We start from the raw sequence: 72,089 nt of genomic DNA, 5'->3' as shown, positions 1-72,089 counted from the left end.
TCTAATGATAAATGACTTGGGCAAAGCTGCCAGTCTGTGGCCAGAAAGAATCAATTTAACCCTTAACTCAGTAGTTCTGCTAGCTTTCTGTTCCTTGCACATAATGACTCTCATAAGAGTCCCAGGATTTTGATTTAGTTTACTATATAATTTTAAATATTTAAATATAATTTTAAATATTCTATGCTTCCTTATTCAGGAAACACTCTCAAATATTATGTAAAACTTATATCTTAACTTCAATAACTTTTTCCTTTCTTAGATTCCCAATGTTGGCTCTAATTTGTTTTCTAATAATTTCTTGAAAGTTTCTTTGCAAATCAAGCATTAATCTGGAACTACTATTGTGCAGTTATTACATTGTTTCAAAGATAAGAACACATATCATGTTCCTGGGCCATTAGATCTGTGTTGTGCTGTGCCCCTATGCCTCAATTTACAATAGTTTAAGAATACTAACATCAAGGAACATCTAGTTTTACAGAATTCACCAGAGCAGTGGGAGAGAGAAGTAGGAAAATCAGATATAATAGAATAATTATTTATGCCAAGGCCAAGTGAAAGGCAGTCACACACAAATGAAATCTATGCAGCTGTTGTCCAGGGCTAAGGTTAGGAGAAATGGGAACAACCAGTTTTTACAAAGAGTTGCTGTGGGCTACTGAGATGCCTCCATCCCTGCCTATTGTAAGCAGCCTCTTATTTGAGATGGCTGATCCCCTGGAGGGATGTGTCTCTTGCTTCTCAGGGTCCTGGGTGCCACCCTAATTTACAAGGAGCTGCCACAGGCTTCTGAGATATCACCATCCCACTCTACTGTTGGCAGTCCCTGTCATTGTATGTTGTACCCAGCTGGTCATATTTACACACTTTCTAAATATCATGTGTCCTCTCACATGTCTACTACAGCAAAACAACCTCTTATCTGTGTCTCCTTCAGTAAAAGATTATTTCTCCTCTCTGACCCAGCAAATATCATGCATCATATCCAAGTTTCCAAAGAAGCTAGAAGTTCCCACTTCAGGCCTATAAGTTGCACAATGAAGAGGGTGGTCCCTCTAGTGATTAACTAAAATACTCAAATACTGTTCTTTGTATTATACTTCATCTGATATGTATCTCTCTGATATGTATGAGAATATGTAAACTGTGTCCAAGCCTTTCTGGGATAAGGTAATTTCCATAACTCAAACAAAGTATCTCTTAAGTGTTTAGTGCCTTTGCACTGAAGAAGAAAAACAAAACAAAACAAAACAGAACAAAGCAAAACAGAACAAAACATTACAGAAGATTAGCTCAAGACCTATAATGATATCTTTCTTAGTAAACTCTTAAAAGCATTTAGGTTGTTGACCTCTGCTCTCTCACTATGAAGATGTGCTGTATCTGAGATCATCCAATGCCCAAGAGAAATATATGCCAGGAACCATGTAGGAGGGATGACAAATGGATGTAGAACTCATGAAATGTGGACCACAACTTAGCACAGCTGTGATATATGAGTTTCAGTGTAGGATGACCTTGAGGACGATTTGTCCTGAGGACTTCATGCTGTAATGAATTTCTGCTTTGCTTGCTGCCCTCATACCCCACCTAATCTTTGAATTACATGAAAAATCTAAAGGGGCTTCCAACCTTCTCTGGAACTCAATAGTAGTGCATGATCTTTTTCAGACATTGCTGTTGTAGATTAATGATTCAATCACCACCCTAGAAAAGAATTTAAAGTTGTAGATTGTCAGCAATGAAGAAAAATTTTAGAAGGCATTTAGAAAAATGAAATGATTAGTAAAGGTACCTTCAGATGTTTTTACTACTGGCTGTGATGCAGAAATCATAGGGAACAATTAAAAGTTCAAAAAGGCACAGTCATATTAGTTAAGCCAGGGAAATTTTAAGGGCACAGAACAAGAAAAATTGTAGCACTGGATGACATAGCTGTCACTGAGACTGACTGGTGGTCATTGATTTCTTTTTTTTTTTTTTTTTTTTTTATGTATTGATGCATGATAACTACAGTTTGGCTTGGTTCTTTTTTTTATTTTTATTTTTTTATTAACTTGAGTATTTCTTATATACATTTCAAGTGTTATTCCCTTTCCCGGTATCCGGGCAAACATCCCCCTCCCCCCTCCCCTTCCCTATGGGTGTTCCCCTCCCTACCCTCCCCCCATTGCCGCCCTCCCCCACCAGTCTAGTTCACTGGGGGTTCAGTCTTAGCAGGACCCAGGGCTTCCCCTTCCACTGGTGCTCTTACTAGGATATGCATTGCTACCTATGAGGTCAGAGTCCAGGGTCAGTCCATGTATAGTCTTTGGGTAGGGGCTTAGTCCCTGGAAGCTCTGGTTGCTTGGCATTGTTGTAGATATGGAGTCTCGAGCCCCTTCAAGCTCTTCCAGTTCTTTCTCTGATTCCTTCAACGGGGGTCCTATTCTCAGTTCAATGGTTTGCTGCTGGCATTCGCCTCTGTATGTGCTGTATTCTGGCTGTGTCTCTTAGGAGCGATCTACATCCGGCTCCTGTCGGTCTGCACTTCTTTGCTTCATCCATCTTGTCTAATTGGGTGGCTATATATGTATGGGCCACATGTGGGGCAGACTCGGAATGGGTGTTCCTTCAGTCTCTGTTTTAATCTTTGCCTCTCTCTTCCCTGCCAAGGGTATTCTTGTTCCCCTTTTAAAGAAGGAGTGAAGCATTCACATTTTGATCATCCGTCTTGAGTTTCATTTGCTCTAGGCATCTAGGGTAATTCAAGCATTTGGGCTAATAGCCACTTATCAATGAGTGCATACCATGTATGTCTTTCTGTGATTGGGTTAGCTCACTCAGGATGATGTTTTCCAGTTCGAACCATTTGCCTACGAATTTCATAAAGTCGTTGTTTTTGATAGCTGAGTAATATTCCATTGTGTAGATGTACCACATTTTCTGTATCCATTCCTCTGTTGAAGGGCATCTGGGTTCTTTCCAGCTTCTGGCTATTATAAATAAGGCTGCAATGAACATAGTGGAGCACGTGTCTTTTTTATATGTTGGGGCATCTTTTGGGTATATGCCCAAGAGAGGTATAGCTGGATCCTCAGGCAGTTCAATGTCCAATTTTCTGAGGATTCTCCAGACTGATTTCCAGAATGGTTGTACCAGTTTGCAATCCCACCAACAATGGAGGAGTGTTCCTCTTCCTCCACATCCTCGCCAGCATCTGTTGTCCCCTGAGTTTTTGATCTTAGCCATTCTCACTGGTGTGAGGTGAAATCTCAGGGTTGTTTTGATTTGCATTTCCCTTATGACTAAAGATGTTGAACATTTCTTTAGGTGTTTCTCAGCCATTCGGCATTCCTCAGCTGTGAATTCTTTGTTTAGCTCTGAACCCCATTTTTTAATAGGGTTATTTGTTTCTCTGCGGTCTAACTTCTTGAGTTCTTTGTATATTTTGGATATAAGGCCTCTATCTGTTGTAGGATTGGTAAAGATCTTTTCCCAATCTGTTGGTTGCCGTTTTGTCCTAACCACCGTGTCCTTTGCCTTACAGAAGCTTTGTAGTTTTATGAGATCCCATTTGTCGATTCTTGATCTTAGAGCATAAGCCATTGGTGTTTTGTTCAGGAAATATTTTCCAGTGCCCATGTGTTCCAGATGCTTCCCTAGTTTTTCTTCTATTAGTTTGAGTGTATCTGGTTTGATGTGGAAGTCCTTGATCCACTTGGACTTAAGCTTTGTACAGGGTGATAAGCATGGATCGATCTGCATTCTTCTACATGTTGACCTCCAGTTGAACCAACACCATTTGCTGAAATTGCTATCTTTTTTCCATTTGATGGTTTTGGCTCCTTTGTCAAAAATCAAGTGACCATAGGTGTGTGGGTTCATTTCTGGGTCTTCAATTCTATTCCATTGGTCTATCTGTCTGTCTCTGTACCAATACCATGCAGTTTTTATCACTATTGCTCTGTAATACTGCTTGAGTTCAGGGATAGTGATTCCCCCTGAAGTGCTTTTATTGTTGAGGATAGCTTTAGCTATCCTGGGTTTTTTGTTATTCTAGATGAATTTGCAAATTGTTCTGTCTAACTCTTTGAAGAATTGGATTGGTATTTTGATGGGGATTGCATTGAATCTGTAGATTGCTTTTGTTAAAATGGCCATTTTTACTATATTAATCCTGCCAATCCATGAGCATGGGAGATCTTTCCATCTTCTGAGGTCTTCTTCAATTTCCTTCTTCAGTGTCTTGTAGTTATTATTGTACAGATCTTTTACTTGCTTGGTTAAAGTCACACCGAGGTACTTTATATTCTTTGGGTCTATTATGAAGGGTGTCGTTTCCCTAATTCCTTTCTCGGCTTGTTTCTCTTTTGTGTAGAGGAAGGCTACTGATTTATTTGAGTTAATTTTATACCCAGCCACTTTGCTGAAGTTGTTTATCAGCTTTAGTAGTTCTCTGGTGGAACTTTTGGGATCACTTAGATACACTATCATATCATCTGCAAACAGTGATATTTTGACTTCTTCTTTTCCGATCTGTATCCCCTTGACCTCCTTTTGTTGTCTGATTGCTCTGGCTAGAACTTCAAGAACTATATTGAATAAGTAGGGAGAGAGTGGGCAGCCTTGTCTAGTCCCTGATTTTAGTGGGATTGCTTCGAGTTTCTCTCCATTTAGTTTAATGTTAGCAACTGGTTTGCTGTATATGGCTTTTACTATGTTCAGGTATGGGCCTTGAATTCCTATTCTCTCCAGGACTTTTATCATGAAGGGGTGTTGAATTTTGTCAAATGCTTTCTCAGCGTCTAATGAAATAATCATGTGGTTTTGTTCTTTCAGTTTGTTTATATAATGGATCACGTTGATGGTTTTCCGTATATTAAACCATCCCTGCATGCCTGGGATGAAGCATACTTGGTCATGGTGGATGATTGTTTTGATGTGCTCTTGGATTCGGTTTGCCAGAGTTTTGTTGAGTATTTTTGCATCGATATTCATAAGGGAAATTGGTCTGAAGTTCTCTTTCTTTGTTGTGTCTTTGTGTGGTTTAGGTATAAGAGTAATTGTGGCTTCGTAGAAGGTATTCGGTAGTGATCCATCTGTTTCAATTTTGTGGAATAGTTTGGATAATATTGGTATGAGGTCTTCTATGAAGGTTTGGTAGAATTCTGCACTAAACCCGTCTGGACCTGGGCTCTTTTTGGTTGGGAGACCTTTAATGACTGCTTCTATTTCCTTAGGAGTTATGGGGTTGTTTAACTTGTTTATCTGTTCCTGATTTAACATCGGTACCTGGTATCTGTCTAGGAAATTATCCATTTCCTGAAGATTTTCAAGTTTTGCTGAATATAGGTTTTTATAGTAAGATCTGATGATTTTTTGAATTTCCTCTGAATCTGTTTTTATGTCTCCCTTTTCATTTCTGATTTTGTTAATTTGGATGCACTCTCTGTGTCCTCTCGTTAGTCTGGCTAAGGGTTTATCTATCTTGTTGATTTTCTCAAAGAACCAACTTTTGGTTCTGTTGATTCTTTCTATGGTCCTTTTTGTTTCTCCTTGGTTGATTTCAGCTCTGAGTTTGATTATTTCCTGCCTTCTACTCCTCCTGGGTGTATGTGCTTCTTTTTGTTCTAGAGCTTTTATGTGTGCTGTCAAGCTGCTGACATATGCTCTTTCCTGTTTCTTTCTGCAGGCACTCAGAGCTCTGAGTTTTCCTCTTAGCACAGCTGTCATTGTGTCCCATAAGTTTGGGTATGTTGTACCTTCATTTTCATTAAATTCTAAAAAGTTTTTAATTTCTTTCTTTATTTCTTCCTTGACCAGGTTATCATTGAGTAGAGCATTGTTCAATTTCCACTTATATGTGGGCATTCTTCCCTTATTGTTATTGAAGACCAGTTTTAGGCCGTGGTGTTCTGATAGCACGCATGGGATTATTTCTATCTTTCTGTACCTGTTGAGGCCCGTTTTTTGACCAATTATATGGTCAATTTTGGAGAAAGTAACATGAGGAGCTCAGTAGAAGGTATATCCTTTTGCTTTAGGATAGAATCTTCTATAAATATCCGTTAAGTCCATTTGGCTCATGACTTCTCTTAGTCTGTCTACATCTCTGTTCAATTTCTGTTTCCATGATCTGTCCATTGATGAGAGTGGGGTGTTGAAATCTCCCACTATTATTGTGTGAGGTGCAATGTGTGTTTTGAGCTTTAGTAAGGTTTCTTTTATGTATGTAGGTGCCCTTGTATTTGTGGCATAGATATTTAGGATTGAGAGTTCATCTTGGTTGATTTTTCCTTTGATGAATATGAAGTGTCCTTCCTTATCTTTTTTGATGACTTGTAATTGAAAATTGATTTTATTTGATATTAGAATGGCTACTCCAGCTTGCTTCTTCTGACCATTTGCTTGGAAAATTGTTTTCCAGCCTTTCACTCTGAGGTAATGTCTGTCTTTGTCTCTGAGGTGTCTTTACTGTAGGCAGCAGAATGCAGGGTCCTCGTTGTGTATCCAGTTTGTTAATCTATGTCTTTTTATTGGGGAATTGAGGCCATTGATGTTGAAAGATATTAAGGAATAGTGATTATTACTTTCCGTTATATTCATATTTGGATGTGAGGTTATGTTTGTGTGCTTTCATTCTCTTTGTTTTGTTGCCAAGACGATTAGTTTCTTGCTTCTTCTAGGTTATAGCTTGCCTCCTTATGTTGGGCTTTACCATTTATTATCCTTTGTAGTGCTGGATTTGTAGAAAGATATTGTGTAAATTTGGTTTTGTCATGGAATATCTTGGTTTCTCCATCTATGTTAATTGAGATTTTTGCAGGACACAGTAACCTGGGCTGGCATTTGTGTTCTCTTAGGGTCTGTATGACATCAGTCCAGGATCTTCTGGCCTTCATAGTTTCTGGCGAAAAGTCTGGTGTGATTCTGATAGGTCTGCCTTTATATGTTACCTGACCTTTTTCCCTTACTGCTTTTAATATTCTTTCTTTATTTTGTGCGTTTGGTGTTTTGACTATTATGTGAAGGGAGGTGTTTCTTTTCTGGTCCAATCTATTTGGAGTTCTGTAGGCTTCTTGTATGCCTATGGTTATCTCTCTTTTTAGATTAGGGAAGTTTTCTTCTATGATTTTGTTGAAGATATTTACTGGTCCTTTGAGCTGGGAGTCTTCACTCTCTTCTATACCTATTATCCTTAGGTTTGATCTTCTCATTGAGTCCTGGATTTCCTGTATGTTTTGGACCAGTAGCTTTTTCCGCTTTACATTATCTTTGACAGGTGAGTCAATGATTTCTATGGAATCTTCTGCTCCTAATATTCTCTCTTCCATCTCTTGTATTCTGTTGGTGAAGCTTGTATCTACAGCTCCTTGTCTCTTCTTTTGGTTTTCTATATCCAGGGTTGTTTCCATGTGTTCTTTCTTGATTGCTTCTATTTCCATTTTTAATTCCTTCAACTGTTTGATTGTGTTTTCCTGGAATTCTTTCAGGAATTTTTGCGATTCCTCTCTGTAGGCTTCTACTTGTTTATTAATGTTTTCCTGTGTTTCCCTAAGGGAGTTCTTCACATCTTTCTTGAAGTCCTCCAGCATCATGATCAAATATGATTTTGAAACTAGATCTTGCTTTTCTGGTGTGTTTGGATATTCCATGTTTGTTTTGGTGGGAGAATTGGGCTCCGATGATGCCAAGTAGTCTTGGTTTCTGTTGCTTGGGTTCCTGCGCTTGCCTCTCGCCATCAGATTATCTCTAGTGTTACTTTGTTCTGCTATTTCTGAAAGTGGCTAGACTGTCCTATAAGCCTGTGTGTCAGGAGTGCTGTAAACCTGTCTTCCTGTTTTCTTTCAGCCAGTTATGGGAACAGAGTGTTCTGCTTTCGGGCGTGTAGTTTTTCCTCTCTACAGGTCTTCAGCTGTTCCTGTGGGCCTGTGTCTTGAGTTCACCAGGCAGCTTTCTTGCAGCAGAAAAGTTGGTCTTACCTGTGGTCCCGAGGCTCAAGTTCGCTCGTGGGGTGCTGCCCACGGGCTCTCTGCAGCGGCAGCAACCAGGAATACCTGTGCCGCCTCTTCCGGGAGCTTCAGTGCAACAGGGTTCCAGATGGCCTTTGGTGTTTTTCTCTGGCGTCCGAGATGTATGTACAGAGAACAGTCTCTTCTGGTTTCCCAGGCTTGTCTGCCTCTCTGAAGTTTTAGCTCTCCCTCCCACGGGATTTGGGTGCAGAGAACTGTTTATCTGGTCTGTTTCCTTCAGGGTCCGGCAGTGTCTCTGGCAGGGGTCCTGCCGCTCCTGGGCCCTCCCCCACGGGAGCCCAGAGGCCTTATACAGTTTCCTCTTGGGTCAGGGATGTGGGCAGGGGTGAGCAGTGTTGGTGGTCTCTTCTGCTCTGCAGCCTCAGGAGTGCCCACCTGACCAGGCGGTTGGGTCTCTCTCTCACAGTGTCTGGGAGCAGAGAGCTGCTGCGGGCCGGGATCCATTGATTTCTTATATCCAATTTTTACCTCAGGTCTATATGACTTAATAAAATTTTCCGATGAGTGGACATGCATTCTGAGTATATAAAATTCATTTGACTGTTTTTTATATGAAAATTTATATTTTGATGCTTATAAGGTTATATTTAAAGAAAATATTACAATGATTAATCTTTTTTTTTTTTTTTTGAATCATGGACTGCTTCCTGCCAGTAAGAAACTAGCTGAGAAAGCACATTACTTTTTTGCTCAAACTTTTTAAAGAAATTGTTAAAAAGTTCCTTAAATACAAATGTACATGGGTTCTTAGGAATAATTTGTTTTCATTTGCTTTCACTATGTAATGCAATTTCTAGTAATGTTATTGGGAACATATTGTTTTATCATAGTCATTCACTAGTAGAAAACTAAGATGAAATCACATTGCAATTTTGTACTGCTTGACATATTTTCCTGGAATATGTTATCCATGGAAAAAATAATAATTTGCTGTAGCATTCCAAGCATTATACATAAATGTATATATGTATATGTATATATGTATGTGTAAAGTTTGTGTGAAAAGGTGTTGGAAATTTGTTCCATCCATAAATTTTTTGTACACACACAAACACACACCCACTCCCCCCCCCCACACAGTAAAGTTTACTGGATATATACTGAAAGCTGCTCCATCTACTAACTGTGTATATACTTGTATATATGCATATATGTACATGTATGAAATGCTTGGAGACTGCTTGCCAGAGCTTTGTATTCATTGTATTAATATATGTATGTCCATCAGTCTGCCTATGTGCCCGTTTACATGAATACCTGTATGTCTGTATACATGTACATGTGGATATATTTTTACATGTAAAGTTGTTGGTGCTTGTCCTTGCTTCAAATATTCTATGGGTATATGTATGTATTTGATTTCCTCCATTTCTCTTTTCTATTCAGGCTGCCCATTGGTAGCATCCGCAGTTGGTATATAGATGAACCCCTGTCAGCTGCTCCCAGCACTGACCCTTACTGTCTGCCTGCCTCCATTAACACTGTGGTGACAAAGCTGGTGTTGGACACACACACTTCTGGCCATAGCAATGCCTAGCAACTATAGAAATACAACATCTGATCAAGGTTTTTTGTTTGTTTGTTTGTTTTCCCAACTACTGCTCAATGAATCCATCTGCTTTAAAACCTGAAGAAAATTCCATTGCAAAAATGTTTGTTGTTGTTGCAGTTTCTGCTTCTGCTTCACCTTGTTCCTTGTATTCTTCCTTTACTTCTTCCTTCTCCTCCTCTTCTTAATTTTATTTCATTTGTCCCAATTATCTGGAAATCTGATTTTTTCCTGTTGTATGTTGGCTTTTTCAATGTTTCTGTTAAAAGACTGGCATTCTTCCTTTCACTTCAGTTATAACTACACCTGCTCTGCTACATGAGTCCTTTAGTTATTTTTGGAAGGACCTTGACACCTCACAGCTTCTATTTTTGTCCTGCTACAGGGACAACAGAAGGGACTTGAAGAGTTAATATCTTTTGAAATTTAAAAATATAATGGAAAATTCATATGGATATTGTTGGTAAAATCTACAGTACTGTGCCTTCCTTTTATCTAGGAGATTTGATGAAATATATTCTTATGTTGACATTAGGAAGCCTATGCCATTCTGTATATCACATTATTGATGATTGTCAGAAAATAACTGCATTATAGTTTACACAAATTTACATATTATCTAAATGGACAGTTTGCTACAAAAACAGAAGTAATAGAATAAATATATAACTGGTTTATTAGAATGGCTTTTAGTCTGTATTTCAGATATTCTAATAATGGCTGTCATTAATCGAAGGTCCAAGAATCCAGTTCATGGTCAGTCCACGAGGCTACATATTTCAACTAGTCTTCAGTATATACTAAAGTCTTTAAGAGGTAGTCTCAATGTCAGTGTATTAAGTAGACTTGCTAGAGAGGGGAAACAGTCAAAGAAAGCAAGTTTCTTTCTTCTGTTCCTTTAGATTGGCTCCCAGTAGATATGGACCAGATTATGGGCAGATTTTCAATAACAAAAGTCAGATTAGAAGTGGATTTCCTACTAAAACGATTCAATTAAGAAAAAAATGACTCAAAGGCCAGTCATTAGGTTTTCCTAAGTAATTCCAGATAATATCAATTTAGTCAACAAGAGTATTCATCACAACTAATAAATTAAAGAGAATTAATAGCCTATTATATATTTTCTGTACATATCTTCTGTATAAGCCACGAGTTTCACATTTTTGGAAATAATTATAAAAGGTTTAATAATAGAGCAGTTTTTCCAACATTTCAGGGTTTTAATTTTTTAATAATTTTATTTTTCTTGGACATTTTATGTATTTACATTCCAATAATGCCCCCTTTTCGCTATCTCCCATAACCTTCTCCTCTCTCCCTGTTTCTATGAGGATGCTCCCATTATTACCCATCCACTTCAACCTCAATGTCTCGGCATTACTCTACATGGAGAAACAACCCTTCACAGGATCACATTGATGCTGGACAAAGCCAACCCCTGCCACATATGTGACTGAAGTCATGGGTTCCTCCGTGTATATTCATTTGGTTGGTTGTTTATACCCTAGGAGCTCTAGTGAGGATTGGTTGGTTGATGCTGTTGTTCTTTATATGGTATTACAAACCCCTTCATCTCCTTCAGTCTTTTCTTTAACTTCTCCATTGTTCAGTCCAATAGTTAGCTGCAAACATTCTCATCTGTGACAGTAGGGATACTGGCAGTTTCTCTCAGGTGACACCAATATCTGGCCCCTGTCAGCTAGCACTTCTTGGCCTCAGCATGAGTGACTGGGTTTGGAGGGTGAATATGGGATGGATTCCCAGATGGGGCAGTCTCCGAATTTTTTTTTTTCATTCCATTTTTTTTCTTTGTCCCTGTATTTCCTTGAGAGAGTAATTTGTTCTCCATTAAGAAGAACAAATGAAGGAATGAAGCATCCACATTTTGGTCTTCCCTCTTCTTGGCTTCATATGATCTATAATTTTTTTCTTAGGTATTTAAAGTCTTTGGGCTAATATCCACTTATCAGTGATTGCATACCCTGTGTGTTTTTTTCTGACTGGATATCCTCACTCAGGAACATATTTTCTAGTTCGATACATTTGCATATGAATTTCATGTACTAATAGTTTTTAATAGTTGAGTAGTACTCCATTGTGTAAATGTATCACATTTTCCGTATCCTTTCCTCTGTTGAGGGATATCTGGGTTCTTTCCAGCTTCTGGCTTTTATATATAAGGCTGCAAAGAATTTAGTGGAGCTTGTGTCCTTCTTATATATTGAAGCCTCATTAGGATATATGCTCACAAGGGGTATAGCTGGGTCCTCAGGTATTATTACATCCAATTATATGAGGAACCAGGAGACTGATATCCAGAGTGGTTGTACCAGCTTGCAATGCCACAAACAATGGACGAGTGTTCCTGTTTCTCCACATCCTAGCCAGCATCTACTGTCCCTTGAGTTTTTGATATTAGCTATTCTAATTGGTATGAGGTGGTATTTCAGTTTTGTTTTGATTTGCATTTTTCTGATGACAATGGTTGTTGAGCATTGCTTTAGGTGCTTCCCAGTGATTCTGTATTCCTCAATTGAATATTCTTTCTTTAGATCTGTATCCCATTTTAAAAATAAGTTTATTTGACTCTTTGGAGTCTAACTTCTTAAGTTCTTGGTATATATTAGATATTAGCCCTCTATCAGATGGAGGATTGGTAAAGACCTTTTCCCAGTCTGTTGGATGACTTTTAGTACTATTGACACTGTCCTTTGCCTTACAGAACCTTTGCAATTTTATGTGGTACCTTTTGTAGATTCTTGATCTAAGAGTATAAACCATTTGTGTTCTGTTCAGGAAATTTTCCCCTGTGCCTATGTGTTCAAGACTCTTCCTGACATTCTCTCCTATTAGTTTTAATGTATCTGGTTTTATGTGGAGGTCTTTGATCCATTTAGATTTGAGAATTATACACGCAGAGAAGAGTTAATCAATTTGCAGTCTTCTACATGATGACCTCCAGTTAAACCAGCATCATTTGTTGAAAAGCTATGTTTTCTATTGGATAGTTTTAGCTCCTTTGTCAAAGATCAAGTGACCATAGAAGTGTTGGTTAATTTGTGGGTCTTCATTTCTATTCCACTGATATAACTGCCTTTCCCTGTACCAATATCAAACAGTTTTTATCACAATTGTTCTGTAATACCACTTGAGGTGAGGAATGTTGATTTGCCCAGACACACTTTTACTGTTGAAAATAGTTTTCTCTATTCTGGGTTTTTTGGTTTTCTAAATGAATCTGGAAATTGCTCTTTCTAATTCTATGAAGAATTAAGTTGGAGTTTTGATGGGGATTGCATGAATCAGTAGACCGCTTTGGACAAAATGGCAATTTTGGCCTTATTAATTCTGCCAATCCATGATCATGGGAGATCTTTCCATCTTCTGAGATCTTCTTCACTTTCTTAAGAGACTTGAAGTTCTTGTCATACAGATCATTTATTTGCTTGGTTAGAGTCACACCAAGGTATTTTATATTATTAGTGGCTATTTTGAAAGGTATCATTTCCCTAATTTCTTACTGAGCCTGTTCATCCTTGAGAAGAGAAAGTCTACTGATTTTTTTTTAGTTAATTTTATATCCAGCCACTTTGCTGAAGGTGTTTTTCAGCTGTAGGAGATCTCTGGTGGAATTTTTAAGGTTGTATAAGTATACTATCATATCGTCTGTCAAAAGTGATATTTTAAGTTTTTCCTCTCCAACTTGTATCTCTTTGACTCTGTTTTGTGATCCAATTTCTCTGAATAGGACTTCACATACTTTATTGAATATATAGGGAGAGAATAGCATTGTCTAGTTCATGATTTTAGTGGGAATGCTTCAAGTTTCACTCCATTTAGTTCAATGTTGGCTACTACTTTGCTTTATGTTGTGTTTACTATGTTTAGGTATGGGCCTTGAATTCCTGATTTTTACAAGTCTTTTATCATGAAGAGATGTTGAATTTTATCAAATGCATTCTCAGCATCTAATGAAAAGATTCCCCTTGAGTTTGATTATGTTGGGAATTATGTTGATGGATTTGCTTCTATTTGTTCTAGTCTTTTCAGTATTGCTCTCAATCTATTAGTGTATGCTATCTCCAGTTTATTTTGGAGGCATTAAGAGTTATGAGTTTTCCTTTTAGCACTGCTTTCATTGTATTCCATAGTTTGGGTATGTTGTGCCTTCATTTTGATTAAATTCTAAAAAGTCTTTAATTTCTTCCTTTATTTCTTCTTCGGCCAAGTTGTCATTGAATAGAGCATTGTTCAGCTTCCACTTGTACATAGGCTTTCTGATGTTATTGTTGTTGAAGACCAGCCTTAGTCCATGGTGATCTGATAGAATGCATGAGATTATTTCAATTTCCTTGTGTCTATTGAGGCCTGTTTCGTGACAAATTACATGGACAATGTTTGAGAATTTACCATGAGGTGCTAAGAAGAAGGTGTATTATTTTGTTTTAGGATGAAATGTTGTATAGATGTCTGTTGAATCAATTTAGTTCATAATTTCTGTAGTTTCACTGTCTCTCTTTAATTTCTGTTTCCATGATCTGTCCATTGATGAGTGTGGTGTGTTGGAGTCTCTTACTATCATTGTGTGGAGCTTCTTTTATGAATGTGATTCCCTTGGATTTACAGCATAGATATTCTTCATTGTGAGTTCAGCTTGGTAGAATTTTTGTTTTACTTTGATGGGTAGAAGGTGTTGTTCCTTACCATTTTTGAAAGCTTTTGGTAGAAAGTCAATTTTGTTTGATATTCGAATGGCTACACCAGCTTGTTTCTGGGAACTAGATGCTTGGAAAAAATTTCCCCAGGCTTTACTTTTAGGTAGTGTCTGTCTTTGTCACTGAGTTGCATTTCCTGTATGTTACAAAATGTGTCCTCTTTACTTATCAAGTCTATAAATCTCTCTCATATTTTATGATTGTATATTTTTTTATTTATATTAAAAATATTATACACTTTTCCAGTTTCCCATCCATAAAAACCCTACCCAATCCCCCATCCCCTTTCTTCTGTGAGGGTGCTCCTTCACCCATCCTCCCACCTTCCAGCCTCCCTGCCCTGACATTCCCCTACACTGGGGGTTGATCATTGACAGGATCAAGGACTTCTTTTCCCATTGGTGCCAAACAAAGCCATGCTCTACTACATATGCTGTTGGAGCCATAGATGTGTCCATGTGCACTCTTTGGATAGTGTTTAATCCTTGAGAGCTCTGGTTGGATGATATTGTTGTTCTTATGGAGTTGAAAACCGATTTATCTCCTTCAATCTTTACTCTAACTCCACTATTGGGGATCTTGTTCTCAGTTCAAAGGTTGGTTCGGACAGTGTACCTTGGTATTTGTCATGGACTGGCAGAGGCTCTCAAGGGACAGCTATATCTGGCTCCTGTTAGTATGCACTTCTCTGCACCAGCAACAGTGTCTGGGTTTGGTGGCTTTATGTATATGGACTGGATCCCCATGTGGTGCAGTCTCTTGTTGTCCCTTCTTCAGTCTCTGATCCAAACTTTGTCCCCATATTTCCTCCAGTAAAGATTTTTGTTTCCCCTTCTTATTTTATTCTTTTTTTTTTTTTTTTCGGAGCTGGGGACCGAACCCAGGGCCTTGCGCTTGCTAGGCAAGTACTCTACCACTGAGCTAAATCCCCAACCCCTTGTTTCCCCTTCTAAAAGGACTAAAGCATCCACACTTTGGTCATCCTTATTCTTGAGGTTCATGCGATCTGTGGATTGCATTTTGGTTAACCCGAGCTTTTTTTCTAATATCCACTTGTCAATGAGTGCATACCATGCATGTTTTTTGTGATTGTGTTACCTCATTCAGGATGGCATTTTCTATTTTCATCCATTGGCCTATAAATTTTATGAAGTTATTGTTTTTAATAGCTGAGTAGCACTCCATTTTGTAGATGTACCACATTTTCTGTATATTGTCGTTCTGACTGTTGTGAAGTGTAATCTCAAGATCGTCTTTATTCTCATTTCACTGACGACTATGGATATTGAACATTTCTTCAGGTGTGTTCTTTAGGGGATGGTTAGTATGGCTAAGGTTTTATCTATGTTATTGATATTCTCAAAGAACCACCTCATTTTTCTGCACATTCTTTGTATAATTTATTATTATTATTTATTATTATTATTATTATTATTATTATTATTATTATTATTATTATTTCTACTTTGTTGATTTCAGCCCTGTGCTCCACTTGGGTGTATTTGCTTCTTTTGTTCTAGTGCCTTTCGGTTTTTTTGTTTGTTTGTTTGTTTGTTTGTTTGTTTGATTGTTTGTTTTTTCAAGCTTCTAGTGTAAGCGCTTCCCAGTTTCTTCTTGGAGGCATTCAGAGCTATGAGTTGCATAAGTTTGGGTATGTTGTGCCTTCATGTTCAGTAATTCTAAGAGGTCTTCAATTTCTTTCTTTACTTCTTCCTTGACCAAGTTATCATTGGGTAGAGCATTGCTCAGTTTCCATATGTATGTGGGCTTTTTGTCATTTTTGTTGATATTGAAGACCAGCCTTAGTGTGTGTTTATCTGATGGGATACATGGAATTGTTTCAATCGTCTTGTATCTTTTGAGGTCTGTTTTGTGTTTGATCATGTTGTCAAATTTTAAGAAGGTATAATGTGGTACTGATATCAAGATATATTAGGTTTTTATGATGAAAATGTTCTACAGATACCTGGTAAATCATTTTGTTCATAACTTTTGATACTTTCTCTGTGTCTCTGTTTTATTTCTGTTTCCATGGTCTGACTCTTGATAAAAGTGGGGTGTTGAAGTTTTCAAAATTAATGTGTGAGGTGTAGTTTGCTCTTTGAGCTTTAGTAAGGTTTCTTTTATAAAGGTGCGTACCTTTGCATTTGGAGCATAAATATTCTAGATTGAGGGTTCATATTGGTATATTTTTCCTTTGATGAAAACAAAGTGTCCTTCCTTGTCTTTTTTGATAACTTTGGGTGAAAGTATATCTTATTTCCTATTAGAATGAACCTTCAAGCACCATTATTGTAAGCACTTGCTTAGAAAATTGCTTTGCAACCTTTTACTGTGAGGTACTGACTGTCTTTGTCACTGAGGTGTGTTTCCTGTATTCAACAAAATACTGGTTCCTCTTTATGTATCCAGTCTGTTAGTCTATATCGTTTTATGGAAAAACTGAGTCAATTGATGGTGAGAGATATTAGGGACCAGCTGTTGTTGTTTCCTGTTATTTTTGTTTTTAAAGAAGATTTATTTTTGGCTGACTATCTTCTTTTGGATTAGTTGAAATTAGATTACTTTCTTGCTTTTTCCTGGGAGTAGTTTACCTCCTTGTGTTGTGGTTTTCCATCTATTATCTTTCGTGGGGTCAGATTTTTGGAAAGATATTGTGTAAGTTTCATTTTGTCATGGAATATCTTGTTTCCTCCATCTATGGTAACTGAGAGTTTCATTTGATATTGTATCCTGAGTTGGCATTTGCATTTTCTTCAGTTCTATATGATATCTGTCCAGTATCTTCTATATTTCATAGTTTCTGGTATGATTCTTATAGGTTTGCCTTTATATGTTACATGACCTGTTTCCCTTACTGCTCTTAATAGTCTTTCTTTGCTTAGTGCAATTTGTTTTTTTGACTAATATGTTACAGAAGGAATTTCTTTTCTGTCCTATTTATTTGGAGTAGTATAGACTTCTTGTATGTTTATGGACAGGTCTTTTTTTTAGGTTAGGCCTTTTATGTTGGGAATCTTTGTTATTTTTATATCTATTACCCTTAGGATTTATCTTCTCATTTTGTCCTGGAGTTCCTGGATATTTTGAGTTAGAACCTTTTTGTGTTTTGTATGTTCTTTGAGAGTGGTGTCAATGTTTTCTATGGTATCTTCTGCGCCTGATATTCTCTTTTCTATTTGGTATATTCTGTTGTATTCTATTGGTGATGCTTGTGTCTATGACTCCTGATCCCTTTCCTAGGTTTTTTTTTCCTCCTGAGTTGTCTCCCTTTGTGATCTCTTCATTGTATCTACTTTCACGTTTAGATCCTTGATTGTTTTGTTCAATTACTTCACTTATTCGTTTCCTGTAATTCTTAGAGAGATGTATGTGTTTCTTCTTCTTTTTTTTAAATCTTTATTAACTTGAGTATTTCGTATTTACATTTCGATTGTTATTGCCTTTCCCCGGCTACCAGGCCAGAAGCCCCCTAGCCCCTCCCTCTCCCCTTCTAAATGTGTGTTCCCCTGCCCATCCTCCCCCAACTACCGCCCTACCCCCAACAATCACGTTCAATGGAGGATCAGTCTTGGCAGAACCAAGGGCTTCTTCCTCTACTGGTGCTCTTACTAGGCTATTCATTCCTACCTATGAGGGTGGAGCCCAAAATAAGTCCATGTATAGTCTTTGGGTAGTGGCTTAGTCCCTGGAACCTCTCCTTGCTTGGCATTGCTGTTCATATGGTGTCTCGAGCCCCTTCACGCTCTTCCGGTCCTTTCCCTGATTCCTTCAACTGGGGTCCCATTCTCAGACCAGTGTTTTGCTGCTGGCACTCAAGTATGTATTTGCCGTATTCTTGCTGTGACTCTCAGGAGAGATCTACATCCTATACCAGTCTTTCTGCACTTCCTTACTTCATCCATCTTATATAATTGGGTGGCTATATGTGTATGGGCCACATGTGGGGCAGGCTCTGAATGGGTGTTCCTTCAGTCTCTGTTTTAATCTTTGCCTCTCCATTCCCAGCCAAGGGTATTCTTGTTCCCCTTTTAAAGAAGGAGTAAAGCATTCACATTTTGATCATCCGTCTTGAGTTTCATTTGCTCTAGGCATCTAGGGTAATTCAAGCATTTGGGCTAATAGCCACTTATGAATGAGTGAATACAATGTATGTCTTTCTGTGATTGGGTTAGCTCACTCAGGATGATATTTTCCAGTTCCAACCATTTGCCTACGAATTTCATAAACTCGTTGTTTTTGATAGCTGAGTAATATTCCATTGTGTAGATGTACCACATTTTCTGTATCCATTCCTCTGTTGAAGGGCATCTGGGTTCTTTCCAGCTTCTGGCTATTATAAATAAGGCTGCGATGAACATAGTTGAGCACGTGTCTTTTTTATATGTTGGGGCATCTTTTGGGTATATGCCCAAGAGATGTATAGCTGGATCCTCAGGCAGTTCAATGTCCAATTTTCGGAGGAAACTCCAGACTGATTATAAGAATGGTTGTAATGCCGAATGGCTGAGAAACAAATGCCGAATGGCTGAGAAACACCTAAAGAAATGTTCAACATCTTTAGTCATAAGGGAAATGCAAATCAAAACAACCATGAGATTTCACCTCACACCAGTGAGAATGGCTAAGATCAAAAACTCAGGTGACAGCAGATGCTGGCGAGGATGTGGAGAAAGAGGAACACTCCTCCATTGTTGGTGGGATTGCAGACTGGTAAAACCATTCTGGGAATCAGTCTGGAGGTTCCTCAGAAAATTGGACATTGAACTGCCTGAGGATCCAGCCATACCTCTCTTGGGCATATACCCAAAAGATGCCTCAACATATAAAAGAGACACGTGCTCCACTATGTTCATCGCAGCCTTATTTATAATAGCCAGAAACTGGAAAGAACCCAGATGCCCTTCAACAGAGGAATGGATACAGAAAATGTGGTACATCTACACAATGGAATATTACTCAGCTATCAAAAACAACGAGTTTATGAAATTCGTAGGCAAATGGTTGGAACTGGAAAATATCACCCTGAGTGAGCTAACCCACTCACAGAAAGACATACATGGTATGCACTCATTGATAAGTGGCTATTAGCCCAAATGCTTGAATTACCCTAGATCCCTAGAACAAAGGAAACTCAAGACGGATGATCAAAATGTGAATGCTTCACTCCTTCTTTAAATGAGGAAAAAGAATACCCTTGGCAGGGAAGGGAGAGGCAAAGATTAAAACAGAGACGGAAGGAACACCCATTCAGAGCCTGCCCCACAGGTGGCCCATACATATACAGCCACCCAATTAGACAAGATGGATGAAGCAAAGAAGTGCAGACTGACAGGAGCCGGATGTAGATCGCTCCTGAGAGACACAGCCAGAATACAGCAAATACAGAGGCGAATGCCAGCAGCAAACCACTGAACTGAGAATAGGTCCCCCGTTGAAGGAATCAGAGAAAGAACTGGAAGAGCTTGAAGGTGCTCGAGACCCCAAAAGTACAACAATGTCAAGCAACCAGAGCTTCCAGGGACTAAGCCACTACCTAAAGACTATACATGGGCTGACCCTGGACTCTGTCCCCATAGGTAGCAATGAATATCCTAGTAAGAGCACCAGTGGAAGGGGAAGCCCTGGGTCCTGCTAAGACTGAACCCCCAGTGAACTAGACTATGCGGGGAGGGTGGCAATGGGGGGAGGTTTGGGAGGGGAACACCCACAAGGAAGGGGAGGGGGGAGGGTGATGTCTGTCCGGAAACCTGGAAAGGGAATAACACTTGAAATGTATATAAGAAATACTCAAGATAATAAAAAAAATAAAAAAAAACATTCTTTTTAAAAAATAAAAAAAAAAAGAAAAATATTGTGAATGACTGCTGATGGATATATTACAATGTAACTATAAACTCTACATTCAGCTGTTGGAAGTATATTACAATGTAGCTGTTACTCTATAGTCAAAATAACTTTAGCAGAAAACTAAAAAAAAAAAAAAAAAACAAACAAACAAAAAAAAAAGAATGGTTGTGCCAGGCTGCAATCCCACTAACAATGGAGGAGTATTCCTCTTTTTTTACATCCTTGCCAGCATTTGCTGTCACCTGCGTTTTTGATCTTAGCCATTCTCACTGGTGTCAGGTGAGTTCTCTCGGTTGTTTTGATTTGCATTACCCTTATGACTATAGATATTGAACATTTCTTTAGGTGTTTCTCAGCCAATCGGAATTCCCCAGCTGTAAATTCTTTGCTTAGCTCTGAACTCCATTTTTAAATAGGGTTATTTGTCTCCCTGCGGTCTAACGTCTTAAATTCTTTGTATATTTTGGATATAAGCTCTCTATCTGTTGTAGGATTTGTTAAGATCTTTTCCCAATCTGTTGGTTGTGGTTTTGTCCTAACCACAGTGTCCTTTGCCTTATAGAAGCTTTGCAGTTTTATGAGATCCCATTTGTTGATTCTTGATCTTAGAGCATAAGACATTGGTGTTTTGAAAGGGAAATTTTCTCCATTATGGGTTCGAGATTCTTCCCCACTTTTTATCTATTAGTTTGAGTATATATGGTTTGATGTGGAGGACCTTCATCAATTGGACTTTAGCTTTGTACAGGGTGATACACATGGATCGATCTGCATTTATTTATATGTTGACAACCAGTTGAACCAGCACCATTTCCTGAAAACACTATCTTTTTTGCATTGGATGGCTTTGGCTCCTTTGACAAAAATCAAGTGACCATAGGTGTCTGGGTTCATTTCTTGGTTTTCAATTGCATGAAATTTTATCACTATTGCTGTGTAATACTGCTTGAGTTCAAGGATAGTGATTCCCCCTGAAGTCCTTTTATTGTTGAGGATAATTTTAGTTATCCTGGGCTTTCTGTTATTCCAGATGAATTGGAAATTGTTCTGTCTAACACTTTGAAGAATTGGATTGGTATTTTGATGAGGATTGCATTGAACCTGTTGATCGCTTTTGGTAAAATGCCGCTTATAATATATTCACCCTGCCAATCCATGAGCATGGGAGATTTTTCCATCTTCTGAGGCCTTCTTCAATTTCGTTCTTCAGAGGCTTGAAGTTCTTATTGTACAGATCTTTTACTTGCTTGTTTAAAGTCACTTTGAGGTACTTTATATTATTTGGGTCTATTATGAAGGGTGTCATTTCCCTAATTTCTTTCTCAGCCTTTTTCTCTTTTGTGTAGAGGAAGGCTACTGATTTATTTGAGTTAACGTTATACCCAGCCACTTTACTGAAGTTGGTTATCAGATTTAGGAGTTCTCTGGTGGAACTTTTGGGATCACTTAAATATATTATCGTATCATCTGCAAATAGTGATATTTTGACTTCTTTTTTTTCCAATCTCTATCCCCTTGATCTCCTTTTGTTATCTGATTGCTCTGACTAAAACTTCAAGAACTATAATGAATAAGTAGGGAGAGATTGTGCGGCCTTGTCTAGTCCCTCATTTTAGTGGGATTGCTTCAAGTTTCTCTTTATTTACTTCAATGTTAGTGACTGATTTGCTGTATATTGCTTTAACTATGTTTAGGTATGGGCCTTGAATTCCTATTCTTTCCAGGACTTTTATCCTGAAGGGGTGTTGAATTTTGTCAAATGCTTTCTGAGCATATAATGAAATGATCATATGGTTTTGTTCTTTCAGTTTGTTTATATAATAGATCACTTTGATGGTTTTCTGTATATTAAACCATCCCTGAATGCCTGGGAAGAAGCCTACTTGATCATGGAGGATCATTGTTTTGATGTGCTCTTGGGTTCGGTTTGCCAGAATTTTATTGAGTTTTTGCGTCGATATTCATAAGGGAAATTGGTCTGAAGTTCTCTTTCTTAGTTGGGTCTTTGTTCGGTTTAGGTATAAGAGTAATTGTAGCTTCATAGAAGAAATTTGGTAGTGCTCCATCTTTTTCAATTTTATGGAATAGTTTGGATAGTATTGGTATGAGGTCTTCTATGAAGGTCTGATAGAATTCTGCACTAAACCCATCTGGACCTGAATCTTTTGTGTTGGGAGACCTTTAATGACTGCTTCTATTTCTTTTGAAGTTATGGGGCTGTTTAAATGGTTTATCTGTTCCTGATTTAACTTTGGTGCTGGAATCTGTCTAGAAATTTACACATTTCCTCCAAGTTTTCAAATTTTGTTGAATATAGGCTTTTGTACTAGGATTTGATTATTTTCTGAATTTCCTCTGATTCCGTAGTTATGTCTCACTTTTTCATTTCTGATTTTGTTAATTTGTACACACTCTCTGTGTCCTCTCGTTTGTCTGACTAAGAGTTCATCTATCTTGTTGATTTTCTCAAAGAACTAACTTTTGGTTCTGTTGATTCTTTCTATGGTCCTTTTTGTTTCTACTTGGTTGATTTCAGCTCTGAGTTTGATTATTTCCTGCCTTCTACTCCCCCTGGGTGCATTTGCTTCTTTTTGTTCTAAATCTTTTAGGTGTACTGTCAAGCTGCTGACATATGCGCTCTCCCAATTCCTTCTACACGCACTCAGAGGTGTGAGTTTTCCTCTTAGCACAGCTTTCATTTTGTCCATTAAGTTTGGGTATATTGCACCTTCATTTTCATTAAATTCTAAGAAGTCTTTAATTTCTTACTTTATTTCTTCCTTTTTCAGGTTATTGTTGAGTAGAGCATTGTTCAACTTCCAAGTATATGTGGGTGTTCTTCCCTTATTTTTATTGAAGACCAGCTTTAGCCCGTGATGGTCTGATAGGAAACATGGGATTATTTCTATTTTTCCGCATCAGTTGAGGTATGTTTTATGACTAATTATATGATCAATTTTGGAGAAAGTACCATGTGGTGGTGAGAAGAATGTATATCCTTTTGCTTTAGGATAGAATGTTCCATAACTCTCTGTTAAGTCCATTTTGTTCATATCTCATCTTAGTCTGTTTATATCTCTGTTTAATTTGTGTTTCCATGACCTGTCCATTGATGAGAGTGGCTTGTTGAAATCTCCTACTGTTATTGTGTGTGGTACAATGTGTGCTTTGAGCTTTAGTAAGGTGGCTTTTATGTATGTAGGTGCCCTTATATCTGGAGCACAAATATTTAGGGTTGAGATTTCATCTTGGTGGATTTTTCCTTTGATGAGTATGAAGTGTCCTTCCTTATCTTTTTTGATGACTTTAAGTTGAAAATCAAGTTTATTCGATATTAGAACGGCTACTCCAGCTTGCTTCTTCCGACCATTTGCTTGGAAAATAATTTTCCAGTCTTTCACTCTTAGGTAGTATGTGCCTTTGTCTCTAAGGTGCTTTTCCTGTAGGCAGCAGAATGCAGGGTCCTCATTGCGTATGCAGTTTGTTAACCTATGTCATTTTATTGGGAGTTGAGACCATTGATATTGAGAGATATTAAAGAATAGTGATTATTGCTTCCTGTTATATTCATATTTGGATGTGAGGTTATGTTTGTGTGCCTTTCTTTTCTTTCTTTTGTTGCCAAGACGATTAGTTTCTTGATTTTTCTAGGGTGTAGCTTGCCTGCTTATGTTGGGCTTTACCATTTATTATCCTTTGTAGGGCTGGATTTGTAGAAAGATATTGTGTAAATTTGGTTTTGTCATTGAATATCTTGTTTCTCCATCTATGTTAATTGAGAGTTTTGCAGGATTCAGTAACCTTGGATGGCATTTGTGTTATCTTGGTGTCTGCATGACATCTGTCTAGGATCTTCTGGCTATCATAGTCTCTGTCGAGAAGTCTGGTGTGATTCTGATAGGTCTGCCTTTATATGTTATCTTGGTGTCTGCATGACATCTGTCCAGGATCTTCTGGCTATCATAGTCTCTGTCGAGAAGTCTGGTGTGATTCTGATAGGTCTGCCTTTATATGTTACTTGACGTTTTTCCCTTACTGGTTTTAATATTTTCTCTTTATTTTATGCATTTGCCTTCTTTACTATTATGAGATAAAAGGAGTTTCTTTTCTGGTCCAATCTATTTGGAGTTCTGTAGGCTTTTTGTATGCTTATGGGCATCTCTTTCTTTAGGTTATGGAAGTTTTCTTCTATGATTTTGTTGAAAATATTTACTGGTCCTTTAGGCTGGGGGTCTTCACTCTCTTCTATACCTATCATCCTTAGGTTTGATCTTCTCATTGACTCCTGATTTTTCTATTTGTTTTGGACAAATATCTTTTTCCATTTTACATTATCTTTGACTGTTGTGTCGATGATTTCTATGGAATCTTCTGCTCCTGAGATTCTCTCTTCTATCTCTTGTATTCTGTTGCTGATGCTTGTATCTACGGCTCCTTGTCTTTTCCTTTGGTTTTCTATATCCAGGATTGTTTCCCTGTGTTCTTTCTTCATTGCTTCTATGTCTATGTTTAATTCCTTAAACTGATTGTGTTTTCCTGGAATTCTTTCAGGGATTTTTGTGATTTCTCTCTATAGGCTTCTCCTTGTTTATTTATGTTTTCCTGCGTTCCTCTAAGGGACTTCTTCATGTCTTTCATGAAGTCCTCCAGCATCATGATCAAATATGATTTTATTTTATTTTTTATTAACTTGAGTATTTCTTATATACATTTCGAGTGTTATTCCCTTTCCCGGTTTCCGGGCAAACATCCCCTTCCCCCATCCCCTTCCTTATGGGTGTTCCCCTCCCAACCCTCCCCCAATTGCCGCCCTCCCCCCATAGACTAGTTCACTGGGGGTTCAGTCTTAGCAGGACCCAGGGCTTCCCCTTCCACTGGTGCTCTTACTAGGATATTCATTGCTACCTATGGGGTCAGAATCCAGGGTCAGTCCATGTATAGTCTTTAGGTAGTGGCTTAGTCCCTGGAAGCTCTGGTTGCTTGGCATTGTTGTACTTTTGGGGTCTCGAGCCACTTCAAGCTCTTCCAGTTCTTTCTCTGATTCCTTCAATAGGGGACCTATTCTCAGTTCAGTGGTTTGCTGCTGGCATTCGCCTCTATATTTGCTGTATTCTGGCTGTGTCTCTCAGGAGCGATCTACATCCGGCTCCTGTTGGTCTGCACTTCTTTGCTTCATCCATCTTGTCTAATTGGGTGGCTGTATATGTATGGGCCACCTGTGGGGCAGGCTCTGAATGGGTGTTCCTTCAGTCTCTGTTTTAATCTTTGCCTCTCCTTTCCCTGCCAAGGGTATTCTTTTTCCTCATTTAAAGAAGGAGTGAAGCATTCACATTTTGATCATCCCTCTTGAGTTTCGTTTGTTCTAGGCATCTAGGGTAATACAAGCATTTGGGCTAATAGCCACTTATCAATGAGTGAATACAATGTATGTCTTTCTGTGATTGGGTTAGCTCACTCAGGATGATATTTTCCAGTTCCAACCATTTGCCTACGAATTTCATAAACTCGTTGTTTTTGATAGCTGAGTAATATTCCATTGTGTAGATGTACCACATTTTCTGTATCCATTCCTCTGTTGAAGGGCATCTGGGTTCTTTCCATTTTCTGGCTATTATAAATAAGGCTGCGATGAACATAGTGGAGCACGTGTCTCTTTTATATGTTGAGGCATCTTTTGGGTATATGCCCAAGAGAGGTATAGCTGGATCCTCAGGCAGTTCAATGTCCAATTTTCTGAGGAACCTCCAGACTGATTTCCAGAATGGTTTTACCAGTCTGCAATCCCACCAACAATGGAGGAGTGTTCCTCTTTCTCCACATCCTCGCCAGCATCTGCTGTCACCGGAGTTTTTGATCTTAGCCAATCGCACTGGTGTGAGGTGAAATCTTAGGGTTGTTTTGATTTGCATTTCCCTTATGACTAAAGATGTTGAACATTTCTTTAGGTGTTTCTCAGCCATTCGGCATTCCTCAGCTGTGAATTCTTTGTTTAGCTCTGAACCCCATTTTTTAATAGGGTTATTTGTTTCCCTGCGGTCTAACTTCTTGAGTTCTTTGTATATTTTGGATATAAGGCCTCTATCTGTTGTAGGATTGGTAAAGATCTTTTCCCAATCTGTTGGTTGCCATTTTGTCCTAACCACAGTGTCCTTTGCCTTACAGAAGCTTTGCAGTTTTATGAGATCCCATTTGTCGATTCTTGATCTTCGAGCATAAGCCATTGGTGTTTTGTTCAGGAAATTTTTTCCAGTGCCCATGTGTTCCAGATGCTTCCCTAGTTTTTCTCCTATTAGTTTGAGTGTGTCTGGTTTGATGTGGAGGTCCTTGATCCACTTGGACTTAAGCTTTGTACAGGGTGATAAGCATGGATCGATATGCATTCTTCTACATGTTGCCCTCCAGTTGAACCAGCACCATTTGCTGAAAATGCTATCTTTTTCCATTGGATGGTTTTGGCTCCTTTGTCAAAAATCAAGTGACCATATGTGTGTGGGTTCATTTCTGGGTCTTCAATTCTATTCCATTGGTCTATCTGTCTGTCTCTGTACCAATACCATGCAGTTTTTATCACTATTGCTCTGTAATACTGCTTGAGTTCAGGGATAGTGATTACCCCGGAAGTCCTTTTATTGTTGAGGATAGCTTTAGCTATCCTGGGTTTTTTGTTATTCCAGATGAATTTGCAAATTGTTCTGTCTAACTGTTTGAAGAATTGGATTGGTATTTTGATGGGGATTGCATTGAATCTGTAGATTGCTTTTGGTAAAATGGCCATTTTTACTATATTAATCCTGCCAATCCATGAGCATGGGAGATCTTTCCATCTTCTGAGGTCTTCTTCAATTTCTTTCCTCAGTGTCTTGAAGTTCTTATTGTACAGATCTTTTACTTGCTTGGTTAAAGTCACCCCGAGGTACTTTATATTATTTGGGTATATTATGAAGGGTGTCGTTTCCCTAATTTCTTTTTCGGCTTGTTTCTCTTTTGTATAGAGGAAGGCAACTGATTTATTTGAGTTAATTTTATACCCAGCCACTTTGCTGAAGTTGTTTATCAGCTTTAGTAGTTCTCTGGTGGAACTTTTGGGATCACTTAAATATACTATCATGTCATCTGCAAATAGTGATATTTTGACCTCTTCTTTTCCGATCTGTATCCCTTTGATCTCCTTTTGTTGTCTGATTGCTCTGGCTAGAACTTCAAGAACTATATTGAATAAGTAGGGAGAGAGTGGGCAGCCTTGTCTAGTCCCTGATTTTAGTGGGATTGCTTCAAGTTTGTCTCCATTTAGTTTAATGTTAGCAACTGGTTTGCTGTATATGGCTTTTACTATGTTTAGGTATGGGCCTTGAATTCCTATTCTTTCCAGGACTTTTATCATGAAGGGGTGTTGAATTTTGTCAAATGCTTTCTCAGCATCTAATGAAATGATCATGTGGTTCTGTTCTTTCAGTTTGTTTATATAATGGATCACGTTGATGGTTTTCCGTATATTAAACCAACCCTGCATGCCTGGGATGAAGCCTACTTGATCATGGTGGATGATTGTTTTGATGTGCTCTTGAATTCGGTTTGCCAGAATTTTATTGAGTATTTTTGCGTCGATATTCATAAGGGAAATTGGTCTGAAGTTCTCTTTCTTTGTTGTGTCTTTGTGTGGTTTAGGTATAAGAGTAATTGTGGCTTCGTAGAAGGAATTCGGTAGGGCTCCATCTGTTTCAATTTTGTGGAATAGTTTGGATAATATTGGTATGAGGTCTTCTATGAAGGTTTGATAGAATTCTGCACTAAACCCGTCTGGACCTGGGCTCTTTTTGGTTGGGAGACCTTTAATGACTGCTTCTATTTCCTTAGGAGTTATGGGGTTGTTTAACTGGTTTATCTGTTCCTGATTTAACTTCGATACCTGGTATCTGTCTAGGAAATTGTCCGTTTTCTGAAGATTTTCAAATTTTGTTGAATATAGGTTTTTATAGTAAGATCTGATGATTTTTTGAATTTCCTCTGCATCTGTAGTTATGTCTCCCTTTTCATTTCTGATTTTGTTAATTTGGACACACTCTCTGTGTCCTCTTGTTAGTCTGGCTAAGGGTTTATCTATCTTGTTGATTTTCTCAAAGAACCAATTTTGGTTCTGTTGATTCTTTCTATGGTCCTTTTTGTTTCTACTTGGTTGATTTCAGCTCTGAGTTTGAATATTTCCTGCCTTCTACTCCTCCTGGGTGTATTTGCTTCTTTTTGTTCTAGAGCTTTTAGGTGTGCTGTCAAGCTGCTAACATATGCTCTTTCCTGTTTCTTTCTGCAGGCACTCAGCGCTATGAGTTTTCCTCTTAGCACAGCTTTCATTGTGTCCCATAAGTTTGAGTATGTTGTATCTTCATTTTCATTAAATTCTAAAAAGTTTTTAATTTCTTTCTTTATTTCTTCCTTGACCAGGTTATCATTGAGTAGAGCATTGTTCAATTTCCACGTATATGTGGGCATTCTTCCCTTATTGTTATTGAAGACCAGTTTTAGGCCGTGGTGCTCCGATAGCACGCATGGAATTATTTCTATCTTTCTGTACCTGTTGAGGCCCGTTTTTTGACCAATTATATGGTCAATTTTGGAGAAAGTACCATGAGGAGCTGAGAAGAAGTTATATCCTTTTGCTTTAGGATAGAATGTTCTATAAATATCCGTTAAGTCCATTTGGCTCATGACTTCTCTTAGTCTGTCTACATCACTGTTTAATTTCTGTTTCCATGATCTGTCCATTGATGAGAGTGGGGTGTTGAAATCTCCCACTATTATTGTGTGAGGTGCAATGTGTGTTTTGAGCTTTAGTAAGGTTTCTTTTACGTATGTAGGTGCCCTTGTATTTGGGGCATAGATATTTAGGATTGAGAGTTCATCTTGGTGGATTTTTCCTTTGATGAATATGAAGTGTCCTTCCTTATCTTTTTTGATGACTTTTAGTCGGAAATTGATTTTATTTGATATTAGAATGGCTACTCCAGCTTGCTTCTTCTGACCATTTGCTTGGAAAGTTGTTTTCCAGCCTTTCACTCTGAGGTAGTGTCTGTCTTTGTCTCTGAGGTGTGTTTCCTGTAGGCAGCAGAATGCAGGGTCCTCGTTGCGTATCCAGTTTGTTAATCTATGTCTTTTTATTGGGGAGTTGAGGCCATTGATATTGAGAGATATTAAGGAATAGTGATTATTGTTTCCCTTTATATTCATATTTGGATGTGAGGTTATGTTTGTGTGCTTTCATTCTCTTTGTTTTGTTGCCAAGACGATTAGTTTCTTGCTTCTTCTAGGGTATAGCTTGCCTCCTTATGTTGGGCTTTACCATTTATTATCCTTTGTAGTGCTGGATTTGTAGAAAGATATTGTGTAAATATGGTTTTATCATGGAATATCTTGGTTTCTCCATCAATGTTAATTGAGAGTTTTGCTGGATACAGTAACCTGGGCTGGTACTTGTGTTCTCTTAGGGTCTGTATTACATCAGTCCAGGATCTTCTGGCCTTCATAGTTTCTGGCGAAACGTCTGGTGTGATTCTGATAGGTCTCCCTTTATTTGTTACTTGACCTTTTTCCCTTACTGCTTTTAATATTCTTTCTTTATTTTGTGCGTTTGGTGTTTTGACAATTATGTGACGGGAGGTGTTTCTTTTCTGGTCCAATCTATTTGGAGTTCTGTAGGCTTCTTGTATGTATGGGTATCTCTTTTTTTAGGTTAGGGAAGTTTTCTTCTATGATTTTGTTGAAGATATTTACTGGTCCTTTGAGCTGGGAGTCTTCACTCTCTTCTATACCTATTATCCTTAGGTTTGATCTTCTCATTGAGTCCTGGATTTCCTGTATGTTTTGGACCAGTAGCTTTTTCCGCTTTACATTATCTTTGACAGTTGTGTCAATGATTTCTATGGAATCTTCTGCTCCTGAGATTCTCTCTTCCATCTCTTGTATTCTGTTGGTGAAGCTTGTATCTACAGCTCCTTGTCTCTTCTTTTGATTTTCTATATCCAGGGTTGTTTCCATGTGTTCTTTCTTGATTGCTTCTATTTCCATTTTTAATTCCTTCAACTGTTTGATTGTGTTTTCCTGGAATTCTTTCAGGGATTTTTCCGATTCCTCTCTGTAGGCTTTTACTTCTTTATTAATGTTTTCCTGTGCTTCCCTAAGTGTGTTCATGTCTTTCTTGAAGTCCTCCAGCATCATGATCAAATATGATTTTGAAACTAGATCTTGCTTTTCTGGTGTGTTTGGATATTCCATGTTTGTTTTGGTGGGAGAATTGGGCTCTGATGATGGCATGTAGTCTTGTTTTCTGTTGCTTGGGTTCCTGTGCTTGCCTCTCGCCATCAGATTATCTCTAGTGTTACTTTGTTCTGCTATTTCTGACAGTGGCTAGACTGTCCTATAAGCCTGTGTGTCAGGAGTGCTGTAGACCTGTTTTCCTCTCTTTCAGTCAGTTATGGGGACAGCGTGTTCTGCTTTCGGGCGTGTAGTTTTTCCTCTCTACAGGTCTTCAGCTGTTCCTGTGGGCCTGTGTCTTTAGTTCACCAGGCAGCTTTCTTGCAGCAGAAAATTTGGTCTTACCTGTGGTCCCGCGGCTCAGGTTTGCTCGTGGGGTGCTGCCCAGGGGCTCTCTGCAGCGGCAGCAACCAGGAAGACCTGTGCCGCTCCTTCCGGGAGCTTCAGTGCACCAGGGTTCCAGATGGTCTTTGGCTTTTTCCTCTGGCGTCCGAGATGTGTGTGCAGGGAGCAGTTTCTTCTGGTTTCCCAGGTTTGTCTGCCTCTCTGAAGGTTTAGCTCTCCCTCCCACGGGATTTGGGTGCAGAGAACTGTTTATCCGGTCTGTTTCCTTCAGGGTCCGGCGGTGTCTCTGGCAGGGGTCCTGCCGCTCCCCCACGGGAGCCCAGAGGCCTTATACAGTTTCCTCTTGGGCCAGGGATGTGGGCAGGGGTGAGCAGTGTTGGTGGTCTCTTCCGCTCTGCAGCCTCAGGAGTGCCCACCTGACCAGGCGGTTGGGTCTCTCTCTCACCGGGTCTGGGAGCAGAGAGCTGCTCTCAAATATGATTTTAAATCTAAATCTTGCACTTCTGGTGTGTTTAGATATTCCGTGTTTGCTTTGGTGGGAGACTTGGGATCCGATGAAGCAATGTATTCTTGGTTTCTGTTGCTTGGATTCCTGCGCTTGCCTTTTGCCATCAGATTGTCTTTGGTGCTACTTTGTTCTGCTATTTCTGACAGTGGCTAGTCAATCCTATAGGCCTGTGTGTCAGGAGTACCGTAGTCCTGTTTTCCTGTTTTCTTGCAGCCAGTTATGGGAACAAAGTGTTCTGCTTTCGGGTTTGTAGTCTTTCCTGTCTACTTGTCTTCAGCTATTCCTGTGGGCCTGTGTCCTGAATCCACCAGGCAGGTTGCTTGGAGCAGAAAAGTTAATCTTACCTATGGTCCTGCAGCTCAAGTTGCTTGTGGGGGCTGCTTTGAACTCTAGGTGAGGGCGGAACCAGGATGGCCTGTGCTGCCTTTTCCGGGAGCCTCCGTGCACCGGGGTTCCATATGGCGTTAGGTGTTTTCCTCTGGAATCAGAAATGTGGGCAGAGTGAGTCTCTTCTGGCTTCCCATGTGTGTCTGCCTCTCTGAAGGTTTAGCTCTCCCTCCCACAGGATTTGTGTGCAGAGAACTGTTGATCCGGTGCCTTCAGATCTGGGTGGTGTCTGGAGCATGGGGGACCTGCAGCTCCAGTTCCCCTCTCTTCTGGTTCCCAGAGACTGTATAAAGTTTCCTCTTGGTCCAGGGATGTGCACAGGTGTGGGCAGTATTGCTGGTCTCTCCCTCTCTGCAGTCTCAGGAGTGCCCACCTGTCAGGGCGGTGAGCTCTCTCTCTATGTGTTTCTTCTTTAAGTGCTTCCACCTGTTTACCTGTGGCTTTTATTCATTTATTTATCTATTTATTTTTTTTATTTTTATTTTTTGGTATTTCTTCAATGAGTTATTTATGTCCACCTTAAAGTCCTCTAACATCATCATGAGTTATGATTTTCAATCAAAATCTTGCTCTTCTGATGTGTTGGGGGTATCCAGGTCTTGCTGTGTTTGGAGGACTGTGCTCTGATCATACAAAGTACCCTTGGTTTCTGTTACTTAGGTTTTTGCACTTCTGTCTTGCCATCTGCTTATATGTGGTATTAGCTGGTCTTGTTGTTTCTGACAGTGGCTTGGCCTACCTGTCATCCTGTGTTTGTGCTCTCAGTTTTTCCTGTGGGCTCTTGGTACATAGAGCTTTGGCAGTGTCAGCTCCAGGCACAGAAAGAAACTGGAAGTATCCTGTTCCAGACTGCTCCTCATCTGTTCCTCATTTCCTGTGTCCTGAGGTCTTTCAGACTGTTCCTCTTGGGGAGGAAATGTGAGCAGAAATGGTGGTTTTACCTGTGCTCTCAGGATTGTCAGCACTTCTTAGAATCCAGCTCCCCCCCACTTCCTGCTCACCGGATCTGGGTACAGAGAGCTGTGACACAGGGTCCAATCTATTTCTTTTTATTGGAGAATTGAGTCCATTAATGCTAAAATATATTAAGAATTACTGAGTGTTTCCTATTATTTTTGTTGTTAGAAGTGGAATTTTGTTTATGTGGGAGTCTTGTTTTGGGTTTGTTGCAAGAAGTTTACTTCCTTGCTTTTTCTAGGGTGTAGTTTGCCGCCTTGTGTTGGAGATTTCCATCTATTATCCTTTTTAGGGCTAGATTTCTGGAAAGACACTGTGTAATATTAATTTTTTCATGGAATATCTCGAATTTTCCATCTATGGTAACTGAGAGATTTGCTGGGTATAGTAGGCTGGGCTGGCATTTGTGTTTCCTTCGATTCCTATGACATCTGTCCAGGATCTTCTAGCTTTCATAGTTTCCTTTGAAAAACCTGGTCTACTTCTTGTCGTCTGCCTTTGTTTGTCACTTGACCTCTTTCCCTTACTGCTTTTAATATTCTTCCTTTGTGTTGTGCATTTTGTGTTTTGACTATTTCTTTTCTGGTTCAAACCATTTGGCATTCTCTAGGATTCTATTATGTTCATGGACATCTTTTTCTTTAGGTTAGGGAAGTTTCATTCTATAATTTTGTTGAAGATATTTACTGGACCTTTAAGTTTGGACTCTTCACTGTCTTTTATATTTACTATTCTTAGGTTTGCTTTTCTCATTGTGTCCTAGATCTCCTGGATGCTTGGATTTGGAACTTTTTGCTTTTTGCCTTTTCCATGATTAATGTGTCATTCTATTCTATCGTATCTTCTGCCCCTGAGATTTGCTCTTCATTCTCTTGCATTCTGCTGGTAATGCTTGAGTGTGTGATTCCTTATCTCTTTCCTAGGCTCTCTATCTCTAGGATTGTCACCTTTTGGTATTTCTTTATTGTTTCTATTTCCATTTTTAGTTCCTGGATTTTTTTTTTTTCAAATCATTCACCCATTTGATTGTGTTTTCCTGTAATTCTTTAAGGGATTTTTGAATTTTCTCTTTAATGGTTTGTACTTGTTTACCTTTGCTGTTCTATACTTCTTTAAGGGAGTTAATTATGTCCCTCTTAATGTCCTCCATTGTAAGGCTTCATGTGGGAGATCTCTCAAGTGAGACATGAGAATGAAGTTCGATGCAATGCAAGAGGTTTATTTTCTGGCAGGTAGGAGTTGACTTTCAATCAGTGCTTCATGGCAAGTGATTAGAAGGTGACCCCAAATGTCTATAACAAGCAATTTTTATTCTTTTTAGAGGTATAGGTTGCATCTGCAAGGTTATAGTTTAACTTATTGGCTAAGGATATTTACCATCATATCTATTGTCTAGCAAGCATATGACATGTATTCGAACACTTATCTGGGCCCAGAGGGTCAGGTGACCATCAGCACATTCTGCAGTTTTTCAAGAGTGTCCTGTCCCTGCTCCTCATGAGAACTGTGGGTGGAGAATGGAATTTAGCCTAGCCTTGACCTGAGGCAGGAAACTAGTACTTGGACTGATCTTGAACTGAGGCAGTGGGTGTCAAACTGGCAAATGCCCCTAGAGTCTCTGTAACTTATTCACTTTCTACCAGGCCAAGCCTCTTAATATCTCTTACATTGTAGTAAAAACTAGGGTTCTTCAGTATCATTATCATGAGATATACCTTAAATCCAAATCTGGATTTTCCAGTGTGCTGGGATATGTAATATTTGCTCTGGTGGGAGAACTGGTTTTCTGATGATGCCAAATAGTCTTGGTTTCTGTTGTTTAGGCTTCTGTCCTTGCCTCTCACCATCTGGTTATCTCTAATGTTAGTTGGTCTTAGTGTCTTTGACTAGAGCTTGTCTTTCCTGTGGGCCTGTGAGCCTTTCAGTCTATGATATTTGGAGTGAGAACTCTCTTGGCAGACCAGCTCTCTGAGGAAAGGTTTTGTGTTCAAGAGCTGTGGAACAGTCCTGGCTCTGGGAACAGATGGAGACTGGAAGGAAATAATAGATTAATTTTGAAATGTAAATTACATTTGTGTTTTTTCAAATGGTATGAACTTTTAACTAGTTAAAATAAGACGGTATTATTTTGTTTTGTTTTTTTTTGTTTTGTTTGTCTTTTTTATAAACTTAGCAAAAGAAAAAGACAAATAAAAATGGGGAATCTAATTTTTTTTGTTTTATCAGGAAATATCTGGAAGTTAGTAGTAATTGAATATAGGGTATAAACAAAATTAACAAAAAAATTCAATACAATGAGAAAGTATACATTGCTGAAAATATAGGCACCAGTAAAATTATACTGTGAATGCTATATATAGGCATATGTGTCTGTGTATATACATATTACTGACACATATGTGTGCATATAGAATTCAGATTCTGTGTGTGTGTTTCTTAATCATTCCTCACATTATTTAAAAAAATATTAGATATATTTTTTTACTTATATTTAAAATGTTATTCCTCTTCCCGATTTGCTGTTCATAAGCCCCCATCTCCATCCCCCATACGGGTTTTCCCCTCATACCTCCCCCTTACTGCTCTGCCATATTCCCCTGCACTGGGAATCCAACATTTGCATGACCAAAGGCTTCCACTTCCACTGGAGTCACAACAAGGCTATACTCTGGTACATAGGTAGTTGGAGCCCTGGGTCAGTCCCTGTATGCACTTTAAATTGTGGTTTAGTCACTGGAAGCTCTGCTTCATTGGCATTGTTGTTTTTATGGGATTACAAGCTCCTTGAACTCTTTCAATACATCTTCAAATTCGTCCCAAGGGGGTCCTGTTCTCAGTTCAGTGGTTTGCTGCTAGCATTGACCTCTGTAATGGACATGCTCTGGATGTGTTTCACAGCAGAGATCTATATTCGGTCGCTTTCAGTATGCATCTTTTAACTTCATCAATCTTATCTAGTTATGGTGGCTGTATACAAATGGGCCACATGTGGGGCAGGCTCTGAATGGCCTTCAGTTGTTGCTCTAAACTTTGCTTCCATATCCCCTCCTGTGGATATTTATTTGTTCCCCCTTTTAAGAAGGAGTGGGAGCATCCTCATTTTGGTCCTCCTCTTCTTAAGCTTCTTGTAGTCTGTGAATTGTGTTGTGGGGAATTCAAGCTTTTTGGCTAATATCTGCTTATCAATGAGTGTGTGCCAAGTGTATTTTTCTGTGATTGAGTAACCTCACTCAGGATGATATTTTCTAGTTCATTCCATCTGCCTATGAATTTCATGAAGTCATTCTTTCTGATAACTGAATAGTAATCCATTGTACAAAATTTTGGAATCTATTCCTCTGTTAAAGGACATGTAGGTTCTTTCCAGCTTCTGGCTATTATAAATAAGCTACTATGAACATAGTGGAGCATGTGTCTCTGTTCTATGTTGGAGCATCTTTTGGGTATATGCCCAAGAGAGGTATAATTGGGTCCTCAGGTAGTAGATTATCCAATTTTTTGAGGAACCTACAGACTGATTTTCAGAGTGGTTGTACCAGTTTGCAATCCCATCAAAAAATGTAGGAGTTTCTCCACATCTTCGCCAGGATCTGCTGATAGCCATGCTGACTGGTGATAGGTGGAATCTTGGGGTTGTTTTGATCTGCATTTTCCTGATGACTAAGGATGTTGAACATTTCTTTAGGTGCTTTTTGACTATTCAATAATCCTCCGCTGAGAATGTTTGATTTAGCTTTGAACTCCATTTTTCAATGCTGTTATTTGGCTGTCTCGGGTCTAACTTCTTGAGTTCTTTGTATAATGTGGATTTTAGCTCTCTATCAAATGTGCTATTGGTAAAGATTTTTTCACAATTTGTTCATTGCCATTCTGTCCTAATGACAGTGTCTTTTCCTTTATAAAAAGCTTTGCAGTTTTATGAGTTCCCATTTATTGATTTTTTTTTTGGTAGGGGGGAGAGAGTCTACTTTACCTTACAATCCTCACATCAATAAACGAAATTATGGCAATTCAAGCAGAGCAAAGACTGAACAGAGACCTTGGGGAAATATTATTTACTTGATTGTTCCTAGTGTCTTTTTTATTCTACTTCCTTTTTCTTTTAATTAAATTTTTATTTTTATTTTATCTTATTTTTTAACTTGGGTATTTCTTATGTACATTTCAACTGTTATTCCCTTTCCAAGTTTATGGGCAAACATCCCCCTAACCTCTCCCCCTCCCCTTCTCTATGGGTGTTCCCCTTCCCATCCTCCCTCCATTACCACCCTCCCATCAACAATCACATTCACTGGGGGTTCAGTGGCAGGACCAAGGGCTTCTCCTTGCACTGGTGCCCTTACTAGGTTATTCATTACTACCTGTGAGGTTTGAGCCCAGGGTCAGTCCATGTATAGTCTTTGGGTAGTGGTTAAGTCCCTGCAAGCTCTGGTTGGTTGGCCTTGTTGTTCATATGGGGTCTTGAGGATCTTAAAGCTCTTCCAGTCCTTTCTCTGATTCCTTCAATGGGGGTTCTGGTCTTAGTTCAGTCGTTTGCTGCTGGCATTCAAATAAGTATTCGTTGTATTCTGGCTGTGTCTCTCAGGAGAGATCTACATCAGGTTCCTGTCGGCCTGCGCTTCTTTGCTTCATCCATCTTATCTAGTTTGGTGGCTGTATATGTATGGGCCCCATGAGGGGCAGGCTCTGAATGGTTGTTCCTTCTGCCTCTTTTCTAAACTTTGCCTCCCTATTCCCTCCCAAGGGAATTCTTGTTCCCCTTTTAAAGAAGGAATGAAGCATTCACATTTTGCACATCCTTCTTGAGTTTCATGTTTTCTGTGCATCTAGGGCAATTCGAATGTTTGGGCTAATAGCCACTTATCAATGAGTGCATATCACGTCTGTTTTTCTGTGATCAGGTTACCTCACTCCGGATGATATTTTCCGTTTCCATCTATTTGCCTATGAATTTCATAAAGTCATTGTTTTGATAGCTGAGTAATATTCCAATTTGTAGATGTACCACATTTTCTGTATCCATTCCTCTGTTGAAGGGCATCTGGGATCTTTGCAGCTTCTGGCTATTATAAATAAGGCTGCTATGAACATAGTGGAGAATGCGTCTTTGTTATGTGTTGGGGCATATTTTGCGTACATGTCCAAGAGAGGTATAGCTGGTTGTCAGGTAGTTCAATGTCCAATTTTCTGAGAAACCTCCAGACTGATTTCCAGAATGGTTTTACCAGTCTGCAATCCCACCAAGTATGGAGGAGTGTTCCTCTTTTTATCCATCCTTGCCAGCATTTGCTGCCACCTGACTGTTTGATCTTAGCCCTTCTCACTGGTGTGAGGTGAAATCTCAGGGTTGTTTTGATTTGCATTTCCCTTATGATACTCCTTCATGATAAAAGTCCTGGGAAGAATAAGAATTCAAGGCACATACATAAACATAGTAAAAGCCATATACAGCAAACCAGTCGCTAACATTAAACTAAATTGAGAGAAATATGAAGCAATCCCACTAAAATCAGGGACTAGACAAGTCTGCCCACTCTATCCCTACTTATTCAATATAGTTGTTGAAGTTCAGAGCAATCAGACAACCAAAGAAGATCAAAAGGATGCAGATTGGAAAGTAAGAAGTCAAAATATCAGTATATGCAGATGGTATGATAGTTTATTTAGGTGATCCCAAAAGTTCCACCAGAGAAGTACTAAACCTGAAAAAACCTTCACCAAATTGGGTGGGTATAAAATTAACTAAAACAAATCAGTAGCCTTCCTCTACACAAAAGAGAAACCAGCCAAGATAGATATTAGGGATATTACACCCTTCATAATAGTCCCAAATAATTTAAAATACCTCGCTCTGAGTTTAGCCAAGCAAGTGAAAGATCTGTATGATAAGAACTTCAAGCCTATGAAGAATGAAATTGAAGAAGACCACAGAAGATGGAAAGATCTTCCATGCTCATGTCTTGGCAGGATTAATATAGTAAAAAATGGCCATTTTACAACCAACAGATTGGGAAAAGATCTTTACCAATCCTACAACAGATAGAGGCCTTATATCCAAAATATACAAAGAACTCAAGAAGTTAGACCACAGGGAAACAAATAACCCTATTAAAAAATGGGGCTCAGAGCTAAACAAAGAATTCACAGCTGAGGAATGCTGAATGGCGGAGAAACACCTAAAGAAATGTTCAACATCTTTAGTCATAAGGGAAATGCAAATCAAAACAACCCTGAGATTTCACCTCACACCAGTGAGAATGGCTAAGATCAAAAACTCAGGGGACAACAGATGCTGGCGAGGATGTGGAGAAAGAGGAACACTCCTCCATTGTTGGTGGGATTGCAAACTGGTAAAACCATTCTGGAAATCAGTCTGGAGGATCCTCAGAAAATTGGACATTGAACTGCCTGAGGATCCAGCTATACCTCTCTTGGGCATATACCCAAAAGATGCCCCAACATATAAAAAAGACACGTGCTCCACTATGTTCATTGCCGCCTTATTTATAATAGCCGGAAGCTGGAAAGAACCCAGATGCCCTTCAACAGAGGAATGGATACAGAAAGTGTGGTACATCTACACAATGGAATATTACTCAGCTATCAAAAACAACGACTTTATGAAATTCGTAGGCAAATGGCTGGAACTGGAAAATATCATCCTGAGTGAGCTAACCCAAACACAGAAAGACATACATGGTATGCACTCACTGATAAGTGGCTATTAGCCCAAATGCTTGAATTACCCTAAATGCCTAGAACAAATGATACTCAAGACAGATGATCAAAATGTGAATGGTTCACTCCTTCTTTAAAAGGGGAACAAGAATACCCTTGGCAGGGAAGAGAGAGGCAAAGATTAAAACAGAGACTGAAGGAACACCCATTCAGAGTCTGCCCCACAGGTGGCCCATGCATATACAGCCATCCAATTAGACAAGATGGATGAAGCAAAGAAGTGCAAACCGACAGGAGCCGGATGTAGATTGCTCCTGAGAGACACAGCCAGAATACAGCAAATACAGAGGCGAATACCAGCAGCAAACCACTGTACTGAGAATAGGACCCGTTGAAGGAATCAGAGAAAGAACTGGAAGAGCTTGAAGGGGCTAGAGACCCCATATGTACAACAATGCCAAGCAACCAGAGCTTCCAGGGACTAAGCCACTACCTAAAGACTATACATGGACTGACCCTGGACTCTGACCTCATAGGTAGCAATGAATATCCTAGTAAGAGCACCAGTGGAAGGGGAAGCCCTGGGTCCTGCTAAGACTGAACCCCCAGTGAACTAGACTGTTGGGGGGAGGGGGACTATGGGGGGAGGGTGGGGAGGGGAACACCGATAAGAAAGGGGAGGGGGGAGGGGGATGTTTGCCCGGAAACTGGGAAAGGGAATAACACTCGAAATGTATATAAGAAATACTCAAGTTAATAATAAAAAAATAATAATAATTTCCAAAAAAATAATAATAATTGTTGTTATTATTATGAAAAAAAATGGCCATTTTACCAAAAGCAATCTACAGCTTCAGTGCAATCCCCATCAAAATACTAATCTAATTCTTCAGAGAGTTAGACAAAACAATTTGCAAATTCATCTGGAATAACAAAAAAACCAGGATAGCTAAAACTATCCTCAACAATAAAAGGACTTCAGGTGGAATCACTATCCCTGAACTCAAGCAGTATTACAGAGCAATAGTGATAAAAACTGCATGGTGTTGGTAAAGAGACAGACAGATAAACCAGTGTAATGGAATTGAAGATCCAGAAATGAACCCACAGTCTTATTGTCACTTGACTTTTGACAAGAAGCTAAACTCATCCATTGGAAAAAAGATAGCATTTTTAGCAAATGGTGCAGGTTCAACTGGAAGTCAGCATGTAGAAGAATGCAAATCGATCCATGCTTATCACCCTGTACAAAGCTTAAGTCCAAGTGGATCAAGGACCTCTACATCAAACCATATATACTCAAACTAATAGATTAAAAAGTGGGGAAGAATCTCGAACACATAGGCAATGGAGAAATTTTTCTGATCAAAACACCAATGGCTTATGTTCTAAGATCAAGAATGGAAAAATGTGATCTCAAAAAACTGCAAAGCTTCTGTAAGGCAAAGGACACTACTCTTAGGACAAAACAGAATCCAACAGACTGGGAAAAGATCTTTACAAATCCTAAACCCGATGGCTTATATCAAAAAACTCTAGAAGTTACAATACAAGAGACAAATAACCCTTTTAAAAAATGGAGTTCAGAGCTAAACAAAGAATTAACAGGTAAGGAATGCCAAATGGCTGAGAAAAAGCTAAAGTAATGTTCAAAATCTTTAATCATAAGGGAAATGCAAATCAAAACAACGCTGAGATTTCACCATTTGTTGATTCTTGATTTTAGAGCATAAGCCATTGGTGTTTTGCTCAGGAAACTTTCCCCAACACATGTGTTCGAAACTCTTCCCCACTTTTTCCTCTATTTGTTTGTGTGAATTTGGTTTTATGTGGAGGTCCTTTATCCACTTGGACTTAATCTTTCTTCATGGTGATAAGAATAGATTGATTTGGAGGGAGAGAGACCTCACCGCCTGATCAGGTGGGCACTCCTGAGGCTGCAGAGCGGAGGAGACCACCAACACTGCCCACCCCTGCCCACATCCCTGGCCCAAGGGGCAACTGTATAAGGCCTCTGGGTTCCCATAGGGGAGGGCCCAGGAGGGGCAGGATCCCTGCGCCTGAGACACCGCAGGAACCTGAAGGAAACAGACCGGATAAACAGTTCTCTGCACCCAAATCCCGTGGGAGGGAGAGCTAAACCTTCAGAGAGGCAGACACGCCTGGGAAACCAGAAGAGACTGCACTCTGTGCACATCCAGACGCCAGAGGAAAACACCAAACGTCATCTGGAACCCTGGTGCACGGATGCTCCTGGAAAGAGCGGCGCAGATCTTCCCAGTTGCTGCCACCTCGGAGAGGACTTAGGCAGTACCCCACGAGCAAACTTGAGCCTTGGAACCACAGGTAGGACCAACTTTTCCCCTGCAAGAAACCTGCCTGGTGAACTCAAGACACAGGCCCACAGGAACAGCTGAAGACCTGTAGAGAGGAAAAACTACACGCTCGAAAGCAGAACACTCTGTCCCCATAACTGGCTGAAAGAAAACAGGAAAACAGGTCTACAGCACTCCTGACACCCAGGCTTATAGGACAGTCTAGCCACGGTCAGAAATAGCAGAACAAAGTAACACTAGAGATAATCTGATGGCGAGAGGCAAGCGCAGGAACCCAAGCAACAGAAACCAAGACTATATGGCATCATCGGAGCCAAATTCTCCCACCAAAGCAAACACGGAATATCCAAACACACCAGAAAAGCAAGATCTAGTTTCAAAATCATATTTGATCATGATGCTGGAGGACTTCAAGAAAGACATAAAGAACTCCCTTAGAGAACAAGTAGAAGCCTACAGAGAGGAGTCGCAAAAATCCCTGAAAGAATTCCAGGAAAACACAATCAAACAGTTGAAGGAATTAAAAATGGAAATAGAAGCAATCAAGAAAGAACACATGGAAACAACCCTGGACATCGAAAATCAAAAGAAAAGACAAGGAGCTGTAGATACAAGCTTCACCAACAGAATACAAGAGATGGAAGAGAGAATCTCGGGATCAGAAGATTCCATAGAAATCATTGACTCAACTGTCAAAGATAATGTAAAGCGGAAAAAGCTACTGGTCCAAAACATACAGGAAATCCAGGACTCAATGAGAAGATCAATCCTAAGGATAATAGGTTTAGAAGAGAGTGAAGACTCCCAGCTCAAAGGACCAGTAAATATCTTCAACAAAATCATAGAAGAAAACTTCCCTAACCTAAAAAAAGAGATACCCATAGGCATACAAGAAGCCTACAGAACTCCAAATAGATTGGACCAGAAAAGAAACACCTCCCGTCACATAATTGTCAAAACACCAAACGCACAAAATAAAGAAAGAATATTAAAAGCAGTAAGGGAAAAAGGTCAAGTAACATATAAAGGCAGACCTATCAGAATCACACCAGACTTTTCGCCAGAAACTATGAAGGCCAGAAGATCCTGGACAGATGTCATACAGACCCTAAGAGAACACAAATGCCAGCCCAGGTTACTGTATCCTGCAAAACTCTCAATTAACATAGATGGAGAAACCAAGATATTCCATGACAAAACCAAATTTACACAATATCTTTCTACAAATCCAGCACTACAAAGGATAATAAAGGGTAAAGCCCAACATAAGGAGGCAAGCTATACCCTAGAAGAAGCAAGAAACTAATCGTCTTGGCAACAAAACAAAGAGAATGAAAGCACACAAACATAACCTCACATCCAAATATGAATATAACAGGAAGCAATAATCACTATTCCTTAATATCTCTCAACATCAATGGCCTCAACTCCCCAATAAAAAGACATAGATTAACAAACTGGATATGCAATGAGGACCCTGCATTCTGCTGCCTACAGGAAACACACCTCAGAGACAAAGACAGACACTACCTCAGAGTGAAAGGCTGGAAAACAACTTTCCAAGCAAATGGTCAGAAGAAGCAAGCTGGAGTAGCCATTCTAATATCAAATAAAATCAATTTTCAATTAAAAGTCACAAAAAAGATAAGGAAGGACACTTCATATTCATCAAAGGAAAAATCCACCAAGATGAACTCTCAATCCTCATCTTTGATTGGTTTATATACAAGTGTGCAATTTCTAGGCTTGAAAGTAAAATGATGCTATCTGGTGCTGGATAGAGGAGCCTTATTTTTTATTATGGCAGCTTGCTATTTTTGTAACATGGTGATTTGGTTGAACACAATAATGTACAGTAGTAACTGATCTCCCCCTCTTCCTGGATGAGTGAGGAGATGATTAAATGTTGATGTCAGCATCCATGAGCATATTCAGATGAGCTTCTGCTTCTGTTGAAAAGGATGCTGTGTTTGATTGTGGTCCGAAGCTTTGAAGCAATACTTGGCATCTCCTTCCTTGGAGGTCTCACTGTTTGAACATAACAGAGTTGATAGCTTGTTGGTAAGGTGAGGTCCAGCTTGTCTCCACTAGGTCATCTTCATGTGAATCCGGTGGTTATACGGTTTTGTTCTAGGGATATTTCATTTTTTTAATAACGGTTTTAGCTGACATTCATGGAGAGAATGAATCCTTAGAAGTGTGCCACTAGTGAAAGGAAATCCTGTCTAGAGTATGTTTCTTTACAAAGCTGTGTCATACCATCCTTTGGGCCCTCTGCTGGAAAAGTAGAATCAAGTCTCAAATAATGCCTTTTAAATTGTATCCTCTAGTATTATAGATGTAGGACAGTACTGTATCATACCTCTGTGGATGTAAAATAGCTTGTACCTGCTTTATGATACGTAGTAGTGACCGTGCTTTATCAGAGCTGTTTTTAATGATGTTGCTCAGAATGTTTTCTTTCCAGATGATGATTGAGAAGCTAATTTAAAAAAAAAATGGTGCCAGGTACCACAAGAGTAACAGAACTGTGCTGTTTTCTCGGGTTTTGTTTTTTTACTTTTTTTTTTTTAATGGAGTGTGCTGGATGTCTCTACAGTTTTGTTCAGATGACTGCAGAACCTGGAAAAGCTGTTGCTGCTGTTGATGCATAACACACTGCTATTATTGGTCTTTTTATATAAATATAAATATATATATATATACAGATATATAATTTGAATTTTTTGAAACTTTACCTGTGCTGTCAACTTTCGAAAAAAGTATCCCCGTTTACTGTGTTGAGTTGGCACTGTACAGAAATTAACAGCCATATTGGTCTAGAAATGTTGAACTTAAGTTTTTTCCATTTGTACAGGGGTAACACACTGTATTAAATATGTAAGGTCTTATATACGTGGGTTTGATTACAAAAACTAATAAAGTATTCTCTAAATTAAAAAAAAAAGAAATGTCAAATCTTGTAAATAATGTCTAGATTCAGTCATATTAGAAATCGCTGAGCTGGCAGGAGGAGGCTGGAAAAAAAAAAAAAAAGAATAGATTGATTTACATTCTTTTACCTGCTGACTTCCTTTTGAACCAGCACCATTTTTTGAAAATGCTATCTTTCTTGCATTGGATGGTTTTAGTTCCTTTGTCAAAAATCAAGTGACCGTAGGTGTGTGGGTTCATTTCTAGTTCTTCAGTTCTGTTCTACTGATCTATCTGCCTGCCTCTGTACCAATACCATACAGTTTTTTATGACTATTCTTATTTAATATTGCTTGAAGTCAGGAATAGTTATTCCCCCAGAAGTTCTTTTATTGTTCAGTCTAGTTTTTGCTATGCCTGGTGTTTGTTATTTGAAATGAATTTGCAAATTGATCTTTCCATCTCTATAAAAAATTGTGTAGGGATTTTGATGGGGGTGGCATTGAATCTGTAGAATGCTTTTAGTAAATGGGCATTTTACTATATTAATTCTGCCAATCCATGATCATGGAAAATCTTTCCATCTTCTGAGATCTTCCTCATCTTTCTTTAGAGACTTGAAGTTCTTGTCATACCGATCTTTCATTTGCTTGGTTAAAGTCACACCAAGATATTTTATATTATTTGTGACTATTGTGAAGGGTGGCATTTCTTTAATTTTTTTCTCAGTCTGTTTATCCTTTGACTACAGGAAGGCTACTAATTTGTTTGAGTTAATTTTCTACCCTAACAGGTTGCTGAAATTGTTTATCAGGTTAAGTAGTTCTCTCAAGGAACTTTTGGGGTCACTTAAGTACATTAAAATTTCTTCTGCAAATATCTTCTGTGATATTTTGATTTTGTCCCTTCCAATTTGTATCCCTTTGAAGTCCTTTCAATCTCTGATTTTTCTGGTTAGGACTACGAGTACTATATTGAATAAGTAGGGAGAGATTGAGCAGCCTTGCCTCATCCCTGATTTTAGTGGTATTGCTTCACGTTTCTCTCCATTTAGTTTGATTTTAGCTACTGGTTTACTGTATATTGCTTTTACTATGTTTAGGTATGGGCCATGAATTCCTAATCTTTCGAGGACTTTTACCGGAAGGGGTGTTGAATTTTGTCAAATGCTTTCTCAGCACTTAGTGAAATGATCATGTGTTTCTTAACTTTGAGTTTGCTTATATAGTAGATTACATAAATGGATTTTGTATGTTAAACCATCCCTACATTCTGGGATGAAGCCTACTTGATCATGATGGATGACGGTTTTGATCTGTTCTTGGATTTGGTTTGCAATAATTTTATTGAGTATTTTTTCATCAATATTCATAAGGGAAATTGGTCTGCAGCTCTCTTTATTTGTTCGGTCTTTGTGTGCTTTCAGTATAAGAGTAATTGTGGCTTCATAGACGGAATTTGGTAGCGCTCCATCTGTTTCAATTTTGTGGAATAGTTTGGCCAGTATTGGTATGAGGTCTTCTATGAAGGTCTAAGAATTCGGCACTGAACCCATCTGGACCTTGGCTCTTTTTGGCTGGGAGACTTTTAATAACTGTTTCTATTTCTTTAGGCGTTATAGGCCTGTTTAGATGGTTTATTTGTTCCTGATTTAACTTTGGTTTCTGGTATTTGTCTAGAAAATTCTCCATTTCTTCCAGATTTTACAGTTTTGTTGAATATAGGCTTTTGAAGTAGGATCTGATTTTTTTTTTAATTTCTTCAGATTATGTTGTTATGTCTCACTTTTCAGTTCTGATTTTGTTAATTTGGATATGCTCTCTGTGATTTCTGGTTAATCTGGCTAAGGGTTTATTTATCTTATTGGTTTTCTCAAAGAACCAGATCCTGCTTTTCTTGATTCTTTATATAGTCCTTTTCATTTCTACTTAGTTGATTTCAGCCCTGAGTTTTATTATTTCCTACATTCTATGCTTCTTAGGTTTATTTATTTCTTTTTGTTCTAGAGCATTTAGGTGTCCATTCAAGCTGTTGAAATGTGATTTCTCCTGTTTTTCTTGCATGCACTCAGAACTATGTGTTATGCTATTAGTATTGCTTTCATTGTGTCCCATAAGCCTGTGAATGTTATATGTTCATTTTCATTAATTCTAAGAAGCCTTTATTTCTTCCTTGATCAAGATGTCATTGGGTAGAGCTCAACTTTTATTTACATGTGGACATTCTGTTATTATTGTTGTTATTGAAGAACAGTCTTTGTATGTGGTGATCTGATAGGATACATGTGATTATTTTTATCTTCCTGTATCTGTTGAGCCCTCTTTTGTGACCGATTTTATGTTCAATTATGGAGAAGGTTCCATGAGATGCTGAGTAGAAGGCATATCCTTTTGATTTAGGATGGAATGTTCTGTACATATTTGTTAAATCCATTTGGTTCATAACTTTTGTTAGTTTCTCTATGTAAGTGTTTATTTTCTGTTTTCATGATCTGTCCATTGATGAAGGTTTGAAATCTCCTTATTATTGATTGTGTGAGGTGCAACGTTTGTTTGAGCTTCAGTAAGTTTTCTTTTATGTAAATAGGTGCCCTTGCATTTGCAGCATAGATAGTGTCCTTCCTTATCTTTTTTAGTGACTTTTGGTTGAAAGTCAATTTTATTTGATATTAGAATGGTACCTCCAGGTTTTGTTTTTTTTTTTTTTTGTTTGTTTTTGTTTTTGTTTTTTTTTTGTTTTTTGTTTTTTGTTTTTTTTTTTTTTTGGTCATTTGCTTGTAAAGTTGTTTTATAGCCATTTACTCTGTTGTAGTGTCTTTTTTGTCTCTGAGGTGTGTTTCCTGCACTCAGCAAAATGCTGGGTCCTCTTTATGTATTACTTCTGTTAGTCTATGTCTTTTTATTGGGGAATTGAGTCTATTGAGGTTGAGAGATATTAAAGAATAGTGATTGTTGCTTCATGTTATTTTCATTGTTAGAGGTGGAATTATGTTTGTCTCTCTTTTCGTTTCATTGCAAGAAAATTATATTCTTGCTTTCTGTCCAGTGTCGTTTCTGTCCTTGTGTTGGAGTTTTCCATCTATTATCCTTTGTAAGGCTGGATTTGTAGGACAATATTGTATAAATTTTGTTTTGTCATGGAATATCTTGATTTCTCCATCTATGTTATTTGAAAGTTTTGCTGGATACAGTAACTTGGGCTGGCATTTGTGTTCTTGTACAGTTTGTATGACATCTCTCCAGGATATTCTGAATTTCATAATCTCTGGTGAGAAGTCTGGTGTAAATCTGATAGGTCTGCTTTTATATATCACTTGACCTTTTTCCCTCACTGCTTTTAATTCTTTTTGTTTGTTTGTTTGTTTGTTTTGTGTGTTTGGTGTTCTGACGATTATGTACAGAAGCAGTTTATTTTCAGGTCCAATCTATTTTGAGTTATGTAGGCTTCTTGTGTGTGTGTGTGTGTGTGTGTATGTGTGTGTGTGTGTGTGTGTATCTTTCTTTAGGCTAGGGAAATTTTCTTCTCTAATTTTATAAATAAATAAATATACTTACTGGCACTTTAAACTGGGAGTCTTCCCTTCCCTTTCTTCTATACCTATTATCCTTCGGTTTGATCTTCTCATTGTGTCCTGGTTTTCCTGTATGTTTTGTGCTAGGACCTTTTTGTGTTTTACTTTATCTTTAACTGTTTTGGCAATGTTTTCTATGGTATACTCTGCCCCTAAGATTCTCTCTTCTATCTCTTTTATTCTGTTGGTAATGATTGTATCTATGGCTTTTTGTCTCTTCCTTAGGTTTTCTATATCCAGTGTTGTCTCACTTTGTGCTTCCTTTATTGTTTCTATTTCCATTTTCAATTCCTTCACCAGTTTGGTTGTTTTTTCCTGTAATTATTTCAGTGATTTTTTGTATTTCCCCTCTAAGGGCTTCTACTTGTTTACTTGTGTTTTTCTGCATTTACTTTAGGGAGTTACTTATGTCTTTCTTAAAGCCTTCCATCATTATCAAAAAATGTGAATTTTAAATATAAATCTTTCTTTTTTTTGGTGTGTTTGGATAGCCAGTGTTATCATTGGTGGGAGAACTGGGCTCTGATGATTCCAAGTAGTCTTGGTTTCTGTTGCTTAGTTTCCTGTGCTTGCCTCTAGCCATTGGGTTGTCTCTGGTGTTAGCTTGGCTTTCTGTTTATTAGAGTGACTTGAACCTGGTGTAAGCCCTCTGTGTCAGCACTCCTGTAGAACTATTTTCCTATAGCCTTTCCTGAGAAGAGGTGCTCTGATTTCTGGTGTGCCAGTGCTCCTAGAGTCTGTCTTCTAGTTCTAGGTGCAGGCAGGAATCAAAATGTCCTGTCCCTGATTGTTTATAGGACCTTGCACCCAGTGGGCACATTTGGAACTAGGTGATTCCCTCTTGGGTCTCGACTGTGGGCAGAGGGTAGCCTCGTCTGACTTCTCAGGAGTATCCACACTTCTGAGTGTCTAGTTCTCTCCCCCATGGGATTTGGTTGCAAGGAGATGTTTGGCCGGTTCAGTTCAATCTTGGGCGCAGAAGAGAACTGCGGTTACTGGTGGCTGTCTGTTCCTATATCCCTGTCTCTAAAGCCACTGTGCAGTTTTGCCTTGGACCAGGAATATGGGCAGAGGTCCCCTGTGGTCCTAAATTGACTGCACTCCTGGGTGGTCAGCTCTCTTCCCCATGGGATTTGGGCGCAGGGAACTGTGAGTCGGTATCAGTTCACTTCCAGGAAGAGCCAGAAACAGGAAGCACTCTGACCAAGAAGACTTCTCCCTCTGTGTATCCTGAATCCACCAGCTGGTCATTTTGTGGGTCTTACCTCTGCTCTCTGGTAAGGCGGCACTTCTGGGGATGGTCTTCTAGTTCTAGGTGTGGGCAGGAATCAAAGTGTCCTTCCCCTGATTGCTCATAGGCCCTTGCACCCAGCGGGCACAGTTGGCACTATGTGATTCCCTCTTGGGTCTGGACTGTGGGCAGAGGGTACTCTCCTCTTACTTATTAGGAGTGTCCACATGTCTGTGGGTCCAGATATCTCCCCCACTGGATTTGGGTGCAGGGAGCTCTTTGGCCAGTTGAGTTCTGTCCTGGGCTCAGACCAGAACTGCAGAAAGGTGGCAGTTTTTTCCTATATCTCTGTGTCCAGAGGCACTATGCAGTTTTCCCTTGGACCGGGGGATGTGGGCAGAGGTGTGTAGAGGTGGCAGTCTGTCCTGTGGTCTCAGGATGTTTTCTCTCCTGGGTGGTCAGCTCTCTCCTCACTTTGTTTTTAAAGTAGGAATCTCTTTCTCAACCTTCAGTTCACTGATACAGCTACACTAACTAGTAAATTCCAAAAATCTGCCTATCTCTGCCTCCCAGCAATGAGAAATTATTATTACCTAGTATGTGATATCTCTTGAGATTTTTTATTTTTAAATCCTGGCCACTCTTATGGGTGTACAATTTAACTTCAGAGTTGTATTAATTTGCATTTCACTGATGACTAAGGACATTGAACATTTAAGTGCTTCTCAGCCATTCGAGATTTCGCTGTTTAACACTGTTCCCCACTTTTAATGGGGTTATTCGGGTAGTTAGTGTCTAACTTTTTGTGCTGTTTGTAAATTTTTGACATCAGCCCTCTGTCAGACATAGGGTAAGTAAAGATTCTTTCCCAATCTTTACACTGCCAGTTTTTCCAATTGATGGCATCTTTTTCCTTATACAATCCTAAAATTAATGAGATCCCATTTTTCTTATCTGCATTGACCTGGTATTTGAGTTGTGATCTAAGTGGACCCAATATTAATGAGATTTGCTCAGGAGAGCAAGTCACATCTCTTGCCTGCTGGAATAATCAGGAGATCTATGAGGCTGAAGAACACAGCTAATACTCAGAAACCCAAAATTCAGGGCTTTGATTTAGCTCACTAACATTTACCTAATTTTTCAACTGCTAGGGAATGTGAATGTGCTGGTGCTGTAAAACTAAAGCTGTATTATCTTTATAACTAACATACGGCAACAATAGGATGTCTTAGAGAAGTTCAGTCAGAAACTCTAATACCGATAGTGTATCAAACACTGTAGGTCTCACACCACACACTGAGATTAGATAACCCTGCATCAATGCTAAGCTGTGTATAATAACACTGCCTTGTTTTTCATCTGTATGCAGTAATACTGCCGTTTGTCTCACTGTATGTAATAAGTCTCCCCTCTCTTCAACTGAATACAGTAAACATGGTGAACTTACAGAGTTCTAGAGTTTCTCCCTCTGATTTCAGATTCTGTATGTCCATGTGTCCATGCATTTGTCCTTTTTTTTTTTAATTTCCGCACTGTCAATTTAGATAAATCCTAAGAGCTGTGTGCCTTTACATTGTTGCGTTTCCACTGGATAGTACTCCTTTGAATAATTTAGATATTTTTGAATGTTTAATGTGCCATGGACTTTTCTCTATCTTTAGAGTGTGTTCGCATCTTTACCATAAGCCCTCTGGCTTGGCATATGAGGGGTTTTATTTTTCCCACCTAACCATTTCTGTTTCTTATTATTTCCTCAATCATTTTGAAACATATCATAGAAATATTTTATGACTTTCCAATTGTTCCTGTTGAGTTTCATTTTATTACCCATATCATCGCATTTTTTTCTCTCATGAAAAAATCTTCTATAAAAAATTTCAGAATCTAGTAGTTTTCTAGTCTTGATTTTCAATCTTCTGTTGAATTCTTTGTATTCTCACTGCTGAAAGCATCTTTTATTCTATGAAAATGAATTTTTCAAAGTTCTCTACTCACTTCAAATATAAATACTACTTACGTGTTTCTAAAGATTTATTGATGCTTATTCATTTGAAGATTCCTTCTTCTTGAAAAGGTTATTTAATTTGTTTTATTGATAATTGAATATGTGCTCAATCTCTCTTATGTATAATTGAAGCCTCTTTTTAAATTGAAATATATTGATTCATTGAATATAAATTGAATATTTGAATACACACACACACACACACACACACACACACACACAAACACGCACGCACATGCACGTCCTGTACTTGCCTGAAATGAAAGAAATTGATCTGAATTCCCTGGGGAAATGTTCTTATGGCTGAGAGAACAGTTTCTTAGGTGTTTCCTGAATGATCATGAGGTTCTTAAGCTTTTCTTCCCAAGCCAATTTGAAAGGTTGAACATGATAGTATTTGCTTATAATCTTATCACTGGGAAGAGAAATGGTTGGAATATTGGACTTTAATCATTGATCAAAGTAGCAGAATCTGCAAATTCTAGGCTAATTGTGAGATGATAAATTAATAAACTAGGTGCATATCTCTTTAAGGAGTGGCTTCTGTGGTTAATCTCAGGCATTTAGACATGATCATGAATGTATAAGAAATGTTCCAAATTTGCAGAGGACATGGTTAAGAATGACCACCAACATTTTGAAATAGAATTGAGTGTATATCTATGTATCAAGAATTTTGTTCTTTCAAGAGTTCTGTGTATATCATTCCACTATGTAGGCACATGCATTTAAGTACAAATTCATGGACACAGGTGTACACACACACACACACACACACACACACACACACACACAAATACCCACAAAGTGTACAAAATGGTATTATTCTGGAGTTCTGGAGGGAGGCCAATACAGAGGACAGGAGAGAGGAGAAATAAGTTACAGCAAGAAAGCTTGAGAAAGTCATATAGAATCAGGTGAGTTTTCATAGTAGGAGACAGTGCTGTGCAAAGTAGCAAGGGAGAAAACAATATGTAGTCCTACCCAGCTGTGATATACATAATCCACAGCAATGGCCAGCATGAAATTGAACTACTAAATGTGTGATAGCAACAGTGGCATTCATATTTTGTCCTGAACCAACAACTGTCTAATTGGACTTCAGTTCTATTCAACAGGAGGAAAAATCATGTCTGACACTGGAAACCAGATCAACTACTGAGTGCTCATAAAGTTGCAGGCCTTTGGATAAATATTACTGCTGCCACTTTAACTTACCAGTATAGTTTCTAGCTTCATTCTAAAATCGTACCCTTTTTATACATAGACATGAAGTGCTCACCCCTCATCAAAGAGATTTTTCTTTAATGTAGACAAATACTATTATATAAACCAAGAATTATTAAAAATTGATAGAATAACTATTCATAGGGTGTTCATCCCCAACAAATTCATCTACAGCACTGAACCTAAGGCTCAAAGAATATCCCCAAATATGAGAGATACAAGAGCCAAAGGACCAGGAAGTCTGCTCTGAGATTGTATCTCCTTGAAATAACAGAGTTATACACACAATACCTCAACAAACATCATCTTTAGCAATTAAAAATAGCAATACAGATACTACTGTAGAAGGAGGAAATCTTACAAGACACTACACTCAGGTGAAGATCTACAAGCGATTTATGATTTTCTAAGTGTAGAAAAATTAATCTTTAAAAGGAGTGAGAACCCAATATTTTTATCCAAGCAAACTTGTCAGAGTTATAGTTAGGGTTCCAATTATTATGAATAGACATGATGACCACAGCAACTCTTATAAAGGAAAACATTTAATAGAGCCTGGATTGCAAGTTTGGAGGTTTAAGCTGTTACCATGATCTTGTGAAGTATAGAAGTTTGCAGAGAAATATGATACTGGAAAAGAAGTTGGGAGTTGTCCATATTGATCCTCAAGAAGTGTAAGCCTGTAGGTCTGGTTTTGAGCTTCTGAGACCTCAAAGCCCACACCCTAGGAACATAATACCCTAATAAAAGCAAAGCTAATTCTATAATGGCACACCTCCTAATACTCCTAATAGTACCACTTCCTGTGGACCTATGGTGTCCATTTTTATCCAAAACTCCACAACATACAAGCACCAATAAATATATTCTGCAGAATGTATATTTATGCATATATATATATATATATATATATATGTGTGTGTGTGTGTGTGTGTGTGTGTGTGTGTGTGTGTGTATAAAAATATATGTAAAGAGATCATGGAATTGAGAAGTAGTAAATAGAGTTTCAGGGAGCTTAGGCGAAGAAAAGGTAAGGACCTTAGTTATCTTTCTATTACTGAGACAAAACACCATGTTCAAGGCAGCTTATAAAAGTAAGCATTTAATTAAATTCCAGAATACTGTTAGACTGCATGACTATTATGACATTGTTACAAACAGTCACAAATGGCACTGTAGCAGTAGCAGAGAGATTATATTTGATCAACAAATATTAGAGAGAAATGAGAGCTAACTGGCAATGAAATAACCTTTTGAAATGCCAAAGCCCCTTCCTAGTGACATAACTCCTTGCTCAGTAGTGACTGCTGACTGCGTCGTCTATCCTGAACTTCTCTGCTTCAGAGTTTCAATTTCTTCCTAGTTTTGGTCAAGTTGCTTTAAATGTTATCCACATAAACTGGCAAGAAACATTTACTCAAAAAAATGTTAGCAGTCTACTCTGTAGTGTTATGCAGACAGCAATGTTGAGAGGATCTTTTCAGAGTTCAAGGTCAGCTTTGCCCACTTTCCTTCTTTGCCAATCTCGTCTACTCGCATGGTGCTTTTGTTTTTTTTTTTTTTTTTTTATTAACTTGAATATTGCTTATATACATTTCGAGTGTTATTCCCTTTCCCGGTTTCTGGGCAAAAGTCCCCCTCCCCCCTCCCCCTCCCCCTCCTTATGGGTATTCCCCATCCAACCCTCCCCCCATTGCCGCCCTCCCCCCAACAATCTAGTTCACTGGGGGTTCAGTCTTAGCAGGACCCAGGGCTTCCCCTTCCACTGGTGCTCTTACTAAGATGAAACCTCTTAATACTTCCTAAATAGTCCCACTAACTGGGACAAATCTTTAAACTACACATGAGCCTAAGATGTTTATCGTCATTAAACACACCACAAGAAGGGAAGAAATTATGTAATTAGATATTAATTAATTATTTTAACAAATCTTAAAAGACTAATATGGAAAATGGAGTAAAAAGTTTGACCAGCAGTAAATACAGTGGCTTGCTCCCCAGTGAACAGGCCAAATTTACACATGTATACTATTGTATTTTAATGTCTGTAAATGCAGACATTATGAATACTATTGTACTTTAATGTTCCTGTAAATGCAGCACAGGAACATTAAAAGTATAACAGTAAAATATGCCTCCTTTGTAGCTATAAGTATGTATACAATGTGTGTGTGTGGGGGAGGGTGTTTGTTGTGGTAGTTGGGGTGATGGTACTCCATAGTAGGGGACAAAGTCAATTTTAGGTGACATTTTTTAGATATTGCACACTTTTTGAGACTTTAACTCATGCAGCAGGCTAGGGTGTTTGTCCATAGGTCAGATATGCTAATCAATGCCTGAAATCCAAACACTTCATTAGTGATATGGAAGAAAACCAAGAGATTCTCTGGATACTTGAAAGCCTGGTGGTTTGGTGCATGCAGTAGAAACCATCATGAAAACCAGACTCAAATTAGGTGAACTATGAGAAAAAAAATGGCCAAAATTGTCCTCTGTCCACACACATGCATTTTCAAACTCCCACCTATTTTTCATACGAACTAAACACACTTAAGTCTCTCTCTCTCTCTCTCTCTCTCTCTCTCTCTCTCTCTCTCTCTCTCACACACACACACACACACACACACACACACACACACACACACAAACACACACACACACACAACACACTCACACACAGCAGGAGAATTTATCTAGCCTGAAAATATAGTGGTTGGATCTGGAAAAGATTCACAATAAAAATCCAATTGATTTTATTGTGGGTTGTAGGCTTCTATGGTAATGTGTTACATAAAATTCTAAGAAATTAAGAAAGTGCAAAATTTTAGACACAGGTTTTCAGGAGCTAATATGTGGTCTTTAATATATATATATAGGTAACAGATTTTCAAGAAAGTGGTATTGCTCATGTGGTTTTCTCCATACCTACCACTTGCACATAGTAATCAAGAAGGTCTGGGTTCAACTCCAGCACTAAGTACATAAACAGACTGAGATTCTTTCCTTCTGTATCTGAGAACTCTTTATATAAAGTCAGAAAGATCAGGAATTCAAGGCCATCCTTAGCTGCACAGAGAGGTCTAGGCTTGTCTGAGCTTTCTAACTACATGAGATCCTACCATGTTTACAAACAGAAAATGAGGAGGACAAGAAGGAGAAGTATAAAGGAAAAAAAAAAGCTATGAAGAAACAGAAGGAATAAAAGAAAGTTGGAAGGAATAAAGGAAAGTGGAAAAGAATAAAGGAAAGTGGGAAAGAATGAATAAAGGAAGAAAGGAAGGAGAGAAAGAAGCAGAAAGATCTATTAGGTTATGGAGTTCTTTTTTTCCTTTTCACAAAACGTAATAGAGCTTAGTACACACACACTCTACTCTCAAAATATTACTTGACTTTAGACACAATCTGATGAGCAAATAAGCACTTTCCATTCTTTCCTGTTTTTGAGAGGCTAAAATACAAATGTTTTCCAATAGTGATTCATTTAAATTTCATATATATACATATATATGTATATATATATGTGTATATATATATATATGTATGTATGTAAGTATTTGAAGACACAGAGCACATGAACTCAACTTAATCCCTGACTTGTAAAACTGTTCACCCATCAATCATCTTCTTTGTGGCTAAACGTGAAGCTTTCTGGGCTATTACCATTAAGCATTTCCATGTTTCTGCTTTCATAGATGTACCTTTAACCCACAGACTTGTGAAGGAAAGTACTGTCATCCGTATAAGTCCTCAGTTACATAAAGTAGAGGGACATGGATGGTGAGTATATTCTTCATTTCACCAAATTCACTGTTCACATGCATGAAATTCCTAAAGAATAGATATTATTTACAATGAAGCATCAGACTTCTAAAGCATCATTCTAGTGCCATAGCCTCAGGGAACACCATGGAGGAAAAGATAGAAAAGTTCTAACAACAAAAGGATGTCTGCTACAAGACTATTTCTCTTATAAGATAGAGAAAACTTACACCCACGATACATCAACACTATGAGTGTTCCAAAACACTAGACAAATGCAACCCCAACAGATACATCAAGTTAGAAGAGAAAAGAATAATGTTTGAATTCTCAATCCAAGGTTAAGAATTATGAGCACTTAGGGGCTGGGGTTTAGCTCAGTGGTAAAGCGCTTACCTAGGAAGCGCAAGGCCCTGGGTTCGGTCCCCAGCTCCGAAATAAAAAAAGAACCAAAAAAAAAAAAAAGAATTATGAGCACTTAAGGAATTCTGAGAGCAAGAGGAATAATCCTCCCTAAGGAAAAGTCACCACTCCCTCCTAACACAGAGAGAATTCATTATCCAAATATAAGTGGTTAGTCCTTAATTCAGAAAAAAATATATTCCAAGGATTGAGCAGGTTGAATTTACAGATTTGGAAGTACATAAACTCCCCCAAACTTCCACACACCCCCAAATACACACACATAAAAACAAGTGATTGAAAAGAGGCTCAAGGGAAAAAGTAAAAGTGCAAGTGATATGATCGTATTTTTATTAATGATTTAAACATTGTAAATTCAAAACATTTCAAATATCTGAATACCAACACGTACTTAAAAGAATCATAAGACAAAAAACAACAAAATGTCCCTTCATTATTAATGCTAAATATTTTATTAAACAGATGCTTTGATTACGGACATCATTTACAACCTGGAATCAGTCTCTATTTACATAATAAATCTGAATGCTCAAGGCCTCGGAAATATTTATTTGTTTGTTTTAGCATTTATCAGATTAGGTTTGAACCATTTGCATAACAAGATTCTCACTAAACTATGAGTCCTTGAACAAAGCCCTGAATAGTGTTCATTATGTATTTCAATTAGGCACCAGAAAGAGAGAAAGATTTCCAAATTAACTGTTTGGTAAATGATTAATAAATACCAGAGTAAATCTTATGGGTCATTTCCCAATTAGAGTACTATTAGATGCTGTGTCTTAAGATAGTATATTCCTTAGGGTTCTTGTTTGAAAATAAATCACAAAAATTAATTCAAATTAGTTAAAGATATATGTTTTAAATCTCAGAACTAACATATTTTATTACTCATGACCTTGCTTTTTCTTCATCTCTCTGTTCTTCTACCTCACTACTCAGTTTTTCTTCATAAAATTAATTCTATTTTGTGTCTGGGAGAGTTTTGCCTGATATATATCTTTGTACGATATTTGTCTAGAAGCCAGAAGCAGAGATCTGATCTCCTGGAACTAGAATTACAGTTGGTTGTAAATCAAGATATGGGTCGTGGGATCTGAAGACTGGTCCCCTGCATAGGAGGTCAGGGCCTTCTAGCTGCTAAGCATTCTTTTTCATTCCCTGTTCTTTACATGTTTGGCTTCTTCCCTGTCAGATGCTTCACTGAGACTCTTGAGAACATGTGTCATGATTCTAGTCTAGTGGAAGAGATGTACCTTTGTATGGGACTCTGAAGATATTTATTAACCTATAAGCAAGAGGCCTGAAGTTCCTACTCCCAGTATTAATATAAGTGCCAAATAGACATGGTAGGCAGCCTGTGATTTCAGATTTAAGAAGCAAAGTAAAATCCTCAAAGCAAAGTTGTCAATGTGATTAGTCATATCAACGAGTTCTAGGTTTGACTGAGAGACCCCGAATAATTGAAGATGCAGAAGAGTGATAAGGGATTGTTCCAGATCTCAGCTTCATACATGGGCTAGTCTGATGATCCCTGGCACATAAGTAGTAAATATGTCTTTTCTGGCTTTATTGGGAGAATATGCACCTAATCCTGTAGAGACTTGGTGACCCAACGTGGAGGTATTCTTTAGAAGGGAGACTCACACAAGAACTGTTAGAGCCTATCAAAGGACAGCCATGCTAAGCTTGGCTTCTGTCTGCAAGCACAAAATAGCATCAGTAATGATGTCAGAGATTAATGCCCACCCATGGAGTGTATCCTAATTTCTTTATCTCCTGGTCAGCTATTTTTCTTCAGTTTCTGCTCCACTTATTTTTTCTTTTATTTCTGAATATTCTTTTGTTTACATTTCAAATGTTATTACCTTTCCTTGGTTTCCTGTCCAAAAGCCCCTAACATATCCCCCTCCCCTTCTTCTCTAAGGGTGTTCCCCTTCCCCAACCATCACCCATTCCCACCCCACTGGACATTCCCCTGCAATGGTGGTTCGAGCCTTGGCAGGACCAAGGGCTTCTCTGCTCATTGGTGCCCAACAAGACCATCATCTCCTACATATGGAGCTGGAGCCAGGGTTCTTTCCATGTGTACTCTTTGGGTAGTGGTTTAGTCCCTGGGAGCTCTGGTTGTTTGCTATAGTTGTTATGTGGTTGCAAGACACTTCAGTTCCTTCAATCATTCAATCATTTCTCTAATTCCTCCAACAGGGACTGCATTCTGAATTCGATTGTTCACTGTGCGCATTTTTCTCTGTATTTGACATGCTCAGGCTGAAACTCTTGGAAGACAGCTGTGTGTGTGTGTGTGTGTGTGCTGTATATACAAGTAGAGAAGGCTCTGAATGGCCATTCCTTCAATCTCTGCTCCAAACTTTGTCTCCATATGCCCTCTTATGAATATTTTGTTCCCCCATTTAAGGACTGACAAATACACACTTTATTCATCATTCTTCTTGAGCTTCATATGGTCTGTGAATTGTACCTTGGGTAATTTGAACTTTTGTGCTAATATTCACTTATCAGTGAGGGCATACCATGTGTATTCTTTTGTGATTTGGTTACCACCCTCTAGCTCCATCCATTTGCCTATGAATTTCATGTAGTCATTGTTTTGATGACTGAGTGGTAACCTATTTTATTGATGTACCATGTTTTCTAAATCCACATGAAGGGCATCCAGGTTCTTTCCAGCTTCTGGCTATTATAACTAAGGCTGCTATAATAATTATAAAGCATGTGTCTTTGTTATATGTTGGAGCATCTTTTGGGTGTATGCTCAAGAGTGGTATAGCTGGGTCCTCAGGTAGTACTATGTGTAATTTTCTGAGGAACCTCCAGACAGATTTCCAGAGTGCTTGGTAATAGCTGGCAATCACAACAACAATGGAGTAGTGTTCTTTCTCTCAAGAGTGGTATAGCTGAGTCCTCAGGTAGTACTATGTGTAATTTTCTGAGAAACCTACAGACAAATTTCTAGAGTGCTTGTACCAGCTTGCAATCCCAACAACGGAGGAGTGTTCTTTCTCCACATCTTCATCAACATTTGCTATCACCTGAGGTTTGGTTTTGTTGTTTGTTTGTTTGTTTGTTTGTTTTTGTTTTTGTTTTTCTTAGCCATTCTGACTGGTGTGAGATGGAATCTCAGGGTTGTTTTGATTTGCACTTCCATGATGACTAAGGATGCTGGACATTTTCTTAGGTATTTCTCAGCCATTCAGTATTCATCAGCTAAGAATTCTTTGTTTCGCTCTGTATCCAATTTTTTCTGTAGTGTTATTTGGCTCTCTGGAGTCTAACTTCTTGAGTTATTTGTATATTTTGGATATTAAGCCTCTATCATCAGATGTAGGATTGGTAAAGAAATTTCCATAATTTGTTGGTTGCCATTTTGTCCTATTGACAGTATCCTTTGCCTTACAGAAGCTTTGCAATTTTATGAGGTCCTATTTTTCAATTCTTGATCTTATACGATAAGCCATTTGTATTTTGTTCAGAAAAATTTCCCCAGTGCCCATGGATCTAGGGTTTTCAACATTTTTTCTTCTATTAGTTTGAGTGTATCTGGTTTCATTGGAGATCCTTGATCCACTTGGATGTTAGCTCTGTACAGGGCAATAAGAATGGGTCAGTTCTACACACTGACCTCCAGTTAGGTGAACTAACAACATTGTTGAAAATGCTATCTTTTTTTTTTTTTTAACACTGAATAGGTTTTTGCTCCTTCATCAAAGATCAAATGACCATAGGTGTGTGGTTTCATTTCTAGGTCTTCATTCTATTCCACTGATCTGCCTGCCTTTCTCTGTATCAATACCATTCAGTTTTTATGACTATTACTCTTTAAAACTGCTTGAGGTCAGAGATGGTGATTCCTCCGACAGTTTTTTTTTTTTTTTTTTGGAATTGAATTCTTTCTTTTATTTTTTTTTGCTGTTTATTTTATTCTTTTTTTTAATTTATTTAATACTTAATAATTCTTTGGTTTCCAGGCAAACATACCCCTCCCCCCTCCCCTTCCTTATGGGTGTTCCCCTCCCACCATCCCCCCATTGCCGCCCTCCCCCCAACAGTCTAGTTCACTGGGGGTTCAGTCTTAGCAGGACCCAGGGCTTCCCCTTCCACTGGTGCTCTTACTAGGATATTCATTGCTACCTATGAGGTCAGAGTCCAAAGTCAGTCCATGTATAGTCTTTAGGTAGTGGCTTAGCCCCTGGAAGCTCTGGTTGCTTGGCATTGTTGTACATATGGGGTCTCGAGCCCCTTCAAGCTCTTCCAGTTCTTTCTCTGATTCCTTCAACGGGGATCCTATTCTCAGTTCAGTGGTTTGCTGCTGGCATTTGCCTCTGTATTTGCTGTATTCTGGATGTGTCTCTCAGGAGAGATCTACATCCGGCTCCTGTCGGTCTGCACTTCTTTGCTTCATCCATCTTGTCTAATTGGGTGGCTGTATATGTATGGGCCACATGTGGGGCAGGCTCTGAATGGGAGTTCCTTCAGTCTCTGTTTTAATCTTTGCCTCTCTCGTCCCTGCCAAGGGTATTCTTGTTCCCCTTTTAGAGAAGGAGTGAAGCATTCACATTTTGATCATCCGTCTTGAGTTTCATTTGTTCTAGGCATCTAGGGTAATTCAAGCATTTGGGCTAATAGCCACTTATGGGTGATTGCATACCATATATGTCTTTCTGTGTTTGGGTTAGCTCACTCAGGATGATATTTTCCAGTTCCAACCATTTGCCTACGAATTTCATAAAGCCGTTGTTTTTGATAGCTGAGTAATATTCCATTGTGTAGATGTACCACATTTTCTGTATCCATTCCTCTGTTGAAGGGCATCTGGGTTCTTTCCACCTTCTGGCTATTATAAATAAGGCTGCGAATAACATAGTGGAGCACGTGTCTTTTTTATATGTTGGGGCATCTTTTGGGTATATGCCCAAGAGAGGTATAGCTGGATCCTCAGGCGGTTCAATGTCCAATTTTCTGAGGAACCTCCAGACTGATTTCCAGAATGGTTGTACCAGTCTGCAATCCCACCAACAATGGAGGAGTGTTCCTCTTTCTCCGCATCCTCGCCAGCATCTGCTGTCACCTGAGTTTTTGATCTTAGCCATTCTCACTGGTGTGAGGTGAAATCTCAGGGTTGTTTTGATTTGCATTTCCCTTATGACTAAAGATGTTGAACATTTCTTTAGGTGTTTCTCAGCCATTCAGAATTCCTCAGCTGTGAATTCTTTGTTTAGCTCTTAACCCCATTTTTAATAGGGTTATTTGTCTCCCTGCGGTCTAACTTCTTGAGTTCTTTGTATATTTTGGATATAAGGCCTCTATCTGTTGTAGGATTGGTAAAGATCTTTTCCCAATCTGTTGGTTGCCGATTTGTCCTAACCACAGTGTCCTTTGCCTTACAGAAGCTTTGCAGTTTTATGAGATCCCATTTTTCGATTGTTGATCTTAGAGCATAATCCATTGGTGTTTTGTTCAGGAAATTTTTTCCAGTGCCCATGTGTTCCAGATGCTTCCTTCGTTTTTCTTCTATTAGTTTGAGTGTATCAGGTTTGATGTGGAGGTCCTTGATGCACTTGGACTTAAGCTTTGTACAGGGTGATAAGCATGGATCAATCTGCATTCTTCTACATGTTGACCTCCAGTTGAACCAGCACCATTTGCTGAAAATGCTATCTTTTTTCCACTGGATGGTTTTGGCTCCTTTGTCAAAAATCAAGTGACCATAGGTGTGTTGGTTCATTTCTGGGTCTTCAGTTCTATTCCATTGGTCTATCTGCCTGTCTCTGTACCAATACCATGCAGTTTTTATCACTATTGCTCTGTAATACTGCTTGAGTTCAGGGATAGTGATTCCCCCTGAAGTCCTTTTATTGTTGAGGATAGCTTTAGCTATCCTGGGTTTTTTGTTATTCCAGATGAATTTGCAAATTGTTCTGTCTAACTCTTTGAAGAACTGGATTGGCATTTTGATGGGGATTGCATTGAATCTGTAGATCGCTTTTGGTAAAATGACAATTTTTACTATATTAATCCTGCCAATCCATGAGCATGGGAGATCTTTCCATTTTCTGAGGTCTTCTTCAGTTTCTTTCTTCAGTGTCTTGAAGTTCTTATTGTACAGATCTTTTACTTGCTTGGTTAAAGTCACACCGAGGTTCTTTATATTATTTGGGTCTATGATGAAGGGTGTCGTTTCCCTAATTTCTTTCTCGGCTTGTTTCTCTTTTGTGTAGAGGAAGGCTACTGATTTACTTGAGTTAATTTTATACCCAGCCACTTTGCTGAAGTTGTTTATCAGCTTTAGTAGTTCATATCATCTGCAAATAGTGATATTTTGACTTCTTCTATTCCGATCTGTATCCCCTTGACCTCCTTTTGTTGTCTGATTGCTCTGGCTAGAACTTCAAGAACTATATTGAATAAGTAGGGAGAGAGTGGGCAGCCTTGTCTAGTCCCTGATTTTAGTGGGATTGCTTCAAGTTTCTCTCCATTTAGTTTAATGTTAGCAACTGGTTTGCTGTATATGGCTTTTACTATGTTTAGGTATGGGCCTTGAATTCCTATTCTTTCCAGGACTTTTATCATGAAGGGGTGTTGAATTTTCTCAAATGCTTTCTCAGCATCTAATGAAATGATCATGTGGTTTTGTTCTTTCAGTTTGTTTATATAATGGATCATGTTGATGGTTTTCCGTATATTAAACCATCCCTGCATGCCTATGATGAAGCCTACTTGATCATGGTGGATGATTGTTTTGATGTGCTCTTGGATTCGGTTTGCCAGACTTTTATTGAGTATTTTTGCGTCGATATTCATAAGGGATATTGGTCTGAAGTTCTCTTTCTTTGTTGGGTCTTTGTGTGGTTTAGGTATAAGAGTAATTGTGGCTTCATAGAAGGAATTCGGGAGTGATCCATCTGTTTCAATTTTGTGGAATAGTTTGGATAATATTGGTATGAGGTCTTCTATGAAGGTTTGATAGAATTCTGCACTAAACCCATCTGGACCTGGGCTGTTTTTGGTTGGGAGAACTTTAATGACTGCTTCTATTTCCTTAGGAGTTTTGGGGTTGTTTAACTGGTTTATCTGTTCCTGATTTAACTTCGGAACCTGATATTTGTCTAGGAAATTGTACATTTCCTGTAGATTATCAAGTTTTGTTGAATATAGGCTTTTATAGTAAGATCTGATGTTTTTTTGAATTTCCTCTGAATCTGTAGTTATGTCTCCCTTTTCATTTCTGATTTTGTTAATTTGGACACACTCTCTGGGTCCTCTCGTTAGTCTGGCTAAGGGTTTATCTATCTTGTTGATTTTCTCAAAGAACCAACTTTTGGTTCTGTTGATTCTTTCTATGGTCCTTTTTGTTTCTACTTGGTTTATTTCAGCTCTGTGTTTGATTATTTCCTGCCTTCTACTCCTCCTGGTGTATTTGCTTCTTTTTGCTCTAGAGCTTTTAGGTGTGCTGTCAAGCTGCTGACATATGCTCTTCCCTGTTTGTTTCCGCAGGCACTCAGCGCTATGAGTTTTCCTCTTAGCACAGCTTTCCTTGTGTCCCATAAGTTTGGGTATGTTGTACCTTCATTTTCATTAAATTATAAAAAGTTTTTAATTTCTTTCTTTATTTCTTCCTTGACTAGGTTATCATTGAGTAGAGCATTGTTCAATTTCCACGTATATGTGGGCATTCTTCCCTTATTTTTATTGAAGACCAGTTTTAGGCCGTGGTTGTCTGATAGCACGCATGGGATTATTTTTATCTTTCTGTACCTGTTGAGGCCCGTTTTTTGACCAACTATATGGTTACTTTTGGAGAAAGTACCATGAGGAGCTGAGAAGAAGGTATATTCTTTTACTTTAGGATAGAATGTTCTATAAATATCTGTTAAGTCCATTTGGCTCATGACTTCTCTTAGTCTGTCTACGTCTCTGTGTAATTTCTGTTTCCATGATCTGTCCATTGATGAGAGTGGGGTGTTGAAATCTCCCACTATAATTGTGTGAGGTGCAATGTGTGTTTTGAGCTTTAGTAAGGTTTCTTTTACGTATGTAGGTGCCCTTGTATTTGGGGCATAGATATTTAGGATTGAGAGTTCATCTTGGTGGATTTTTCCTTTGATGTATATGAAGTTTTCTTCCTTATCTTTTTTGATGACTTTTAATTGAAAATTGATTTTATTTGATATTAGAATCGCTACTCCAGCTTGCTTCTTCTGACCATTTGCTTAAAAAGTTGTTTTCCACCCTTTCACTCTGAGGTAGTGTCTGTCTTTGTCTCTGAGGTGTGTTTCCTGTAGGCAGCAGAGTGCAGGGTCCTCGTTGTGTATCCAGTTTGTTAATATATGTCTTTTTATTGGGGAGTTAAGGCCATTGATGTTGAGGGATATTAAGGAATAGTAATTCTTGCTTCCTGTTATATTCATATTTGTATGTGACGTTATGTTTGTGTGCTTTTTCTCTCTTTGTTTTGTTGCCAAGATGATTAGTTTCTTGCTTCTTCTAGGGTATAGCTTGCCTCCTTATGTTGGGCTTTACCCTTTATTATCCTTTTTAGTGCTGGATTTGTAGAAAGATATTGTGTAAATTTGGTTTTGTCATGGAATATCTTGGTTTCTCCATTTATGTTAATTGAGAGTTTTGCAGTATACAGTAACCTGGACTGGCACTTGTCTTCTCTTAGGGTCTGTATGACATCTGTCCAGGATCTTTTGGCCTTCATAGTTGCTTGCGAAAATTCTGGTGTGATTCTGATAGGTCTGCCTTTATATGTTACTTGACCTTTTTCCCTTACTGCTTGTAATATTCTTTCTTTATTTTTTGTGTTTGGTTTTTGACTATTATGTGACGGGAGGTGTTTCTTTTCTGGCCCAATCTATTTGGAGTTCTGTAGGCTTCTTGTATGCCTATGGGTATCTCATTTTTTAGGTTAGGGAAGTTTTCTTCTATGATTTTGTTTGTTATTTACTGGTCCTTTGAGCTGGGAGTCTTCACTCTCTTCTATACCTATTATTTTTAGGTTTGATCTTCTCATTGAGTCCTGGATTTCCTGTATGTTTTGGACCAGTAGCTTTTTCCGCTTTACATTATCTTTGACAGTTGAGTCAATGATTTCTAGGGAATCTTCTGCTCCCGAGATTCTCTCTTTTATCTCTTGTATTCTGTTGGTGAGGCTTCTATCTACAGCTCCTTTTCCCTTCTTTTGGTTTTCTATATCCAGGGTTGTTTCCATGTGTTCTTTCTTGATTGCTTCTATTTCCATTTTTAATTCCTTCAACTGTTTGATTGTGTTTTCCTGGAATTATTTCAGGCATTTTTGTGATTCCTCTCTGTAGGCTGCTACTTGTTCTCTCAGGAAGTTCTTCATGTCTTTCTTGAAGTCCTCCAGCATCATGATCAAATATGATTTTGAAACTAGATCTTGCTTTTCAGGTGTGTTTGGATATTCCATGTTTATTTTGGTGGGAGAATTGGGCTCCGATGATGCCATGTAGTCTTGGTTTCTGTTGCTTGGGTTCCTGCGCTTGCCTTCCGTCATCAGATTATCTCTAGTGTTACTTTGTTCTGCTATTTCTGACCGTGGCTAGACTGTCCTATAAGCCTGTGTGTCAGGAGTGCTGTAGACCTGTTTTCCTGTTTTCTTTCAGCCAGTTATGGGGACAGAGTGTTCTGGTTTCGGGCGTGTAGTTTTTCCTCTCTACGGGTCTTCAGCTGTTCCTGTGGGCCTGTGTCTTGAGTTCACCAGGCAGGTCACTTGCAGGGGAAAATTTGGTCCTACCTAAGATTCCGAGGTTCAAGTGTGCTCTTGGGGTACTGCCTAAGTCCTCTCCGTTGCGGCAACAACCGAGAAGATCTGTGTTGCCCTTTCCGGGAGCCTCCGTGCACCAGGGTTCCAGATGGCGTTTGGTGTTTTCGTCTGGCGTCTGGATGTGTGCAGAGTGCAGTCTCTTCTGGTTTCCCAGGTGTGTCTGTCTCTCTGTAGTTTTAGCTCTCCCTCCCACGGTATTTGGGTGCAGAGAACTGTTTATCCGGTCTGTTTCCTTCAGGTTCCGGCGGTGTCTCAGGCACAGGGGTCCTGCAGCTCCTGGGCCCTCCCCTACGGGAACCCAGAGGCCTTATACTTTTTCCCCTTGGGCCAGGGATGTGGGCAGGGGTGGGCAGTGTTGGTGGTCTCCTCTGCTCTGCAGCCTCAGGAGTGCCCACCTGACCAGCCGGTGAGGTCTCTCTTCCATGGGGTTTGGGAGCAGAGAGCTGCTGCGGGCCGGGATCCGTGGGTGTGGGACTTCCGGAAAGTTTTTTTATTACTGAGGATATTATTCACTATCCTGGGTTTTTGGCTATTCCAAATGAATTTGCAAATTGCTCTTTTGAACTCTATGAAGAATTGAGTTGAAATTTTGATGCCGAATGTATTGAATCTGTAGTTTGCTATTGGGAAAATGGCCATTTTCACTATATTAATCCTTCGAGTCCATGAGCATGGGAACCTTTCCAACTTCTGGCATCTTCTTCAGTTTCTTTCTTCAGAAACTTGAAATTTTGTCATACAAATCTTTCACTTTTTTGTATAGAGTCACACCGAGGTATTTTATGTTATTTGTGACTATTAGAAAGATGTCATTTCACTATTTTCTTTTTCAGGCTTTTTTTTCCTTTGAGTAGGGGAAGGCAACTAATTTGTTTGAGTTAATTTTATACCCCGACACATTGTTGAAGTTGTGTATCAGTCTTAGTACTTTGGAGTTACTTATGTATAGTATCATATCATCTGTAAATACTGATATTTTGGCATCTTCCTTTCTAGTTTGTATCTCTTTGATCTCTTTTTGTTGTCTGATTTGAGTATTATATTGAATAAATAGGGAAAGAGTAGGCAACCTTGTCTAGTCCCTGATTTTAGTGGGATTGCTTCAAGTTTCTCTTCATTTACTTTGATGTTGGCTACGGTTTGCTCTATATTGAATTCCTGATCTTACCAAGACTTTTTACATGAAGGAGTGTTGAATTTTGTCAAATGCTTTCTCTGCATCAAGTGAAACGATTTTTTTTCTTTTGAAAGGTTTACATAGTGAATTGTGTTGATGGATTTCCGTATATTGAACCATCCCTGCATCCCTGGGATGAAGTCTACTTGATTATGATGGATGATTGTTTTGATGTGTTTTTAGATTTGTTTTGCTAGAATTTTATTTTTACTTTTGGGTCAATATTCATAAATGAATTTGGACCTAAGTTCTCTTTCTGTGTTGAGTTTTTGTGTGGTTTGGGTATAAGTATAATTGTGGCTTCATCAAAGGAATTGGGTAGTTCTCCTTCTGTTTCTATTTTGTGGAACAGTTTGGACAGTATTGGTAAGAAGTCTTCTGTGAAAGTCTGATAGAATTTTTCACTAAACACATCTGGTCATGGATTCTTTTTGGTTGGGGTGGTTTTAATAACTGTTTTTATTGCTTTAGAAATTATGGGGTTGTTTAGATAGTTTATCTGATCCTGATATAACTTTGATACCTAATATTTGTCTAGAAAGTTGTCCATTGCCATTCCAGTTTTGTTGAATATAGGTTTTTGTAGTAGGGTCTGATGATATTTTTAATTTTCTCAGATTATGTTGTTTATCCCCCTTTTCATTTCTTATTTTATTAATTTGGACACACAGTCTGTGCCCTCTTGTTAATCATGCTAAGTGTTTTTCTATCTTGTTGATTTTTTTTTCAAAGAACCAGCTCCTAGATTTGTTGATTCTTTGTACAGTCCTTTATATATCTACTTGGTTTATTTCAGCACTGAGTTTGATTAGTTCCTGTCTTCTGCTCTGTTTGGGTGTATTTTCTTCTTTTTGTTCTAGAGCTTTCATGTGTGCTGTCAAGATGCTAATGTATGCCCTCTCCAATTTCTCTTTCTCTTTCTTTCTCTCTCTCTTTCTTTCTCTCTCTCTCTTTCTTTCTTTCTTTCTTTCTTTTTTCTTTTTTCTTTTCTTTCCAGTTAAATTTTTATTGGATATATTTCTTTATTTACATTTCGCATGTTATTCCCTTTCCTAGTTTCCTGTCTGTAAGCCCCCTGTCGCCTCCCCCTCCCCAATAAGAATGTTCTCTCCCCATCCAGACCCTTACAAATCCTTCACATTCCCATGAACTGGGGGTCCAACCTTGGCAGGACCCAGGACTTTTCCTTCCACTGGTGCCCGATAAGGCTACATATGCAGTTGGAGACATGGGTCAGTCCATGTATATAGTCTTTGGAAGTGGTTTATTCCCTGGAAGCACTGGTTGGTTGGCATTGTTGTTCTTATGGGGTTGCAAGCAAATTCAGCACTTTCAATCCTTTCTCTAATTCCTCCAATGGGGGTCCTGTTTTCAGTTCAATTGTTTGCTTCTAGTCTTCGTCTCTGTATTTGACATGCTCTGGTTGTGTCTCTCAGGAGAGATCTATATCCTGTTCCTGTCAGCATGCCATTCTTAGGTTCATCTCTTTTATCCAGTTTTGTTGGCTATATTTATATGGACTACATATGAGTCACGCTCTGAATGGCTGTTCCTCCAGTCTTTGTTCTATACTTTGCCTCCACATCCCCTCATTTAGATATGAGTTGTTGTACCAGTTTGCAATCCTACCAACAAAGGGGAAGTGTTCCTCTTTCTCCCCATCCTTGCCAGCATCTCCTGTCACCTGAGTTTTTTTATCTTAGCCATTCTGACTGGTGATAAGTGGAATCTAAGGGTTGTTTTGATTTGCACTCAGAGCTACGAGTTATCTTCTTAGCACCACTTTCATTGTGTCCAAAATTTTGTGTATGTTGTGCCTTCATTTTTAGTAAATTCTAAAAAGTCTTTAATTTCTTTTGTTATTTCTTCCTTGACCAAGTTGTCATTGAGTAGATATTTGTTCAATTTCCATGTATGTGTACGTTTTTTGTCATTACTTTTGTAATTGAAGACCAGCCTTTGTCTGTGGTGATGTGATATGATGCAAGGCTTTATTTCAATCTTCTTGTATCTATTGAGGACTGTTTTGTGACTGATTATATGGTCAGTTTTGGAGAAGGTGCCATGAGGTACTGAGAAGAAATATTCTTTTGTTCTACAAATATCTATTAAATCTACTTGGTTCATAACTTTAATTAGTTTCTCTATGTCTCTGTTTCGTTTCTGTTTCCATGATGTGTCAAATGATGAGAGTGGGATGTTGAAATCTCCTGATTATATTTTATGAGGTTCAATGTGTGCTCTGAGCTTTAATAATTTTTGTTTTATCTCTTGCATTCGGAGCATAGACATTTATAATTGAGAATTTGGTCTTAGTCTCTGAGGTGTGTTTCCTGCATGCAGCAAAATGCTGGGTTGTCTTTACATATCAAATCTGTTAGTCTATGACTTTTTATTGTGGAATTGAGTCCACTGATGTTAAGAGATATTAAGGAAAAGTGACTGTGGTTTCCTGTCACCTTTTTTTTTTTTGTTATTGTTGTTCTTTTTTTTTTTTTTCGGAGCTAAAGCTGGGGACCGAACCCAGGACCTTGTGCTTCCTAGGTAAGCACACTACCACTGAGCTAAATCCCCAGCCCTCCTGTTACCTTTATTGTTTGAGATAAAATTATGTTTGTTTGTCTCTGTTCAATTTTTTTTTGCAAGGAGATGGACTTTTTCATATATTATCCTTTGTAAGACTGTATTTGTTGAAAGATATTGTGTAAATTTGGTTTTCTCATCGAATATCTTGGTTTCTCCATCTACATTAATTGAGAGTTTTGCTGGACATAGTAGCCTGGTCTGTATGACATCAGCACAAGATTTTCTGGCTTTCATAGTCTCTGTTGAGGTGTCTGGTATAATTCTGATAGGTCTGCCTTTACATGTCACTTGACCTTTTTCCCTTACTGCTTTTAATATTCTTTTTGTTTTGTTTTGTTTTTTTGTTTTGTTTTGTTTTGTTTTGTGTGTTTGGTGTTTTGATGATTATGTGCGGAAACAGTTTATTTTCAGATCCAGTCTACTGGGAGTTCTGTAGGCTTCTTGAATGTTTGTGGTCATCTCTTTCTTTAGGCTAGGGAAGTTTTCTACTAAAATTTTGTTGAAGATATTTACTATCCCTTTATGTTGGGAGTCTTCATTCTTTTCTATACCTATTATCCTTAAGTTTGATCTTCTAATTGAGTCCTGGATTTACTGGATATTTTATTCCTAGGTAGATTTTCATATTTCACATTATTTTTGATGTTTCTGTAGATGTTTTCTATGATATCTTCTGCCTCTGAAATTTTCTCTTCTATCTCTGGTATTCGATCAGATCTATGAGTCCTGTTCTCTCTCCTAAATTTTCTAACTCCAGTGTTTTCTCCCGTTGTGATTACTTTATTGTTTCTATTTTCATTTTTAAATCCTGGATGGTTTTGTAAAATTCCTTCATCTCTTTAGTTGTGTTTCATGCAATTCTTTTAGGGATTTTTGTGTTTCTTGTTTAAGGGCTTCTACTTCTTTACTTGTACTGTATTTCTTTAAGGGAGTTATTTATGTCCTTCTTAGAGTCCTCGATCATCATAATGAGATGTGATTTTTAAATCCATATCTTGCTTTTCTGGTGTGTTTTGCTATCTAATATTTGCTTTTGTGGGAGAACTGGGCTCTGTTGATATAAAGTTGTCTAGATTCTGTTGAATAGGTTCCTGTGGTTGCCACTGGAGTTGGGTTGTTTCTGGTGTTAGCTTGTCTTGCTGTCTCTGACAGTGGTTTGACACAAACACACACATACCCTTTAGCCTGTGTCTCAACACTCCTGTAGCCCTATTTTCTTTCAGCTGTATCTGGGAGCAGAGAGCTGTTCCTGGGTTTGGGTGTCCTAAGGCAACCAGCCGGGTCTTTTGGAGTAGAAGATTTGGTCTTACCTCTGCTCTCTGGTGTGTTGGTGCTTTATGGAACTTGCGTTCCACTTTTGGGTATAGGCAGAAACCAGAAGGTCCCTGCCCCTGACTGCTTCTAAATCCCTGTGCATAGAAGGCACAGAGCGCACTAAGTAGGTTCCTCTTGGGTCAGGAATATAGGCAGAAGTAATTGTCTCCTCTGAGCTCTCAGGATTTTTCCCTCTTTTCTATTTTTGTTTCTGTTTTTATTTTAGACATTAGAAATTTACGTTGGATATTTTGTAGGTATGTTCTACTATCCTTCCACTTGAGGTCCTGTCTGAATACTGGAGATGCTTTTCTTAATTTTCGTGTGTTCACTATTGAGAATTTAGGCTAAGATCACTGACATTGTGTCCTGGGAACTTTCTACATTCCAGATCTCTGGGACTTTCTAGAGGATCATCAAAGCCCTGATCCCCATTATCTGTATCCATTCTTCTTTTTATGAGAATCTGTGTTGCTTCCAGTTTCTG

The sequence above is a fragment of the Rattus norvegicus genome, chromosome 13 (genome assembly GCF_036323735.1).
Source record: "Rattus norvegicus strain BN/NHsdMcwi chromosome 13, GRCr8, whole genome shotgun sequence".
In the NCBI taxonomy this organism is placed as follows: domain Eukaryota; kingdom Metazoa; phylum Chordata; class Mammalia; order Rodentia; family Muridae; genus Rattus; species Rattus norvegicus.
Note: the sequence above shows the minus strand (reverse complement) of the source record.